Source organism: Pinus tabuliformis, chromosome 6 (assembly GCF_031772625.1).
Source record: "Pinus tabuliformis cultivar Carrire ecotype Pingquan chromosome 6, CPIR1, whole genome shotgun sequence".
NCBI lineage: Eukaryota > Viridiplantae > Streptophyta > Pinopsida > Pinales > Pinaceae > Pinus > Pinus tabuliformis.
This window is the reverse complement of record NC_142292.1, coordinates 1,695,929,000-1,696,001,088: the sequence shown is the minus strand read 5'-3', so window position 1 is coordinate 1,696,001,088 and position 72,089 is coordinate 1,695,929,000. Positions and strand designations below refer to the sequence as shown.

Below are 72,089 nucleotides of genomic sequence, written 5' to 3'. Positions count from 1 at the left end.
CGGGCAAACCCTTGTGGGAGTTGGAAACAAGAACAATGATGGCAAGTTCCTCAGCAGTGAAACTCTTTCCTTCTCCAGTCAATCTGTACCAGATGATGGATCCAATAAAAGCGCCAATAGTAGGACTCGATCCAGAGAAGCAAACCTCCATATCTAGTCGGATCGAGGGTCGATCTTCCTTATGTGACAGTGGATCTGATAAATCCTTGTTGGATATGTAAAAGAGACTGCATTTCTGGGGGGAGTGATTATCGCGGATCCAAACAATGATCGTTCAATAATTTGGATATCGTTAACTGGTTCATGGGAAAAAAGCACGAGAGATTGTCCGGTTGAGACTACAGTGTTGTTTGCAGATCTGTTGTGTAAACAAGCAGATCCCGTGTGTGTGCATCATTATTGCCCAGGAGGCAGGACAAGAAAGTCGCGTGAATGGTGCCTGTAGAAACCCTAACCACTACCATCGTGATCGCCTTTCGTTTCAATCCTTTGCTCAATATTCTCAACTAGTTATAATCCTTTGCTAATGTTACAACTATATAAATTTCTTTTCCCTTCATTAATTTTACCACCATAAACCTCCATAAAGTCATCCATGATAGACTTGAAGCATCAACCATTGTAGATGAAGCTCCATCTAAAAGAATTGTATTGTCAACAATTTGGGAATGATTTATACTTATGATTCCCTCCATATATTTGATTCCCAGAAGTTGAGAGGTGATTCGATCTTGCTCTAAACACTCGCTCAGGGATTCTACCATCAGAATGAAGAGAATGGGGGAGAGAGAACACCCTTGTCTGAGGCCATAAGAGGCTCGAAAGAAGTCAACAGAGCTACCACTGATTAGAGGTGTGATCTAAGGAGAGGATATAAAAGCCTTTATCCAAGTTCAGAAGTATTCAATAAAGCCCATTTTCATGAGAATATAGAATAAGGAGAAGTGTCTTACTCTGTCAAAGGCATTAGCTAAATCAAGTTTAATTGTCATTCCTTTGTCCCCTCCAGATTTACTAGAGTGGATGGCTTCCTAAATGAGAAGAATGTTATCTAAAATTTGCCTTTATTTTATGAAGCCACTTCAAAAGAGGAAGGATTTACCTATTTAGGAACCAAGGCTAGAAAGTAAAAGTTAAGAGCTTCTACCATCTACCCATATTTTTGGATAAAAGAGACTATCCTGTATAAATCAAACTTGATCACTTCCCAAAAATTTTGGTAAAACAATCTGGTGAATCTGTTGAGGCCTAAAGCTTTATGCGGATCAAAAGACCAAATTGCTTCCCGAATTTCCTCAATCGTTATGACTGACATTAGCTTAGCGTTGATGTCTGGGGTGATTACCTGCGGGATGTGCTCCAGGAAGGCTGAAATCCTATTTGGCTCCATCTCTCTGTTTTCTCTATAAAGGTTTTGATAGAACCAAAATGCTTCTCCCTTTATTTTGTCAGGTTTTGAAATGAGATTTCCATTTACCTGAACTTGGTTGACCTTATTTATGAATTCCCTCATTTTTGTCTGCTTATGAAATAATTTGGTATTTATGTCCCCGGATTTTAACCACAAGCTTCTAGATTTTAGTATTGATAACTCTTCTTCCTCTCCAATTTTATGCATGTTTTCATACATTTCCTTTTCTTTGATGAGGAGCTACTTGGACACTCAGAAGTTCTCAATTTGTTGCATTTCTTCAAGTTGTTTTTGTAAGAGTTGGACTTTGATATATTTGGAGTTGGATCTATCTCAAGCCCGTTTCTTCATTTCTTCCTTTAGGCCTTTTATTTTTTGTTCCCATATGTATATTGGTGATCCCCTTATCCATTTAGACAAAGCCTTGTTTACTAGGATGATGAAATCTGGCTGAGGAGCCCAGAAGGGGGTTGAACCTAAAAGGGATAGGACCATGCTTTGGCAACCATTCTATGCCCATCTTGACAGGTCAATGATCAAATCCTCCCCAAGCAAGATGGAAGGAGGAGATGGTGAATGACTAATCGAGAAGGTCACTCCCAACCAAAAATATGTCCAACCTAGTAGCTATGTGCCATGGGCCTATTCTTTTGTTGCTCCAAGTGTACTTTGACAACTTTGGTTTTATGTCTACCAAACCGAGCTCTATAATTAGATCCTCCATCTTTCCTTGAAATTGGTCTCTGCCTGGACTTGCCCCTTTCTTCTTTGAGTGATGTATCACAACAATGAAGTACCATCCTCATATAATGATAGAGTTCTGAAGATGCTATGACTTTTTGTTAAAATTGGCAACTAGGGCCAAACTCCATATGGGTCATCTTACTTATTACATCTGATATTTTTCTTGGATTCCTCTCTCTGATAGGTGTAGGATTGATCTAAATATCATCCAATTCTAACATGTACAAATGAAGATATGAATTTATTTATATTATGGACAAATTGTCAAGGTCGGCCAGCAAGCAAAACAAGCATTCAAACCCACAACTCATCCTCAACGTTGCATATAAAAGGAGGAGACATCAAGTCATTTTCACCATCATTTCATCTCATCATCTCTCTCTCCTCTTATTATTGGGTACACATATCTGGGCAACTTTCTCTCACACGTGCGAAAGAATAAGGACGAATTTCGTTGAGTGTGTTGACCGAGCTACAGGGAGGTTGTTTGACTGTGCTAACCTTAAGCGTTGACCTGTTTTGACTGTAGTTTGGGTGAGGTATCTCTATCCTAGCAGGCCATAGATCTGGGCACTAAAATCGAGGCAATCTGACCTCTCATTTGACCAGTGTTGACTTCCTTAGGGCTGGTCACAGGTTGAATTTTGTTGACGAGTGTTTGACTGGGCTTTTTCGGACTGTTTTAGGCTAATTAGACTTGTTGTTGGAGGTAGAAGTTGACTAGGATTGACCGAGTCGATTAGAGGAAGAATTTTTCCCTATTTGACCAACGTTGACTTTTCTGGTTAGGGCCTTTTGCTGCTGTCATAAATTACCAGATTTGTAAATTGTACTATCTCTCTCTTTGCTAAACTATTGAAGAATATAAGAAGAATTGATCAAGGGTTTCCCCACATTAGGGTTTGTCCCTGGCTGGTGCCACATCTTGTGTCCTCTTGTCTTGGCTTATCTTCTACTGTTTATGTTTATGTTTTATCTACATTTTATTATCGTGTTGATAAACTGGATATTGACATTAGGCTAATAAAGAAATTGAAGTAAAATTGCTCTTAAGCATAGAACATACCACTGTTATCTAAAATTAACATGGTATCAGTGCTGAGGTGAAGACAAAGCCCAAGCAAGAGTGAAAGAGAAATCACCAAAGACGGTTGGACAAGGATAAAAGGCTCAACGGGTTCCTCATCCCACTTCCCGTCTGAAGATAAGCTCCGAGAAAAATTTGACTATCATGGATGGAAGATGTCTCTTGATTTGACATTAGAAGAATAAGAAGTGTTGGATTATGTGAAGGGTAAAAATTCCTGAGCCTCCTTCAAATGCACTGACTTCTGCAAAGACCAAGTACAATAGGGCTGAAGTCAATGCAAAGAAGATTGTCAAAGATTCCATTGACAAACATCTGGTGGCCTACATCTCCGATTTGAACACCTCCAAGGAGATCTACGACAGGTTGGTCAACATGTTCAAGGTTAGTGATGCTAATCAAATTTTATTTCTCAAAAATAACTTGAAGGATATTAAGAAGGGAAAGGAAGAGGATATTCAATCCTACTTCTTAAGGATCACTGAGATCAAGAATGATCTACTTTCGATTGGAGAGGTCATTACTTACCGGGAACTTACTATCACTACCCTTGGAGGACTCCCACCCGAGTGGTATATATTTAGAACCATTATTCTTAATAATGATCGAATTCCAGGGATTGAAGAATTGATGTCGAGATGCATTCAAGAAGAAACAAGAATGGTGGAGCAAGAAATGCCTTCTAATAGAAGCAACCCTGCCACATTCTCTGCTCATGCCAAAAGGGGAAATACTGTAGGGTCCAAAGGTCATTTCAATGGAAAGCCTGGATCTAGGGGGGAGGGAAGGGTAGGTGTTTTGTTTGCAATAAGTTTGGCCACTATGCAAGGGAGTGTCCAAATAGAAGGGACACATCGCATGATGATGATCACAATCATTCCAAGGGAAAATTCAACCACAATAATCAAAGGAATGGCAGGTACAATGGCAAAGGAAAAAGGAATTCAAGACATCAACGAAATTGTCAACCCTCCAAGAAAAGAAGGAACTCCAGGTATGAAGAATTAAATGTTGTTAACAATAAGCAAAAGGAGTACTATCTCATATCGGCCCTTTCCACTACCTCTCCACCGAATACTTTGAGGAATTGGCTAATTAATAGTGGTGCCTCAAGGCACTTCACCAGATACAAGGAAGCTCTCTCTAATCTGATAGAGAAGGAGACAAACTTGGAGATTGTCCTTGGAGACGATGCCACCTATCCCGTAAAGGGAGTAGGGAATTTTACCCTTCAATTGAATCAAGGTAACACTATTCATTTGCAAGAAGTACTATATGTACCTGATCTCAAGCAGAACATGGTGTCCATTTCGGCAATGGAAGACAAAGGATATAGGGTGGCATTCATCGATGGAAAGGTATGTGTTTGGAAAAGGAATTTTAAAGATGCATTTACTCTTGGGTTCAGGATTGACGCTTTGTATCAAGTTGGAGGAAGTCCATTGGGAGCCATGTCTTGCAACACATCTCTACAATCTGAACTATGGTACTAGAGGTTTGCCCATATTAATTATAAGGCTCTACCCGATGTGAGCCAAATGGTGACAGGTATGCCCGAGTTCAAAGTAGAACATGAAGGTGTATGTCCAGGATGTGTTGAAGGAAAACTTATAAGGGGACCATTCCTCTCAAGTAATAACAAGACCACAGATATATTGCAATTGATCCACTCCAACATATCTGGTATGATGCTCGTAAACTCTTTGGGAGGATACTTATATTATCTCACCTTTATGGATGATTATTCTCACAAGACCTAGATATACTTCTTGAAGAAGAAGGATGAAGTGTTCACCTAGTTTCGACACTTCAAAGCCATGATCAAAAACCAATCTGAGAAGAAAATCAAGATATTGAGGACTGATAATGGGAATGAGTACAAATCAAATGAATTTCATGATTATTGCAAAGAAGTTGGCATTAAGAGGGAGACTAAAACACCATACACTCTCGAGCAGAATGGTGTGGTTGAAAGAAAGAATCGTATTATTGTAGAAGCTGTTTGTGTCATGCTTCATGATTAAGGGCTTCCGAAGTTCCTATGGCCTAAAGCTGCAAGTATCATTGTGTATGTTCAAAACCGATGCCCTCATCAAGCATCGGATTCCAAGACTCTCGAAGAAATGTTCACTGGCAAGAAACCCGATGTCTCTCATTTTAGCATTTTTGGAAGTGTCCTATATTTTCCTGTGCTAAAAGAGAAAAGAAACAAATTGGGTGCATCGGGGAAGAAAGGAATCTTTGTGGGCTACAATGAAAATTCTAAGGGTTATAGAATTTATGTGGTTGGTCAAAGGGAAGTTGAGATATGTCATCATGTCACCTTTGACGAATATATGGCCCTTAGCGAGACCAATAACCTTCCTATCCCAAGGAAGGACAAAGAAGCTGACACCGGAAAATAGGGTGCAAAAGAAGATGAAACGATATCGAATGTTGAAGAACCTATGAACCCTATTGATCCTCCTCCTCGAGAGCCCTCCTCCTCCAAGAGGAGACCCTCATGGCTTAGCAAGACTCTTGAAGATGCCGAGAGACATATTGCCCAAGGGGGACTTTCCGTAAAAGCAAGAAGCTGAACATGTATCAAGGATACCTAACCATCATGAGCACTATCATTCAAAATGAGCCTTCATCATTTGAAGAAGTCGTGAAGCAATAAGTATGGAAGGATGCTATGAATGAAGACTACTAGTAGATTATGAAGTGTTATGAAACCAACTCACAAAAAGATAGAAAAGATAGATCAACGCCTTAGAAATAAGCCTCTTCGAGGGGGCAACCTCCTTTACATGACACAAATGAACAATTCTTGTATGATACAAATGAAAAGACCTCCTTTCTATATATAGGAGTCTAAGGGGTCATAATATAATCAGAGCCGACATAACAATAATAATGTAAGGGCACAATAGTAACAATATGGGCACTACATGGGTACATCAATATAATAAGGGGGTTGTACTAATAACAATAAGGGGTTACACTAGTAGTATAGGGGTCTAACATGCCCCTCTCCTTCAAAAAGTGTTGCCCTCAATGCTTGAGTAGTTCTTGATGCTTCTGTATAAAATTCTTGTCCTCCCATGTGGAATCTTCAACGGGTAAGTTCTTCCACTTGATGAGATACTCTGAAATTGATCGATTTCGTAGTTGTCGGGTTCTTGTTTCTGTGACTGCTCCAGGTTCCAATATGATTTTTCCTTCCTCTTCAATTTCTGGCAATATTGTTTGAATTGGGATCTTTTACAACTTTTGAATGAGTTCCCACCCTGCTTCGCCATTCTTCCATTCATCCCTTGCTTTGTTTATCAAATTTGGTTGGTTAATTATACCGACCTCTACCATTTTTGCAACCATATGTTCAATTTCACTCCTTTCAGCATATGGATATCTATAAGGCCTGAAGTTTGGAGGAACACTTCCTTCGAATAAAAATGAATAACATGATCATGATCACGAGTACGTGGGAGACCTTTCAGAGTCTCAAATACCTTGGAATGATTGTCCAATACTTTTTGGAGATCTGGAGAAATACATGATTTCGATGTAGGAACCATTAGCGAACATAATTGTGAAATTACGCCTCGTTGTTCTTTCTTTAGAATATTTTTCATTCCGTTAGAGCTGATTATCTTTCTTGGTTTCCCTGTGATACCCCTTAATTTAACTTCCTTTCCTTTCGAAGAACATTTCATAAAAAGTTTTTGAAAATTAAAAGCTATTTTACCCAAGGATTGTAGCCATTGGACTCCTAGTACAACATCAGTACCACCCATTGGAACGGAAAGCATTGGGCTATTCAATACATATTCTCCCATGGATAGCTTGATATTATGGCACTTTCCAGAGAAATTTATGGATCCTCCACTTACAACCATCACTTGACACTCTGGTGCTGGATATAGGAAGCAATTCAATTCCTTGGCTATCTTACAATTAATAAAATTATGGGTACTACTCGAATCAATCAACACTATTACCTTTTTCTTCTTGATATGTCCTTCTATCTTTATAGTTTGAGGAGTGGTAATTCCAGCGAATGCATTACAAGATATGGTTGGATTCATTTCTTCTTTCTCTGGGGTTGGTTCCTGGTGAGTATCTTTTTCTTTTGATGTTTCTTGATACTTTTCTTCCTAATATTTCACTGCTTGAACCTTCTTCTTCTTGATATGTCCTTCTATCTTGAGAGTTTGAGGAGTGGTAATTCTTTCCAATGCATTACAAGATATGGTTGGATTGATTTCGTCTTTCTGGATGTGATCTTTCACTTCTTGAACCTTTTTCTTCTTGATATGTCCTTCTATATTGAGAGTTTGAGGAATGGTAATTCTTGCCAATGATTTACAAGATATGGTCGGATTCATTTCTTCTTTCTCTGGGGTTGGGTCCTGGTGTATATCCTCTTCTTTTGATGTTTCTTGATCATTTTCTTCCCCCTCTTCATACTCTATGTAAAATAATTTCTTCTCAGCACACTTATGACCTTTAGTGCATTCTCTATCACAATTGTAACAAAGCCCTTTTTCTCTTTTTTTCTTCCAATTGTTGTGGTGTAACCCCTGTAGGTTGTGGAAGGCTAGGAGAAACAACACTTCCATCTTTATAGTTGTGAGGGTAGACTTCCTTATCTCCATAATTTTACTTTCCACTTTGTAACAAAGCCCTTTTGCTCTTTTTTCTTCCAATTGTTGTGGTGTTTCTCTAAAGAAGGTGTTTCTCTTTGTATCCTCATAATGTGCTATCATTTCCTCCATGAAAATTGACCACGTAACAAGTTTTTATGCGAACAAAGCCCTTTATACCATAAAAATTGATCTGGTTCTAAATATGAAGATGCAATACATACCTTTTGTAATAGTGGTACACCATGTAGATCAAAATATTTCTCCATCTGTAGTATCTAATTTACCAGATCCTTGCCATCAAACTTCCTCATCTTGTCTTTTCTTGATTTTAGGAGCTCAATCTTGAAACAACTGTAACTATGTAAATTTGGATCTTCCAATTCTGAAATCTCGAGTTGCAGTAGCCCTCTACATCCTCTTTCCAATGCCACCAGTATGATCTAAATTGGATTCTCCAAGAAAGAGTTATGCACAATCTCCCAAGATGACCTGATTATATACCTTTTCAGAAGAGTGAACTTGTAAGAAGTGCCACATGTCACTGTTTTGACCTTCAGATCTGAAAAATAAACACAGAAAACTATAGTGTGTCCTCTTTCTGTAACTGCTTACACAATTTCAATCTCATGCTCAAAGAGAAAGTTATGAAGATTTTCCCAAGGTCACCTGTTTAATATGTAATTCGGGAGTTTGTAAAAACCCTAACTTCCTTAGATCATATATCCGAAAATATAGTGAGACAAGATCTAAAATTGCGACCTAAATTAGCCCTCTGTGTCCTCTTTCTAATACCATCAGTCTGATCAAATTTGGATTCTCCAAAAAAGAGTTATGCACAATCTCCCAAGATGACCTTATTATATACCTTTTCAGAAGAGTGAACTTGTATGAAGTGCCACGTGTCACTGTTTTGACCTTGGGATCTGAAAAATATACATAGGAAACTACAGTCTGTTCTCTTTCTATAAATTCTTACGAAATTTCAATCTGATGCTAAAAAAAAATGTTATGACGATGTTCCCCAGGTCACCTGTTTGGAATGTAATTCGGGAGTCTACAAAAAGACCAACTTCCTCAGATCATATCTCCACAAATATAGTGCAAAAAGCTTTCAAATTCGGATCCAAGGTTCATAACAATTTTAGCCCAAATGGGTTTTTTGTTTTGCGTCTGAAACGTCGCAGAAAAAAGTTATATCGCAAATTCCACGATGACCTGTTTGGAGCAGCGAAACCCTAGAATCCAAAGCTCTGATACCAAATGTTATGAAACCAGCTCACAAAAAGATAGAAAAGATAGATGAATGCCTTAGAAATTAGCCTCTTCGAGGGGGTAACCTCCTTTACATTACACAAATGAACAGTTCTTAGACGATACAAATGAAAAGACCTCCTTTCTATATATAAGAGTCTAAGGGGTCATAATATAATCATAGCCAACATAACAATAATAATGTAAGGGCACAATAATAACAATAATGGGCTTCTATGGGGCACAATAGTAACAATATGGGCACTACATGGGTACATAAATATAATAAGGGAGTTGTGCTAATAACAATAAGGGGTTACACTAGTAGTATAGGGGCCTAACATGAAGAATGATGTCTGGGATGTGGTTCCTAGACCCCAGGACAAATTGATTGTTACCTCTAAATGGCTCTTCAAAATCAAGCATGGAGATGATGTAAGTGCAAAAAAGTTCAAGGCTCGCTTTGTTGCTTGAGGCTTCTCTCAAAAGGAAGGTATATATTATGATGAGATATTTGCACCTGTTGCTCGATACACCACCATCCGCTCAATCATAGCCCTTGCTGCCTCGCAAGGATGGAACCTACATCAGATGGATGTCAAGACCACTTTCTTGCATGGTTTGATCAAAGAGGAGGTCTATGTGGAACAACTCGAGGGGTTTGAGGTTCATGACTGTGAATATCATGTATGCAGGTTGAAGAAAGCTCTCTATGGCTTGAAGCAAGCACCTTGGGGCTTGGTATGAGAGGATTGATAGCTATGTGATGAAGCTAAGATTGACTAGAGGTGAAGCTGATTCGAACCTTTACTTTAAGGTTGAAAATGATAAACCTTTCATATTGGTACTTTATGTGGATGACCTCTTCTTGACAGATGCAGACCCTCTCATTCACAAATGTAACAGGGAGTTGGCTTCTGAATTTGGGATGAAGGACCTAGGACTGATGCACTACTTCCTAGGGTTGGAAGTCTGGCAAAACCCAAGAGACATTTTCATATCTCAAGGAAAATATGTTGTGAAGATATTGGAAAGATTAGGGATGGTGGACTGCAAACCTGTGACTACCCCGATGGAACTTAACTTTAAGAAGTTATGTGGTAGTGCTGCTGGAACTGAATTGGGAAATGCTTCTAAGTATCGTCAACTCATAGGAGCACTAATGTTCTTGGTGAACTCCCGTTCGGACATATGTTTTGCAGTTAACACGTTGAGCCAATATATGGTTGAGCCTCATCATATACATTGGATTGGTGCCAAGAATCTTCTGAGATATCTTCGGGGCACAATCACTCATGGAATGAGATACATTGCCAGAGATGTGAGGATGCATGGTTATTCTGATGTTGATTGGGTTGGCAGTGTGGTGGATCGCAAGAGCACTTCTGGATGCTATTTTTCTTTGGGTTCTGCTTCGATATCCTGGATGAGCTGGAAGCAAAAATCGGTTGCCTTGAGCACCGCTGAGGCCGAATACATGGCTGCTAATATGGCCTCCTGTGAAGCTCTCTGGTTGAGGAAGCTCTTCAGTGAGCTGTTTGGACATGTGTTGGATACCACTGTGATCCTCCGTGACAACCAGAGTGGGATCTGATTATCAGAGAATCTCGTGTTTCATGATCACTCAAAGCATATAGATATATCATGTACCACTTTATCCGAGATATGGTACAACGAGGAGCAATAAGGCTCAATCACATTGGGATTGATGAGAAGGTCGCTGATATTCTAACAAAGCCCCTGGGGAAAGTCAAGTTCTTGGCCTTCCAAGAATGACTTGGAGTCGTGGAGAGACCCCCTTGTGAGGGTCCTGTATGATATGGACATTGAGTTCTAGGAGCTACGGGGGGCTTGGAGTACTTCTTGGAGTGATGAGCAACCATAGGGTGAGTGGTTCAACCTTCCCCTAGTGGTTTGTTGTGTACAGGGTGAGTGGTTCAACCTTCCCCTGTGATACCCCATGGTGACATGTAGGCAGGATGAGTGGTTCATCCCTTTCCTACTGAGACATCCTACCCATGCAATTTGGGACTCGTGGGAAGTACCTTTCATCTGGCCAATAAGTAGGGAAATGAGGATAGGGACCATAGTACTACCGATGGAAACATCGTGTACTACCTTACTCACTATGCTAGGATGACCGATATTGATCTGGGATCAATTGGAATTGACTTCGGGTCAGTAAGAGTGGTATGAGACACTCTCTTTTGATTGGAACTGACTTCGGGTCAATAAGAGTGGTATGAGACACTCTCTTTTATTTGGGACTAACTTCGGGTCAATGGAGAATGGTATGATACATTCTCGATCACTTATTCTTCTTCACAGTTTAGCAGAGCAGAGCAGTGCATTGATGGTAGAGATAATACCGACTGGTAGATGGATTAATAGGTGGAATTCTCCCTAGTTGAGAGGGAGTGTTAAAATTAGAAACTAGGGCCAAACTCCACATGGTTCATCTTATTTATGACAACTGATATTTTTCTTGGATTACTCTCTTCGAGAGGTGTATGATTGGTCTATAGATCATCTGATTTTGACATGTACAAATCAAGATATGAATTTGTTTATATTATGGACAAATTGTCAAGGTCGGCCAACAAGCAAAACAAGCATTCAAACCCCCAACTCATCCTCAATGTTGCATATAAAAGGAGGAGACATCAACTCATTTTCACCATCATCTCATCTCATCATCTCTCTCTACTCTTGTGATTAGGTACACATAGTTGGGCAACTTTCTCTCACACGTGCAAAGGAAGAAGGATGAATTTTGTTGACAACGTTGACTGAGCTACAGGGAGGTTGTTTGACTGCGCTAACCTCAAGCGTTGACCTATTTTCACTGCAGTTTGGGTGAGGTATTTCTGTCCTAGTAGGCTGTAGATATGGGCACTAAAATCGAGGTAATTTGACCTCTCTTTTGACCGACGTTGACTGCCCTAGGGTTGGGCCTAGGTTGACTTTCGTTGACCAGTGTTTCACTGGGATTTTTCGGACTGTTTTGGGCTTATTAGACTTATTGTTGGAGGCCGAAGTTGACTGGGTTTGACCGAGCTGATTAGAGGAAGAATTCTGCCCTGTTTGACCAGCGTTGACTTTTCTGGTTAGTGCTTTTTACTGTTGTCATAAATTATCAGATATGTAAATTGTATTATCTCTCTCTGCTGAACTATTGAAGAATATAAGAAGAATTGATCAAGGGTTTCCCCACATTGGGGTTTGTCCCTAGCTGATGCCACATGTTGTATCCTCTTGTCTTCTATTGTTTATGTTTATGTTCTATCTGCATTTTACTATCATGTTGTTAAACTGGATATTGATATTGGGCTAATAAAGAAATTGAAGTAAAATTGCTCTTAAGCATAGAACATACCATTGTTACCTAAAATGAACACTTTTCAAGAAAGGAACCCCAACATTGAACTTTATTTTGATAATTATTGAGCGCGTGCACACACACATATATATTGAAAATGTTACATATTTTCCCTATTGGGATATGAACAAATTTGGAGTTTATCCAATGAGGAGATTTATCTTCAGAGATGAGGAAAAGTTAAGAAGAGGACCACATGGTGCATAATCCCCCTCAACACCCCATGAGAGCCCACTACCAAAGCGTTATATTTTTTTCCATATCCTTTGACATTTCAAGATAGCTTCATCCTCTCCTAGCTTAGACTCTTGGAGAAGCAAAATGTGGGATTTTGCAATCTTATCAAGTTTTTGATCTCTTGTTCCCTTCGCTCACTTCCCACCCCCTACAATTCCAGGAGATAATATTCATTATTTATTTTTCGCTTTGGCTCCTCCCTCTAAAGAGGAGCCTGTTGGACCATTTTTCTTTTGATTTTTTAGTATTTTGAAGGTTGAACTACTTATCACCCCCTAAGTGCCTCTCTCTTTCTCTCTTTCAAGTTGTTCATGCTTGACTTCCTTATTAGATTTTATGCCCAATTTCCTTGTAGATCTAGTTTGAACCACCTCTCGATCAGGCTATGAATATGTTTTCTCCTCTATGGAGATGTGATTTTCATGTGTGCTTATTCTTTTCTTTTGGGATTCTGACTCTTCTTCATACCCTAAATCTTGTGTCTGCAACACTACTTGGATTGGAGGGACTTCTTCCAATTATGACATTCTTACCGAGCTCGTGTTTTCACTTTTATCTTAGGTAACGACATTTATTGGATTTCCTTGTGAAGTTATGTATCTTCTTCTTCCATTTCCACATTTGCTGATCCAAAGAGGCAAAAGGATTTTTTGAGTGGTGTTTTTTCTTATTTTCCCCTCCCCTTGCCAACTTGTTTGTAGCTTTCCTACCCATTGGGGGGAGGAGAGGGCCATGGGTTTCATTCCCTTAACCATGTTGCTAATTCTGACGAGACAAATTCTTCCTTTTCCTTTTGGTTTTCCATTATATTTCTTCCTCTTGAGTAGTGCATTCCTTCTTTCTTAGGACATTTTTTGGCAAAATGACCATGTTCATGATGATAATGACATTTAAAAGGGATTTGATTATAGTTTACAAGTTGAATAAAGGACCAATCATCTAAAGAAAGTTGTACAACTTAAGGCAAACCTTTTTATAGATCTACTTCCACACATATTTTAGCACAATCATACATAGATTCTCTTACCATAGCTTTGTCAATATATTTTCCAAGAGCATTCCCAATATTTTAAAGAGCTACCTTGTCCCAACAATGGAGAGGGAGGTGTGGCAGCTTCACCCACACATACACTACTGAAGGAACATTATTTTAGGTTGTTTTTGTTTTTGTAAGTTGAAATTCTATTCATCTAGCAAAAGAGATGTACGTTCAGAGTAACAAAAAATAGGTGGTCTCGCCCCGACTAGGTTTATTGACCATTGTTGTAGCATGTGACAAAAATACAAAAAAGAGACTAAGGAAATCATCCATAAACTAGAATGCCGCAGACAACAAAAGAAAAACAACACATAGAAAACGCCTGAGGGCATGCTAGTCATTCGACATGATGGATGTTGGGTTATCTGGGACTGTTCCTGGAGGAGGTAGAGGGTGGAAGTTGCACTGGACATGCCCTTCGAAGTGTGCCATCCATGTCTCCAGCTTTTCCACTTTTTTTCTTCTTTTGAAAGATGGTTTTGGCCACGCTAGGCCACTACCACACGCTCTCTAACTGGTACTGAAAGTAGTGCATCCTATCTAAGTTGGCCACTAGCTCAACAAACTCCTCCCTTTAGATCCTTTCAGCCGACTCCACCTGATCCAACAAAATTTGAATTAGCTCGCGACAATTCTCCAGACAATAGTGTTGACTTACCTGCGGACTGGGAGTTGAACCCCTGCTAGACCCCCGATTGACCTTACCACCACGCTGCACACCACCACGTCGATGAGGTTGCTGAGACCACCCTCCACGACTAGTCACTTGCTCGCTACAGCCGTGACCCCCATGCGCTCTAACACCCATATGTTGGCAACGATCGACAGTCTTTCCACCCCGGCGCGTCCCAACTGCCACCATTCCTAGCTCCACAGATTGAATTGGCCTATCCTGGTCCTCGTGCCCCGCTGAGCCTGGCTTGGCAGGGAGGGAGGAACGCCCACACTGAGGGGGAGGCCGCATGTTGAACAGACCAATAACACCACTACCTGTACCCAGCTCAAGAGTGTCGGAGCCACCGACAACCTTCAGGGCCCATTCCACTGTAAATCGCCAAGACCACCTCACCGAAAGCCCAGACCTCCCGTCACCCAAACTACTCCACAAACAACCACACAACAACCCGACTACTGCCACTCCACCAATTATGCACTCTAAGTTTCTGGCCCTTTAGAGCGCGAGAGCATGAGAAAATATAGATAGAATGGATGAGTTAGTCTCACCCCTAACCGAAGCTCCCCAAGGGGCCTCTCGCAGACCACACTAGCATACCTCCACAATAACTTTCAGGGAGGTAATTTCGCTATCCCCACAGCACACAAGAAAACATCCACTGGGACACAAGGCACACCAATTCTCGGTCTAAATGCCTGAGACAAAGTATCCCACACACAACCACCACCACCCCCAACAACACCACAAACTATACCACCTCCAGTAGCCTCTAGCAGACCGACAACTAACACCTTCTAAATTCCAACGTAACCAGAAATACCAACTTACCTAAACCACCTTAGGCCGCACTGTGCATCTGTAGAAAAGCACGAGGTGCCGCCTCTGGAGAAGAACAATGATAAATTTACACTGCCAAGAGTCAGAGGGGAAGCTCGACAGCCACCACCCTACTCTGAAAATCCATCGCCATTGCTTCTGTTTGCGTGCAAAATACCAATCGGGAGCACAACACTAAACTGAAATGTCAACACAAAAGCCATAGAAAATCCCACTCCTTAGATATTTTCTGTCCACACTCGTCGAGACATTAAGATGTTTCACACGAGCGCCTTTACACCCCCAAGCACACCGTTCCAACGAGAGGACAGGGAGGCCGATCCTCCACCTGCACGCCAATTATTTGCAGCCATGGGACTCAGTTTGCCACATGCTTTGGGACCCATTGGGGAGGTTGGTTTAATTATTAATAATTAATAATTATATATATATATATATATATATATATTTTTTTTTTTTTTTTTTTTTTTTTCTTTTAATTTTAATTTTTATTCTTATGTAATTTGAGCGAGTCAAAATTTTTTAATTAATAATTATAATTATCAACTTTTTAATTTTATTGATTTATTTTTTAATTACAATTTTAATTTTAATTTTTTTTTTTTGTAATTTACCTAGTCAAAATGTTTAAATAACATAACATAACAATAACATAATAAGATGTTACAACATCTCTTCCACCTTGGACTAAGAGCCTTGCCTATCAACAATCCACTTGTTTCCCTTTAACTCACTACACTACATTAAGAAAAACAAAACAATGCATATTTTTAAAATTAAATATTAAAAAAAAAATTATTCCATGTAGTATTTATCTTATTTTTTCATCAATAAGAAATAGATTTAATTTTAAATTTTATAAAAAATTAATAATATATGCAAAATAATACTTCTTTTAAATAGCGGGAAAACCTAAGATAACTCAATTGTCAAATCAATAGTGAGGACAACCATCATTGAGTGCTATCACAAATGTAGGTTGACTCATCACTATTATTCAAGGAAAATCATGTTAACCGGTTTCCTTAATTCCTAGGAAAATTGACTCTTAGCTAAATAAAAACACTTTTAATATATATTTTAATTTGATATTTGTTTTAAATTAAAAAAAGTTATTTAAAAAAATTATATTTTCAAAAAACAAAAAAAAGGAGTTGTTTTTAGTGTGACTTTTTGGAAGCTTTTTTGGTGGATTTTTCCAGTATAATTTATCTAAAATCCGGCATGAATTTATTGAAATCACAAGTTTGATGGGTAACCTCTGCACAATTAAAGTGCCCCAGGGGTTTTTCAGGCTACTAATCCATATATACAGTTAAAAAACAATTTTAAATAACACAAATCAAGATTTCACCTCAAATTTTTCCATCGATTTCAACACTTGAAAGTCCAAAAAATGACATTAAAAACAACTCCAAAAAAAAATCAAACAAAAGTAACCCTGGTCTCTCAATTAAAAAAAACTCTACCAATTTAATCCCTAATAAACTGAAATTAAATTATGAATCTATCACAAGAAAAATTCTCGCACTCCAAATAAATTTAATATATAAATAAAATATTTAAACAAGAATTGTCGGCTAAACCATATTCAAAGTAGTGAATAAAAAACCAAAAATATACAAGTAATAAAAATAAACAGAAATATATAAAAGATTAGAAACACGACGTTTGAAAACCTAAAACCCCTCTTAAACCTTCCTTCCCTCCGAAACCCTAAGTAGAAATCAGTACACTCCTAATAATCCTGAAACCCATTCATTGAATCGAGGAACTCCCGAGAACTGGCCGGGGCGTTTATTCATTGACTCTGAGGTGGTCTTTCGATACCATTTCAACCATGGTAAGCCTGGAAGCACGTTCATGTCATTTGTTTGTGGACTTGAATCTCCTGCCCCAGGAAGGATGAATTCGTAGATTATTTGCCCTAGATTAAATGTTTTTGTTGGGTTTTATATGCGATCGAATCCCGTAGACTCCTGTTATGGTGCTCTTTAGATCTTTGAAAAAAAATATTGATTTAGTATGCAATGGAAATTGTATCTATCTAAATGTAGTTGGGCCATGTGCAGGCGGACGTAGATGGAGATGTGACCGCCGCCCAGCCCAAAAGGAGGACGTTTAAGAAGTTTTCGTACCGCGGGGTCGATCTCGATGCTCTTCTGGACATGACCTCAGATGATATTTGCAAACTTTTCCCAGCCCGTGCTCGTCGAAGGTACTAATTTGAACATTATTTTGTGACATTGAGAAACCTTATTTTTGAATTAAAATGGCTTTTTCAATGGGGCCGTGGTTCTGCCACGGTTGTGGGAGGCCAGGCCAGGCCTCCCACAAACGTTCAAATCCTCTTAAACACGAAGAATCGACTAGGATCAGATGCATGTCGTAGGTAATTTTGATGGAATGTTATCTCACGGTTTCCCTTAAAAGGAAGTGCTTATGTTTATTGTACGCTCTCTGAGAGCCTTTTTGCCCGTGCAATGGGGCTGTTTGTGGTGACCGTCTAATTGGGAGTCTGGGACCAGTTGTAATGCTTCTAATGGGTGGAAGGGAAACATCTAAAAGGGGAAAAGCGGTTTAGTTTATATAATCATTTTGAGAGCTTTGATTGCTCGCATCAAAGTTCTGGGTGTTCAATTTTGATAAGGGGCTAAATTGGGGCTAGGATTGTCAGTTGAATAACAAAGAATTGGAATATTCAACAATGTAGGTTTGGGACATGGATGGTCTTAAATAAAATAGCTGGAGTTTTTAGAGTTATTTGCAAAGATTGCTCATGGCAATCATTAACCAATTGGATGTAGTTTTATTGTGTTATTTGCAAACAATATAGGTTTGGGACATGGTTGTTCTTAAAATGATATGGCCCGAGTGTTATTGTCTTGATAGCAAATATTTCTCAGTGAAATGATTAATGAATTGGCTGACGTTTTGTTATCTTATTTGCAAAGATTACTGATTAAGTATGTGTTATGAATTTATTTGAGGAGCATTGGGCTTCCATGACTTGGTTTTTTTTTTTTTTCCTGCTCTGAAGGTTCCATCGAGGGCTGAAGAGACAACCTATGGCTTTGATCAAGAAGCTTCGAAAAGCGGTATGTTCTTTCACTTCCCGCAAACATGTTTAGTATATTATACATAAAAGTATGTTAGGAGAGGGCTTTGTCCCCAAGTCGTTTCATAGTTCTTAAACTGAAAACTTATGTCGAAGACAGTTCACTATTGCTAAACTACATCTTGATGATTAATAATTTGGATACTTGCTTGATTTCCAGAAGGAATGGGCAGTTGTTTCTTTGTTTCTGAGAGAGACTTAAGGGAGTTCTCAAAAATTCCCAAAAAATTACAGCATCAAAAATTGCCCTCAAATCTCTGAAACCCTAATGTAGCCAACCTTGTTCAGGAAATATATTGATTATCTGGATTCTGGGACCAAATTCTCTGAAAATCTACATAGCTAACCTTGTTTATTAAAATATATTGATTATAGTTGCGTTGGTCCAAATTCTCAAAGTTTAACACAGTTGTCAACAGCGGACCTTTTTTATTGTAATATGTTAATTACATATCTTGTTGGGTCCCCAGTGAGCCTCTGTGCCACATGGGAACTTTCAGATACATTATATGCAATACAGAGTAAACTGCTGATGTCTTATTCTCTGTAAAATTTAACATAGCTGAACTGCTTTATTGAAATATATTGATTATAGTTGGTCCAAATTCTCAGAGTTTAACATCGTTAGCAACAGCAGACTTTGTTTATTTAATATGCTGAATACATATCTTTTTGGGTCCCCAGTGAGCCTATGTGCCCATGGGAACTATCAGATACATATTACAGAGTAAACTGCTGATGTCTTATTCCCTGTAAAATTTAACATAGCTGATCTTGTTTATTGAAATATATTAATTACAGATCTTGTTGGGTCCCTGGTAAGTCTATAATATATATGCACTACACGAGAACTTTCAGATACATTGCATGCAACACTGAGCAACCTGCTGTTGTCTTTCATATCAAACATAAGCACTAAAAGCTGATTTCCAAAGCAAGTCCTTTGAATTATTGTTTGGAAGTACCACATTAAAACATTTACAGAACAAATTGCTGATGCCTTTCATATCAAACTTAAGCACCAAAAGCAGATTCTCAAAACTAGTTGTTTCAATTATTGTTTGAAAATACTGTTTTGAATGATTTACACCAAAATGAGTTGTTGTTTGCAAATACTTTCTTCAAGAATTTACCCTCAAAATATATATAATGCCGGAAAGACAGTGGGATTACATGCTTGTATTGTTCATCCCTAGCATACCTCACAGATCCAGCTAAACATTTTACTTGACAATATCAAAAACCTTCCCCAACCTGTCATAGAGCTGATCAAATGCACAAAACCCTAAGTGTATCCTTTGAGTCAAGCTATAATCCTTCTCTAGTGTTAGAATAGATGCCTGTTCCTTAAACAACTGAGGAATACTGAAATCATTGGTTCCCGCAGAATTCATGCTCTGCCCATGATAAAACTGTAATCCAAAATTTTCAGAGGATGTGGGTCCTTCTCTCCCCATGAACTTTGCCTTTAAAATGAAAAAATCATTGTACAAGCTTCCCCAAAATGGGCACCCAATTTGGCCAATTAGGTGCCAAAAAGGGCCTCTTTTGACACTTATTTGATACAAGTATTTGCCAGCTTGGATAGAGCTGCTCATGCATACAAACAGCATTAGAGTAGATGTCTGTTCCTTAAACCACTGAAAACTGCTGAAATAATTGGTTCATACAGAATTCATGTTCTCCCCATGGCAGTGCTGTAATATAGAAGTTTCAGAAAATGTGGGTCCATGTCTGCCCATGATATTTGCCTTTGTTTTTATTTCGCTGAACAAGCTATCCCAAAGTGGGCTCTCGCTTTGATTGATTAGGGTGCCAAAACAGGCCTGTTTTGGCACCTTTTGGACTCCTAGTAGGACAGGGGTGTTGAAGCTAGTGGTAACTTTGGAAGATCTTCTACATAGGCTTAGTGACTTAGAAATAATCTCAGTAGTGGATCTCCAAGATGATTCTAGAAGGGAGATTAGGGTTAGGGATTTGGGCTTAATGAAGATTACAAAGGAGGCCTAACGAAGAGGTGAAGACACATAAAACTCAAGTGAGTGAGTCATCCTGAAGAGAGAGCGATTTTCTCTAAGTGTAAGTGGCTCAGTGGACCAAGAGCGCAAAGAGGGAGAAGTGCGAGTGGATTGAGGGCGAATCGAAGAGGTCAGGTGGAAGAGATCAGATGGTCAAGTTAAGGGAGGGAGATCGATGTGATCTAGGGGAGGTTGAGTTGCTAGAGGGTGAGTTTTACCTAGTGCACAGTAGTGGCGCACAAAGAGGGCGCAAGTTGATTTTATTGGTTGAGTAATTGGGGCAATTTCTTTCGGAGGCTGATTTCCTTGAGGCCAAACTTTGTGTGCCAAATTCATCTTGTGGGAGCCAAGTTACATGTTTCGAATATTGTATTTCTCCTTATATCTCTATGGGTCGAACACCTAGATTTTCTAGATTAATAGATGACGAAGAATTGTTGTGGGTGAATTATTTTTGCAATGTGTGATTGGTCTTTCCGAGTTAATTTCCATTGCATATATTTATTTCTAGAAGTTAAAAATACTAATGATTTTATTTTTTTGGTAATTTAATGTTTATTTGAGTAAATAAATAATTTGTTGGGGATAAATAAATTGTTGTGATAAAATAAATCAGGTTGGTATTCGAAATTTAACATGGTATCAGAGCTATCTAGGAGAGTACAGGGATCTGAGCTCATGAGGGTTTGCAGTAGCAAGTTTCCTTTTTACGGCAACAACATTATGTTCTTAAAATTTTGCAACTGGGTTTTGTGGCCATGGTTGATTTGTGGAGATGTCATCATTGAGTAGTCTATGATATGAAGACAGGTTGGTTGGGGCTTCAAATTTTAGTCCTTGGAAGGAGCGAATTACCATGATTATGAAGATAAATGGTTTGTGGGATATTTTGACCCGAGACATTCAGGTTCCTTCAGGTCCAAACCTTGCAGCGGATCATAAACTCAAAGATATGAAAGCAAGCTGCATAATTTTGGATGGTGTGAGGGATCACACAATTCCTCACATATCAGGTAAGAATAACATATGATAAATGTGGTTAGCTCTGATCGGTCTTTATTAGAATTCAAATGAAGACATAAAAATGGTGTTGCAAGAGAAATTAAACAACTTCAAAATGAATAGATTTGAGATCGTGACATTTGACCCTATGAGGATCCAACAGGCTCGTGATGAGCTTGCAACTATTGGGGAAATTGTGAATTATTTGGAGTTGGTGAAAGTTGGTTTGAAGGGTTGCATTAGGCACTGGACCACCTTTGTGGACGTGATTCTTGCTAGGCAACAACTTCTTGATTGGAGTTGGCTGTGGGATGACTTCATCCAAAGGGAGATTTGGGAGAACTCATTGATCGGAGGACAACATAAGGGTGTTGAGGAAAAAGATGACCTTGCTCTTGCTACACAAGCAAAAAAGGGCAAAGTGAAGGTTAAGTAGAACCAAAGTGGAGGAGGATCTTCACAGAACAAGAAGGAAAAGGACATGAACAAAGTCAAGTGCTTTGCTTGTCACAAGTTCAAGCATTTGTCTAGTCAGTGTCCAAACAAGAGAAGGGTAAGGGAAAGACTGCTACAACATCTACAATGCAAATGGAGATGGAAAAGAAGTTTGAGAAAAACTTTGCCTTATTGTCTTGACTTTCTTGAATCGCCACGAGACGTGTCTGGTTTGTGGACAATGGAGCATCTACTCACATGACGGTATGTCGAGATGTCTTCACCAACTTGACCAGGGGGCCTAGAAATGTACATGTGGAGTTTGGTGATAAGGCCAAGTATGTAGTAGAAAGCATTGGGAGTATTGAGTTTCAAATGGACTCATATGGCATCATGAAGGTGAACGAGGAGTTATATGTCCTGGGTTTGGAGAAAAAATTCTTTTTAGTTTTGGTCATAGAATATAGAGGATTAGAGGTCAACTTTATGGGAGGTGAAGTGACTGTTGGGATAAAAGGGACCGATCTCAACAAGAAGCTTGTGATTGGAAGAAGCGAGAGGGATGTCTATTTGTTGAGAGGATAGTCGGTGAATGCTCTCATATATGAGAGTGACAGAGGTATGGCATAGGAGGATGTGACACCTACACTACAGAGCTCTCCCTATGTTGCAGAGGATGGTTACTGGTTTTCCAGAGATTAGGGTGGAGTAGGATGTAGTGTGTAAAGGGTGTGCACTTGGAAAGCAGGAGAAAGTTGTGTATCCTCACAACGAGACCAGGTCTAAGGGAGTGCTAGGCTTGGTGCACTCAAATATTTGTGGTCCTATGTCCGTGAGATCGATCGCAAGGTCTTTATACTTAGCAACATTTATAGATGATTATTCCAGGAAAACTTGGAGATCAAGGATGAGGTCTTCGATCAATTTTAGGAGTTCAAAGCTCTTGTGGAGAACCGTACTGGGAAGAAAATGGGTGCTGAGATGGATAATTGGGGTGAGTATATCTCCAACGAGTTTCAGGATTTTTGCAGGGAAGCAGGAATTAAGAAGAAGCTCATAGTACCTTACAACGCTCAACAAAATGGGGTTGCCGAGAGGAAGAACAAGACCATAATGAGGGCATTGAGTGCAATGATCTATGATCAAGAATTGCCTATGTTTTTGTGGGTGGAGGCATGCCATACAATTGTGTACATGTAAAATAGTAGTCCTCACAATAGATTGGAGGACATGACTCCTGAGTTGTTTATACGAGTGAAACCAGATGTAAGCAATTTGCGCATATTCGACAGTCTAGTTTATGTCCACATTTCCACATAGAAGAGGACTAATTTGGAGACCTTGTTAGAAGGGGGCATATTTGTGGGCTATAGTGAGATCTCAAAGGCCTACCTATTCTACATTCTAGGATAGAGGAACATGATCTTGAGTCGGGATGTTAGATTTTATGAGGGTAGGACCCATAGGAGATCTCATTAGAAGGAGCCAACAATGGTAGAGGAGTGGGAGCAAGAAGCTCCTAAGTTTGAACAGGGACCAACAACACCAACAACAGGCACATAGCAAATTTGGAGGATGAGTTGGATATTCCTTCGAGCTCTACTATGAGGAGGCCGAGATGGGTCGAGCAAACCTTAAGAGATGCTGAGGCGCATGTGGAGGCTCTTAGCAACACTTTCAAGCATAATAGACCACCTACTAGATTTTCTAGTTATTTGGCATTGTTGATCAGTGTTAGTGAGTTTGAGCCTTCCACTTTTGAGGAGGCCATAAGTGAGCAAGTTTGGAGGAATGCCATGATAGAGGAGTATAACTCCATCATGAGCAATGATGTATGGGATATACTATTGAGATCAAAGGGAAAGTCTGTGGTCACTTTTTGATGGATCTATGAGATCAAACATGTAGTTGATGGTAGTATTGAGGAGTATAAAGCGAGGTTCGTGGTGAGAGGGTTCTCTTAGGAGGGAGTGGATTATGAGGAGACATTTGCACCTGTTGCTAGATATGCATCCATTAGAGTAGTTATGTCCATTGCTTCGGAAATGGGGTGGAGGATACATCAGATGAATGTGAAGACTGCTTTTCTCAATGGGGTGATTGAGGAGGAGGTGTATATTGAGCAACCTCAGGGCTTTGAAGTGTATGGGAGAGATTCCCATGTATGCAGGCTGACGTAGGCTCTTTATTGGTTGACGTAGGCTTCGTGTGCATGTTATACTGGGATTAATGGATATCTTCTTGGTTTGGGTTTCACTAAGAGTGAGGCGAATCCCAACTTGTACTCTATGTAATTTTGAGGGTGAGCAGCTCATCTTGGTACTTTATGTGAACGATCTCTTCTTAACAAGATTAGAGAAGGTCATAGGGATGTGCAAGGAGGTTCTTGCTTTAGGGATGCCATGATAGAGGAGTATAGCTCCATCATTAACAACGATGTATGGGTTATACTATTGAGATCAGAGGGAAAGTTTGTGGTCACTTTTTGATGGATCTATGAGATCAAACATGCAGCTGATGGTAATATTGAGAAGTATAAAGTGAGGTTTGTGGTGAGAGGGTTCTCTTAGAAGGAGGGAGTGGATTATGAGGAGAGATTTGCACTTGTTTCTAGATATGCATCCATTAGAGTTGTTATGTCCATTACTTCAGAAATGGGGTGGAGGATACATCAGATGAATGTGAAAACTGCTTTTCTCAATGGGGTGATTGAGGAGGAGGTGTATATTGAGCAACCTCCAGCTAAATTACCAGGATACGGATATGGATACGGATTCAGATCCGCCAATGTTTTAAAAAGTCAGGATCTAGATATGCGAAGGAAACAACAAGTACAAATAATATAAATAATTTTTTTATAATTTTAAAAATAAAAATTATAAATTTTATAATATATAGTTTATATATATTTGTAAAATGTAATACTTATATAAAATAATTAATATATTCCATTAATAAGCTTAGACTTAATATATTATTTATGTATTAAATAGTAAGTATTCATACAAATTAAATAGTTCATAATTAACATAAAACATAATAATAACTATTATAAAAATGATTATTATTATTATTATAAATTACCTATTATAAAAAAATATTTAATTATTATAAATTAAATTAAAGAACATAACTATTTAGATTCATTTATAAAGTGAATTGGATTAGAAATTTAATAAGATAAAGTATCGAAGACCAAACACTTGGGAGCTGGGAATTTAAAATCCACATTAAGTGTTTTGTGGGCAAAATAAATTTATGTGGGACTTGGAGGCTAACAATCACGTAACACACATATGTTCCGACAGTTATTTATCAACGTTAAATAATATGTTAATAATATGTTAAATGTCCATTTGAATAATTGTTTGACACACATGTGTTCTGACAGATTTTTGTTACCCAACTGGTCCAACCAATGCACCGTCATTTGCAGAATTGATCAAGCCGCCGTCATAGAACACATGATTTTTGTAGGTTTGGATTTACTACGAAAGGTTCATTATTTTTGAAAGCGACTCTTAAAGTGCACAGTGCGGATCCTAGTGGATTCAGATCCGTATCTGATTCGGGGATCCGCAGAGCCAACCACCTAGCCCCACGGATCTGATAACATAGACCTCAGGGCTTTGAAGTGTATTGGAGGGATTCCCATGTATGCAGGTTGACATAAGATCTTTATGGGTTGATGTTAAAATTGGCAACTAGGTCCAAACTCCATGTGGGTCATCTTCTTAATGGAAGCTGATATTTTTCTTGGATCCCCCTCATCGAGAGGTGTAGGATTGATCTAAAGATCATTCGATTCTGATAAGTATTCATGGAGATATGAATTTATTTGTGTTATGGGACAATTCGTCAAGGTCGGCCAACAACCAAATAAACCCCACTTGTGCTCAACGTTTTAGTATAAATAAAGGAGGACTTCAAGTCATTTAGACAATAATCTTCTTGGTGATCTCTTCCTCTCCACTTGTCTTTGGGTTTTGGTGGGAGGAGAGACCTAAAGAGGATACGCTGCCCTAGAGGATGCCCTATCCTATACGCTGTCATGAAGGTGCCTTCTATGCAGCCCTAAAGGAGGAATCTTGGAGCTGCCCTAGCCACAACAAGGAAGATAGGCCAGCGAGGGTTTGAAGGACGTTGGAGGTTAGCTCCAAGTGCTACTAGGAGAAGCCTTCTATAAGCTATCTAAGGAAACCTATACGCTGTCTAGAGAAGGTCTCCACTAGCCCTAGCCGTAACTCAACAAGTGCCACAAGCTATGCCCTAGATGCAGTTAAGGAGGAGGCCAAATACAAGCCCTAACCGCTAACAGAAAGAGTCAAGGAACAACGTGGAAGAGGGCTGCTACAGGAGGTCGAGTTTGGGAGTCTTAAGGTTGAAACTAGGGCTGAAAGGATAGGCTGCTAGGCTGAGTAGAAGATGTGTAAAACCGTTGGCTGTTTGGGCACATTTGGAGGAGGCCATATGCTACAGCAAGGCTGTGTGGTAGGCCGCAGGCCATACCATCACAACAAAGAAATAACATGGGCTGTTTTGTTGTCATATGCCTTAAGGCAACAACCTAGTAAGGGAGGAATTCACCTTCAGCAAGCCACAATCTTCCAAGGTTTGTTTGGGGCAGCTTGGAGAAGATTAATAGTCATCAACAAGCACGGTGCTGCAAACACAATGGGACAGCATGGCAAGCATGGTGCAGTAAGCACATTGGGACAACAGTATGTTAAGCAAGGTGCAACAAGCACATGGTGGCAAGCATGGTGCAACAAGCACATTGGGACAACAAAGGTACATGATGCAGTACAGTGATGGGTACAGTCATGATTGGTAAAGCATGATGAGATGCAACATAGTAATGATGGGTGCAACATGGTGCAACATGGTGAGGTGCAACACATGGACGAGATGCAACACAATGATAGGTGAAGGAGTCACCTTGGAGAATCAGTTGAAGCAGCATGTCTTCAACTGATCTCATGTAGAGATGATCTATTCTCTTATCTAGAAAGTCAAACTGTTGACTTCTGTTGTAAATGTACTATCTCTCTCTCTCTCTCTGTGCTGAACTATTGAAGAACATAGAAGAAGAATTGATCAAGGGTTTCCCCACATTGTGGTTTGTCCCTGGCTAGCGCCACATCTTGTGTTCTCTTGTCTTGGCTTGTCTTCTGCGATTTATGTTTATGTTCTATTTGCAGTTTACTTCAATGCTGATGTGATTGCTAATTTGGAAAAGATATTGAGCTAACTGTGAAAATTGAAATAAATTGGTCTAAGCATAGAGCATAACTAAAATTAACAGTTGACGCAGGCTTCGCGCACATGGTATACCGAGATTAATGGATATCTTCTTGGTTTGGGTTTCACTAAGAGCGAGGCAAATCCCATCTTGTACTATGTAATCGTTGAGGGTGAGCCGCTCATCTGGGTACTTTATGTGAACGATCTCTTCTTAACAAGATTAGAGAAGCTCATAGGGATGTGCAAGGAGGTTCTTGCTTTAGAGTTCTAACATGAAGGGCATCGACTTGTTGCACTACTTTTTGGGATTGGAGGTGCGGCAACAACTAGGAGATATTTTCCTTGGACAAGGCAAGTATGCAATAAAGATATTGAGGAGGTTCATGATGGAGGATTGCATGATTATGTCTACACCTATTATCACTAAACTGAAGAAGTTGAGTGCCTCTGAGGGTGAATTAGTGGATCCCACATTATACAAGCAGTTGATAGGTTCTTTGATGTATTTGGTCAACACTAGGCTAGATATATGTTTTGTTGTGAACACACTTAGCCAGTTTATGGTGGAGCCAAGATAGGTTCATTGGGTGGTAGCGACGTGTGTTGAGGTGCCTATGAGGTATGGTAGGATTGGGACTGAGATATGTTAGATCTGGAGGAGTGGCGTTGTAGGGGTACACTGATTTTGATGGGCAGGAAGTGTAGTGGACAAAAATTCCACATTTGGATATTGTTTAAGACTAAGATCAACCATTATCTCATGGTTCAACATGAAGCAATAGTCAGTGGCACTTAGTTCATCAGAATCAAAGTACATGTCAATGAGTATGGCGAGTTGTGAGGTAGTGTGGCTTCGCAAGATGCTAACAGGGTTATTTGATCTGCAAATGGGGCTAGCGGTGATTCGCTGTGATAATTAGAGTTGCATTAAGCTCTCTAAGAATCTCGTGTTTCATGATCAATCCAAGCATATTGAGATCATATATCACTTCATCATAGACATGGTCCAGAGAGGTGCTGTGAGATTGCAGTACATTTCTACAAAGGAGCAAATGGTAGATGTTCTCACTAAGCCGCTAGTGAAAAGGAAGTTTGTGAAGTACTGAGATAAGCTTAGGGTGGTGGAGAATCCTTTCCTTGCTAGGAGGGAATGTTGAAGCTAGTTGCAACAACCCTGAAATTAAAACATACAACTAATTACATCAATTTATGTGATTAATAATCAACACACAAACTGTTCAACTAAATGGCATAAAATTTTCGAAAACCATGAGCAAAGAAGAGTTTCCTGTAGCGACGACATACCTTACTTGTGATTTCGTAGTTGTAACGCTACTCAGATTTTGTTGACCACAACAAAGTTTTGGGGACAACTCTCGACCCAATTGTAGGTTCAACTACACATAATCTTTCTACAGTTGGCTACCTCCTAGCCCTCAACCAAATACTATTGCCAAGGAATCCTTTGTCTCACGACACTCTCCTTCGAAAGGAATGAATGCTTCTCATCCCCCTTTTCATCCATTAATAGAACAAACGATTCCAAAAACAGAAAGGGATTGGAAATGGATCTGCATGCACACAATCCATGTGTCAACATGCCAACTTTTATTTCTTTCTTTTAAGTTTTATTTAATTCAACATTTTTTCTTAATTTAATTTTTGCTTATTTTATTCTTTTTTATTTTTGTTAACTTATTCTTACTATTTTTATAGTTTGTTTTTATATATATTAATTTGGGACTTCAATTTATTATTATTATTATTTACTATTGTTATCTTGTATTCTTTATTTATTATTTATTTGCTATTCTTATATTTTCTTTATTATTTATTGTTTTATTTATTTATATATTAATAATTTTTTTTAGGGGTGGTTCACGGACATTGGGTGGCTGCTACATCCACGAGAAAATCAAGGCAGATAAGCCCGAAGGGATTTACCCATTGGCCAAACAAGCAAGGCCTAACCCCAAAGGCGTTGAGGAGATTTGACCTTGTGACCTCCCAACTGGCAAAGTACTTAGCAATGGGAATTCAACCAATTGAGTTAACCCTTGAGCTAAGTCACCTGACACGGGGATTCGGGACACGTAGGATTCGGGATTCGTGGTGTCGGATTCGGGACACGCTGACCCCCGGAACAAGACATGTTAGGACACTTTATATATTATTTTATTAAAATATATATATATATATATATATATTTAAAATATATATATATATATATATCTTAAAAATTAGTTATTAGCATATTTCTTACACAAATTTTAATTAATGATACAAATTTATTGATTTCAAACATAGATCTTCATCTATAGCTATTAGCATGCATAGTACATACAAAATTCAAATAAATGTCAGTGGTACTGGTCACATAAATGATAAATGATAAATCTATTAAAAATTTAAATCATGATTCATAATTCATAACTGAAAGACAACTTACAACTACAAGATAGTAAGATAAACACACTGACAACTGTAGTTTTCTCATTAAGTCATCAAATCAAAATCTGTTACATAGGTAGTGTTGGTGCAATGCCAATGGCAAATAGAAATAGAAAATATAAAACAACTATAGGTATACAAGCCTCAAGGCATCAATCAGCATCAGAATCAGCATCACTGTCCCCATCATCATGGTCCCCACTGCTCTCCTCTGCATCCTCCTCCTCCCCTGTATCCATAGTCGCCTCTGCATCTGCTGGTATGGAGGTTGAGTCATCAAAACTAATAGGGTCTAGCACTGGATCACCGAGATCCATGTTGGCCAATGCCAACTCAACAGTGGTGTCCAGACCCATATCTTCAGGAAAGACATCCCACATCTTTGTCTTTCCCCTCAACCACTCTTCCCTTTGCCTGTAAATAAGACGAAGGTTGGTGTGAACATACACCATTGTCTCTGCCCTGGACTGCTCAAGCCTGTTCTTCTTCACAGTATGCAAATTCCCATATGTGCTCCAATTCCTCTCGCAACAAGAGGATGAAGTCACCTGAGAGAGGAGCCTCATGGCTAACTGCTGAAGAGGAGGGCTTGTTGCCCCATGATTTGCCCACCAAGAGTAGGGCTTCTTAAGCCCCCTGTCTCTAATCACATCATAACCTCCAAACCGACCAGTGCTAGTGGAAAACTCTGCAAAGGCATCCTCCACCTCAGCAAGCAATGCAGTATCATGATAAATCCGCTTCAATGCCTCTTTCCTCCCCTGTGAGATTTCACCATCCATGTGAGGAGGGAATCTGCGGGAAGGTCCACCATTCAGCCACTCATGGCTGTAGTATTTGGGGTTCAATGAGTGAGCCAAACAATGTAAAGGTGTACAATTCTTGTCCCATCTGCGGACAAGAATATCATGTATGGTATCGCAGAAGGCCTCTGGTGATGTCTCATACGGGGGGCACTCACTCTGTAGAATAATGCTCCTCACAGACTCAATCATGGAATCCCATCCCTCATAAACCTCTCCTAGGATGGGTTTGTCTGTATCTGCAACTCGAAGCAAAGAGATGATAGGGTCCATGATCCGAATAATTAGATCTACCCTCTCCCACCAAGCATCGTCTAGTACCGTGTCCTTCACTCTTTTAGAGGCTGCCTGATCTGTCTTTCTCCAAAAAGACCAAAACTCAGAAATAACCATGGACCCAAGAGCAGTCTTGACCTCCCTCAACCTCTTCAACATCATGAATGAAGATGCAAATCGTGTATCAACAATCTTCAACAATGATAGATTACTGTACTCCTTGTAGATAGTGAGGGCATTTGTATGATTTTGCACAAAGTTACGGATATGTCTTGCATCCTCAATAATGCTTCCAATCCAAAGCACATCAGAAGCAATGGATTTCAGTGCTAAGTTCAATGAATGGACAATGCAAGGTGTCCAAAACACTTGTGGATATTTAGCTTCCACAATCATGCCAGCCGACTTGCAAACAGGTGCATTATCTGTAATGATTTGCACACAAGAATCAACACCTACCTCTTCAACAACTCTAATAAATAACTCACCCATAAATTGTGCATCCTTGTATTCGCCAAGTGTATCCACTGCTTTCAGGAAAACTGGACCATTCAAGGAAGACACCATGAAGTTGATGATTGGGTGTCGTGCTGGATCTGTCCATCCATCAGAAACAATGCTAACCCCAGATGTTGGCCATGATGCCTTAATAGGCTCGAGCATTTTTTGCACCTCTTTTTTTGCCTTCGTCAACAATGTGGTTCTCAGCTTCTCTGACCCAGGAGGCACATACCCTGCTGGAGCCCCTTGAGTTAGAGCTCGGCACATCTCAACAAATAAAGGTGAACGTGCAACATTAAATGATATGAAGTTTTGATAGAAGAAGAAGGCAATGGTGAGATCAAGCTCGTCCCGTCTCTCTTTTTGGAAAATCCTGTCCATTGGACCAAGTGATCTTCTTTTTAATGCTTGTCCCCCAGTAGAAGTAGAACTCTCAAATGGAAATTTGGTGGTGGCTTTCCTCAAAAATGGAAGGGGGTCTTCATTCTTGCCCTTGGGTGCTTTTGATTTTGAAGCCAGTGCCACATGTTCCATACCAACATGGGCCTCCTTTTCCAATTCTTTTCTCTTTTGTGAAGGAATATCTTTACAAGCTCCAATCCCCTTACCAGGTATAGCCAACAAATGTGCTCTCACACGGTGATATGTGCTTGTGAAAGAAAGGTTACAAAATTTCCATTGCACATTGCCTCCTCCCTTTCCCTTGCTGTTTGACCCATCCTCTCTTGCGACATATTTCCACAATGGATATTTTTCATTGTCTTTAACTCCTCTTCCCTCAAGATTACTTGCAGCAGACTCTGATGATATTGGGGGAGGAAGAGCATCTCTACCCATGACATTCTTGCCCTTCCTTGCTGCCCCTGCCCTTGATTGAGCCATGTTACCTCAACCTGTAAAAAAAATGAACAAACAGTCAAACTGCTGTAAAATTTTTAAAATGCAAACAGCAAAAGAAATGAACAAGAATCAAGTTCATTTTATAGGCTAGCAGTGGCTCACTGGCTGTATAATGTATTCTATGTTGCTGTATAAAAAATTAAAGACAGTGTTCTACACTGCCAGGACAGGCCAAGGTCTGAGTGTTATAAAAGACAGTGTTCTACACTGCCAGGACAGGCCAAGGTCTAAGTATTTTTGTAGTCAACGCATAGGTCTCACTGTCTCAGATATGTGCCACTGCCAGGTACCCACAGTGATACTTACACTGCCTAAAAAACGCATGTGAATTACATACCAAGTTCCTCATATGATGGTTTTGAACTTCATGTGGAGGACAGGTTTCTTTGATTTTACAATGACTGATATAATGTTCAGGTCAACTGTTCTGTAAATACATTCTTTACCAATTACCACATATCTTTTATGAAACAATTATTGTGAGGTGTGATTCTGAAAGAAGGTACACAATTGTATGATCGAGTGCAATTTTGGAAACATTTTCTAAGGTTTTCTCTGTGCAAAACGAATGGAAGGCAACGCATAATGAATCAATAAAACTTGACAGCATCCCCTTTCAGCGATTTATATCAGATCTCAGCAGCCCTAAATATGTTGAATTTGTGGCACTTCTGAGTACTCTAGGCCTCTGCACAATGGGCTATCTTTATCAGCTATACGCACAGCCACTAAGAGGAAGACTTCAGCTCTTTCCAACTCATGCCAATGTGGAGAAACCCGGCCCAGAATTCAATAATACGCAGAGGATGACCCCACACTTACTCCCTTTAGCATTTCAATCACATTATGGAGGCTAAACTATGCCCAGAAATGTACAACGAACTCATTCTTTATTATAAAACACAGTGGCGTATACCTTTCAGGCTTTCTCTAATGTTATCACTTTGGTCACGCATAATGAATGAATAAAACACAGTAGCGTATACCTTTCAAGATGGGTTATTACAGTGGCAGGCGTGATAAGGGTTCCGTGATCACTGATAAGGCGTGATACAGTTCGTATTACAAGTCATTTGACATTACATCTATTAAGTTTTAACAGCTCAGCAAACTAACCTGCAAATTGCAATGCGGTCCGCCGCTCCAAATCGCTCCAAATCGCTGTTACGGTTTGCAAATCGCTCCAAATCGCTGTTACGGTTGCAAATGCGGTCAAATGGGAATGACAACAGCGAATTTAAACCTACCAGCAGCCCGAAAAACGAATCCGAAACCAGGATTCGATTCCAAAATCGTGACACGTTCTTCATTTTTTGCACACGCTCAGGACACGACGTACCCGAATATGACACGACGAGTCATTGAAACATGACACGTGTCAGGACAGAATCGTGTCCGATTCGTCCGATTCGGGATTCGTCCAGGGGTTTGGACGAATCCGGTTTCATAGCCCTTGAGGCTAGATTTATATATTAATATTGTTTCATTGGTTATTATTATTATTATTATTACGAGGCATTACATATTGTTAACTTAAGGAACTTCGTTTTGAAGTTAAGTTGAAAATTATTTTATTTTATTTAGTTATTTATTTCTTCGCGTTTTCCCTACACCTTTATATGAACTAGTATACCGACAGGCATTGAAAGTTACACAACACCAGGGAAATCCTAAGGAATTTTAGTCCTCTTTCCTAACTTTTGGAACCAAGCATAAAGCCTCAGTCTATACCATAGCCCTAGGGCTCGCCCCAAGGCTTAGACTTCATTTGCCCCAAGGCATGTATTCGGTCCGAGTACTCGACGACTCTGGGCATCTCACAAGGCTAGCCCAAGTCCCTCCACACTTACTAAAGTGCGCAACCCCAAACATCGAAGTCCTCACGCCCCCTTTGGACTTCAACATCCCAATCTAATATTAGGCACTCGACCTCTTCTAGATGGTCCCATAACCTTTCAAGAGCTATCCATCAAGAGTTATACAAGACAAAGGAATCACTGACATATGTAGTGTTGATTGAATCTGTCCCCAACCCATATGGTGTTACATATTCTCTTTCGCAGGTATGGGATTCTACGAGATCATCAAATAAACTGGCCCTCTTGGCCTTGTTACCACTCAAACTAGAAGGGGTCAATCCTTGTGGAATTTGAGTTGTAAAGTTGTGGGACCACAAAGAACTAAAGTGGGCCCAAACAAGGTCAAGGGTTTGGGGTTGATTAACACTAATGGATTTGACCAAGTTAGGGAGGAGAAGAGAATTAAAGGAATTAGATTTCTCTTGAAATGTGAATACAATGATCCTTAATGAAGCCTCTAACCAAAAGCAAACTAGGAAAATGGTCTTCATGCTAGGGCTTGGGATATCTCAAGAGTCCACTATCAGAATAGCCTAACATTTGGAGGACCTCTAAAGGACTCACTAGCGCAGCTCTAGACCAATTTTCATCAATTTTTGATGGCTACAGTAGCATTTGAGTGATGCCCTATGATCATCAAGGGTAGGATCAATTCCTAATCTATTGGGAGAGTTGGAGTCAAAGAGATCTCGAATCAAAGGTTTCTCACTCAACCAAGGAGTTTAAGAGATTTCACATGGCCTAGAGGCAACAACTAGGTCTCCTAGGAATTTATACTTCGTTATGCCAAATTTATTGACTTATTAAGGCATTCTAAGATAATTAGCCCCTAGGAACATTCGTTCACCATACAACGAGCATGAAACATATGCAAAACCTCACAAAATCCAAATTTTCACATTAATTAGGGCAAATTTCAGATTTATGAGTAAAATTCCATACATTTAACATGCAACAAGGTAAAGATTAACATTAACAAGAGGAATAACACTTACAATGTATAGTGACTATATCCAATCACCAAGAAATGGCAAGATCGAAGCTGCAAGATTAAAAGAGAGATTTCCAAATATCAAAATGCATCTAAGACATCCATACTCGTCCTCAAATAGATAGTGCGGAAATCTCATGAGAAATAAATGATCCCAATGCAAGTGATGATGAGAGAAATAAATCACCCTCTCATCTATTTATACAATCCAATAGGGATTTGAATGGCCTAATTTAGCTCAAATAATAAAATAATGTTCAATAATGATATGCCTTGGTGACAAGCCCACCGAGATAGCTCCAAAATAGGAAGATAAGCCTCTCAAGAGGGAAAAATAGTAAATATGATGAGTCGTTGGGCCATTAAGAAGTTCCTAGTGGAGTCTAAAGTGTGCCAAGTTGAGAGAATAGGCTCCAAACAGAGTGATCAAGGGGTTGGCTCCTTGATAGCCAAGCAAGTCACATGTGGTGCCCACAAGGGGGTGTGGGGTTACAATGACATCCTTATGGGTCTCTAAGTGGATCGTTAATGCCTGCAAACCATCTGTAAGGGCTAGGATGATATTGATGACATAATCTTTTGTGGTGAGACACATCATCATTTGGACCCTAGAACCTCTGCCAAGTGTGTGGTATAAGTGTGAAGCCGTTGGGCATGGTGATTTTGGTGCATCATCCTCACCCAAAAGGTGGAACATGAGCAATCACTGAATGGTGCTAGGGATCCATGAAGTGTTCTCTGCTATGGTGGAGGCCTATGGCTCTAACCACTCACCCTACAAGTGCCCCCGTGACCCTCTTGAGGGCTTGGACCTCGTATACGGAGACCAAACTCAAAATGGAGACCCACCTGCAATTCTGCATAAGATCCAATGCATCCCCTTGCCCTCCAATACAACAAATATTAGAGTAATCAAGTAAAAGAGCTTACAAATCATGGAATCAAATGGACACTTCATGGTGGCATGCCCTTCCACATTGGGCTTTGGCATGTACAAGTGTCTCCAAGCTCAATAAGGGGGTTAATCAAGGACCCTATTAGGTGGTTTCAACCTTTAAAGGGGGTGACATGTCCATGGTACATCCATCAAGTGGTAGGTGACATATGATATAATGATGGAATGGAGTGGGGGATTAAGGGAAGGATCCTAGCTACATGCCATGGTACAATGGTAGCTATAATAGGGGAAGCCCACACTTGGGCATATTAGTGTAGGAGGGAGCAATCATGGTACATGAGTTACCCAGGCCTTTGCTTTTCCATCCTTCTTCATATGCCTTTTGCCTTCGATTGATTTTTCTTCATAACTGCTCGGGGTTCCAGAGGATGAGAGCATGATGTGTAGGATATAGTAGTAGATACCCCCTTTAAAGGTGGGGCAGTTCATTGCCCACCAGGGGTTGGGACAATCATGGGTTCCTTAATGTGGAGGGGGGCTCATCTAGGGCCCATAAGAACCAGGGTGATGGCCATAAATAAGGGGTAGAGCTCATGTTTGGCTTTTGCCCACGTGCTAAATTTGTATGTCCCGACCATCTTCTGCATTTTGTGGTACATTTCTTTTTGAGAGTGGCCAAGTTATGCTTTTTCCTTTCTTTTTAGTTGCATCAACCTCCAGGGAATCGTTCCAGGCCCGACCCGAAGTGTGGACAAGGGGAGGGGGAGGCTAACCCTTTGTGGACCCAACAAACCAATGTGGACCCAAATGGGAAAAAATGATAAATTAGGTTAGAATGAGTGGAGGGGAGCGATGTATATGGTGTTGGGAAGTGGGACCATGCAACCAAAATCGATATTTCCCATGTAGTGCCATCCCTAAAGCTAATAGCTAGTAAAAGAGATCCCACGAGACTAGGATGCAAGGCTAACCACCAAATCGGGAAGAGGAGACAAGGGTATAGCCCTAGCCCACTCTTTCTGTCGAATCCCCCCACCAATCCATGCCCAAAAGTGTTTATGATGAGTAAGCAAAATTACTCAACTATACCAATGAAAAGCCACACCTTCAGGGTCGAGAGGCCCACCTTCAAACATGCGATCATAACAGGTGGGTGAGGGACCACATGGTTGGCTCAGGGGACGTAGATAGTGGCACATCGAGCTATTTGGTGGCTGCAAGGGGAGTACCATCTAGGATAATTTTTTTCTCCTATGAATATCACCCACAAAGTGGTGGGTAACAAGCCCATTTGTGGATTTCTTGTCAATCACCACATCCCAACATGCAACCAACGCATTAGTTATAACATCAAGATATCTATATCAAGATATACCATGACATCACATAATAAATGGATCCGCATGTCAATATAATTTCATATCATAACATCATAATCCATATGCCATATTATGCATATCACATTTGTCATGAGCATACAACATCATTATCATAACAAAATCAATAAATAAGCACCATATATGCATCACTTACCTCTCATCTGAACTATGTCCAATTACCATATACCATCACATCATGAAACATCATCACATCATTATACTTCAACATTTCTATGTTGACATAACAATTAACTAAAACCATAACTGAAATCATAGTGTATGATTTAGATGTATCAATAAAATCTAAACAATAAGACATGATTTAGACATTTCACGGAAGTATCTATCTAAGCTATGTTATCCAATATTAGTTTGTTTACCACAAATTAACAAAATAGATAAGGAAAGTCACGATGAATAACATCTGCATCCTTCCAATTTGGTTATGGTTACGAGGACTAACATTCATTATCATCAAAATCTGCAAGTTCATCCTTTGCTCTTCCTTCATAAGGTATTTTTATCAAACATATATTGTTAATATTGGAAATCAAATTTATAAACATTCCTTATTTTCTTACAACCATTGTATCTTTATAATTATTTTCCATTGCATTCTAATAACAGGTTTACCTCCCTTTTAGGGTGTTTGCATACTATCTTAAAGTATATGGCTTCTAGCTTCAACTACATTTGATGTATACTTTTAGGGAAATGTGCTACACTTCTCTCCATTGCTCAATTATGATTTTCCACTCCTTGTTTGAACATGTTACCTTTTAGCCAATTTAGCATATTATCAATCTACTGTGTTACTTCATATTTGATGGTCTCTTCTTAATGTTCATATCTGAGTCCCTCTGTATTCACTCATGTATGTTAATCGTCATGCCACTGAAAATAGATATCCATGATGCAATAAATATCTTTAGAACAACAACTTATTCACACTATTTTAACATAAAAATAAACATAAGTAAGGTTAAACTGACACTATTTGTTTTGAGTTATTTAAGACATTTTCCGTACCATTCTTCTCCTCTTGAGAGGCAACAACCTTGAAACAACGTTGACCAAATAACTTTTCTAAAGAACTCATCATTTACTTGCATAACCTTAACTTTTTATAATTTAAGAATTCTCTATGACTCTATTATATATCTTTCTCAATTATTTATATAAACATTCATTCTCATAAATAGAGAGAGATATGTGTGTAATAAATAATGAGTTACATTCCTTTTGATAATATATTGCATGATAAAACTACAATATATATTATTATATAATAATTTAAAACTTTTCCAATATATCAGAAAATTAAAATTACTTATATTTTACAGACATATTATCTATATCATTTTTTTTTCTATGTAAATTTAACATACAAGAATATAGGGTGTTCTAATTATTATTATGATAAAAATATTATAATAATAATACCTACATGTGTTTATATTTCACATAATTATAATAGTATGTAGAGGATGCAAGTGCCAAAAAGTTGGGAATCAAACTTGGAACATTCAAGAAAAACTTTCACCAACTTAATGCTCAACCAAAGCCGAAATGTTCATAACTCTAACAATATTCTCTTCAAATCATACACTTTTCATCGTTTCACAAGTACAAGGAGATAATTTTTGATGTCATATAATCTATTTGATTTTACTTATTTGACTGAATGGATCTTCTATAAACCTTAGTTTGGGACATATCTCGAGAAAATATGATATGAGATGCCAATTAGGAACTTAGCATAAGATACCTTCCTTAATCTTCTAAGTTCTACAATCAAGTTCTTATTAACCACGGTTTGATATACCGTTCTTTCTATGAGACAATTTCTTTTGGCCTAGCTTGTATGGCTTTTGCTATCTTGTGGTGTAGTTTTGGTGGTGCAATCCAACTTTCAAGACTTTTGGTGACAACAATTAGTTATCTTTAAATCTGGCCGGCCTAAAATTAAGGCAAACCCCAAATTTAATGCGGACATTGAAAACTTGGTTGTTAAATGCAATATTTGATAATGTAGTAAAATAAAAAACGATCCCTAACCTAGGGCTCATTTAACCTAATGTTCGTGGCAATAAAAAAATGATGGGAACAAATATTTGGGGCATTCATGAATTAGATATGATGATGCTAGGCCATATGCTCTAAGAGTTGCTTTCACTGATTCTAGTGCCAATGGTGCAACAAATTTCCTATCACGAGTTTAACACAGTGAACGCCCATGGTTCGAATCTAAGCAACCCCATAACAATTATTTTTTTGGACTATAAGATTGTAAAAACTTGTTAAAATTGGCAACTAAGGCCAAATTCCACTTTGGACAACTCAATTGATGGAGATAATCATTCCATTAAAATCCTCTTTTCAAGAGGACCAAAATCGATATGAAGATCGTCTCATTTGGACAAGTGAAAGTGTGATTTTGAATTTTTGTTTTCTCATGAGCAAATTATCAAGGTGAGCCTCACCTCTATGTTGGCTCATCAAGTCCAATAGTCACGTCTCTTGACCCCAACGAGTTATATACATAGAGGCGCTCTCAACATCATTTACACACATCACTTCACATATTTCTCCTCTCTGAAATAACCGCAGAAGGGAGATGACCTCAACGAAGGAGGAAGGGTAAGATTGGTGTTTTGGTTGGGTTGTTTGATGGGAAAAATTTCAAAGGCAGGAGGCCGAGCATGTTAAGGGTAAGTCTGGGCCTACTTTTGGGCATATCTTTCTCTTGTTGTAGGTCTGGGTTATCTCTAGGAGGCAGAGTAGGAGTGTTTGAGCATGTTTCTATGGTATGAAAAACTCTCTCCTGGTGGGCCGCATCTACAAGGACCCTTTCTCAAGCAGGCCGCAGTCCTCATCTTGCTAAAAAGTAGGTCGAGAGGGTCAGTGTTTGCCCAGGTGGACCGCAGACCTGTTTTGGTAAGCATGGAAGCTTGTTTGGGGGCTGAACTATGCCCTGTTATGTAGCAGAAGGAGGACAAGTTCTCATGAAGAAAGGTTGTAGTCATGGAAGGTTGTTTTGGGTGAATTTGTGAGGGCTGTAGCAGTGTGCCACATGCCCTAACCAGGAACAACAAGTAACAACAACATACTCCTTCTCTTGTGATCATAAGGTATGAACAAAGATAATGTATTTGGACAATTTTGCATGCTCGTTGGATGGTTGTCCAGATTGGACAGTCTGGAGCAATTTCTTGATGGATTGTAAGTAGTCCTCACCAGATCAACTTCTACTATTGTATGACACCTGTTGAGAGGACTTATATTGAAGTGCTTTTGGATTGCAATGTTGAATGATCCATCTATATCTTTTGGCAGATCTTCAAATTAAGAAGTCAATTTTGACTTCGAATTATTCTCCCCCCTCTCCGCTGAACATTTGATAATGATAATAAGAAGAATTGATCAAGGGTTTCCCCATCTTGGGGGTTTTCCCTGGCTTGAGCCATATTATTGTGTTCTCTTGTCTCGACTTATCTTCTACATCTTTTGTTTATGTTCTTTCTTCAGTTACTGTCAATTCGATAATGATTTATGTGAATGCCAATGGAAATGAAATGGATTGATAAATGAGCTCATATGGAAGATTGAAGTAACTGTCCTTAGCAAAGAACATGTTAACTAAAATTAACAAAACGTCCCCGAATTCTTCTCTTCATCTTTAGTCACGCATTCAAATACAAGCTTCTCCATCATTGTGCATCTTTCATCCCCTTCGTTTCATTGGTGAAAGAATTTGTTGCTTTGGAATTGTAACTCTTCCCTCTCCCTCGTCATCTTCAATCTTGTAATTTCTCATAGGAATAGCTCTAATGTTTTTCATATTTGCACAAACATCAACTATTGTAATCTTAGGAAAATCATCAATTCATGTAAGCACTCCAACGCCTCAACTGCATGCTTTCCCTTAATATTTTCCAACCCCTACTTCATGTGGGTTGTCCAATTGTGGGGCCTAGTCCAACAATTGAGCGGATTGTGAGTGGTTTCGAGATTGACGTTGCCACATCACCCATCACCCGCAATGGATCATGACTGTTGGATTGGCAGGCCATATCCCACAAGGAAGCAATGATTGTCCTACATCACGCTGTCTATGTTCGAGTTTATGAGTCCATGTATTTTTGAGTCAAGTCTAAGTGAATGTTCTTACATGCAAAAGGAGAGCAACCTAGAGAATACGAAAAAGAAATATAAAAATGAAGATTAAATTGTATTTTAATTTGATTAAATTATGTGGTGATCAAACACAAATAGACGTCATCACCTTCAAAGTGATTGGATAAATACAAGGCACAAACTTAGTCAATTGAATCCAAAGAATGAGATGTTGTAATTTTTGTTCATGGGCATATGAATCGTCTTAGATTGAATAAAATATCTTCAAACAGTGTAATCTATCCACGATGCCATTTGTCCGAAACCCTTTACTAATGGTGCCATTCCAGAGGTAATAAATTTAACCTTTCGACGTTTTCCTCCAACTATAGTTCTGAATTTAAGGAGAAAAAAATGGTTTTGAGTTGTGGTTGGTTCTCGTACTTGAGTGGTAGTTTATACAAAACTTCATATCACAGGTCATGAGTTTGATTAACGACAAACTATAGTAGCTCCTTTATAGCTTAGTGGTAGAGCGCCAATCTTGTAAAACTAAATGTCCGTAGTTGATTAATGACAAGTTGCTGTAAAAAATGAAATCAAGGGTGGTGCTCAACATCATCCTAGAAAGCATTTTGCAATGCATTGTGAAACCATAAAAAGAAGCATCATATTTTGAAATGCATTTTTAAAAAAATTTAATTTAAGGAAATTTCAATTTGTGAAATGCGTGGAATTTTTGTATAGACAAAAAATTCTTGAAATTTTTAAAAGATTTCACTGAGGGTGAGAAAAAATTAATAATTTATGTAACTCAAAATTAATAATGTAAATAGATTTCAATGCATGAATTTTTTAAAATTTCATAGAAATTTCGCAAGTGTTGAGGGTGCGAATTGTTTGAGAAATTATATTGTTTGCTTAACTAAGTTTTAATTGAGATTAAAGAATGAGAACATGAAAGCCCAAAGGCCCAATAGAGTTGAAACCTTGCTCTAATACCATATATAACAACCCCGAAATTAAAACATGCAACTAATTACATCAATTTATGTGATTAATAATCAACACACAAATTGTTCAACTAAATGACATAGAATTTTCGAAAACCACGAGCAAAGAAGACTAACTTGTAGCGACGACATACCTTACTTGTGATCCCAGAATTGTAATGCTACTCAACTCTTGTTGACTGCAACAATCAACATTCTCCACCCAACTGTAGGCTCAACCGCACATAATCTTTCTACAACCGACCATCCCACACCCTCAACCAACTACTATTGCCAGGGAATCCTTTTTCTCACAAAACTCTCCTTCCAAAGGAATGGACAATGCTTCTCATCTCCCTTTTCGTCCATTAAATAGAACAAACGGCTCCAAAAATGGAAAGGGATTGGAAAGGGATTTGCATGCACACAATCCATGTTTCAACATGCCAACTTTTATTTCTTTATTTTAAGTTTTACTCAAATCAACATTTTAAAAAAAAATTTAACTTTTGCTTATTTTATTCCTTTTTACTTTTGTTAACTTACTTATTCTTACTATTTATATATATATTTATTTAGAACTTTAGTTGATTATTTACTATTATTATCTTATATTCTCAATTTATTATTTATTCGCTGTTTTTATATTTTTATTATTATTTATTTATTTATATATTAATATTATTTCATTGATTATTATTATCAGGGGGCATTACACTAGTGGTAGCTTCAGAAGGTCTTCTACAAAGGTCTAGTGTCTTATCATGTGGAAGACATTATTTGCATCTTTAGGTGCTTGCTTGGTGGAGTAAGTGATTTGTCTTCTTTCCTAGGCCTAACTTAGGAAAAGTACAATAATTAAAGTCAATTAATTATTGTGGACTATTAAGTAATTTTCCAAGGATAAATAATTTAATTATTTAATTGATTTAGAATTATTCTTAGTCATTGATCTCTAAGATGATTCTAGAAGGGAGATTAGGGTTAAGGATTTGTGCTTGATGACCATTATAAAGGAGGCCTAGCAAAGAGGTGAAGACACATAGAACTCAAGCAAGCGAGTCATCACAAAGAAAACAATTTTCTTTAAGTGCAAGTGGCTTAGTGCACTGAGAGTGCAGAGAAGGAGAAGTGCTCCTTGATTGAGGGCAAATCCAGGAGGTCAAGTGGAGGAGATTGCACGGGTCTAGTTGCGAGAGGGAGATCAATTTGATTTGAAGGAGGCCGAGTTTTTGGAGCGTTGAGTTTTCCCTAGGGCATAGTAATGGCATGCAAAGAGGGAACATGCCGCTTTTGTTTGCCGAGTATTTGGGATGATTTCTTTAGGCCAATTTCTTTCAGAGGTTGATTTCCTTGAGGCCAAATTCATGGGGCTGAATTCATTTTGTGGGAGAGAATCTCTCATATCCAAGGAGATCTAACAACCTTCTAAAACAAACAATAAGATTATGGTAGAGCTCACACAACTCGCTCATGATTATAAATTTCACATGTTGATCCTTAAGATAAGTAGGAATTGATAATTCCAACACTTAGCTTTAATGAGCGCTTGTCTTAATCTTTGTCAGGTAGGTCTTCATCATCATCTTTTGTTGGTTCAATGCATCAAATGCTCCGTTATGAATCCAAGAAACACGCCCCGTTAATGAGTACTTGTCTTAATCTCTGCCAAGTGTGTCTTCATCATTATCTTTTGCTGGTTCAATGCATCAAATTCAACATTATGAATTGAAGAAACTTAGGTTTATCAAAGTCTATATCTGGTCCAACTTGAAACTTGTGTCTCATACCTTGATCATGTATTCATCAAATTATCAAAATCCATATAAAGAATCAACCATCCATGCAAATATATGGTTACCTAACTGTTACTGCTGTTGTTCTAGTAAGAAATCTTTCAAGTACATGGTTCATTCAAATTATTCATGAACTCCCCTAAAATGTACATAAAGCTTAAGGTTTCTAAGCCTATCACACTAGTTGTCATTAATATTTTCAGATGGCAGTGTTTTTATTAAACACAACACATGAACTTTACCTTGTTTCACGATCAGCAATTGGTCTCCATTGTTCCAATAGGAACCATCTCCGACATCCTTTTGACCAAATTCCCAAAAACTTTTTGTTGTATTTAAAATATCATTATTATCCTCCTTGCCACAATCTCATCATTCTTACTCAAAATTGACTTTACTATTGACACTTGTCATCTCAATTGAGAACAATGCCATTTTGTTGCATCTTTAACTACCATGATAACCAACAATGGTTATTCACCCAAGCAACTTCCCTCTCTCAACCAAAGTGTCCATGCTCCTCCATTAACATTTAACTTAAAAATTGTTTTTTCAAACAACATACCCATTGGGAACTGATTATACCTTTCCACGAAAAATCAATATTGCACAAATTGATTGGGAACCTCTTGTACTTTAGGGCCTAACATCAACTTAATTGTAAAGATTGAACAATTGGTTATCCTATCGACATATTTCCATCTTCCGAGACACATAGGTACCAAATCATGGTGCTCCCTAGTTATTAAGGAACATAGTCTAGAAACATAATGTATCCATCTCCATCTGACGTACTAAGTGCCTGCTAATTTGAGGTCTTATGGTGCCATCATCCTCAAACAATGTTTCCATCAAGGAACAACTAGAGAATACAACATATAGCTATATTTTCCTTTTAGGGATGACATACCCCATCGAGCAACTTAGGAATGATTTTTACGTTACATAGTGTTGCGATGCAAGACTACAATAATGAACAATTTAGAATGATACATGTGACCAAATGCTTCTACATGTATGTTTCTTTGGAGTAATGCATATGCTTGGCATCTTTCCCATCATCCTCAAACAATGTTTCCATCAAGGAACAACTAGAGAATACAACATATAGCTATATTTTCCTTTTAGGGATGACATACCCCATCGAGCAACTTAGGAATGATTTTTACGTTACATAGTGTTGCGATGCAAGACTACAATAATGAACAATTTAGAATGATACATGTGACCAAATGCTTCTACATGTATGTTTCTTTGGAGTAATGCATATGCTTGGCATCTTTCCCATCATCCTCAAACAATGTTTCCATCAAGGAACAACTAGAGAATACAACATATAGCTATATTTTCCTTTTAGGGATGACATACCCCATCGAGCAACTTAGGAATGATTTTTACGTTACATAGTGTTGCGATGCAAGACTACAATAATGAACAATTTAGAATGATACATGTGACCAAATGCTTCTACATGTATGTTTCTTTGGAGTAATGCATATGCTTGGCATCTTTCCCTTCATCTTTGACATCTTGGTTCAATCTTCGTCTTGGAGCTTCCATACTTCACTTGGAAATGGTTAAAGTAGTAAATTCCAATAAACATTGCATCACTTATTGAGTTGACTAGGAATATGTTTCTTGATTTATAACTCCAAGATATTTTCATCAAAACCATCATAAATCTACACTAGCACACACATGCATCAGTAGATCCAATGATCTTAATATGTTCTAAATAGACACACATAGATCCATCAAATACATAGGTCGATGCAACAATGACTAGAGGTAGATTTCTTGCTCCTTAATTCCTAGCTAGCCATCCTGCTAGGATTGCAATACGTCAATCCTCAACACCTTGCTTTAACAGCAGCGACACCATCAACATCTTTGTTCAATCTTCATCTTGGGGCTCACATAATTCAGCTTCCATACTTCACCTGCCAATTGTTAAAATCCTAACTCATTTATCGAGTGGACTAGGCTCAATATGTTTCTTGATTTATTACTACAAGACATTTTTCATCATCACCATTACAAATCTACACTAGCACACACATGCAACAATAGATCCAATGATTTAAGAATGTTCTTAATAGGCACATATACATCTCTATCAAAGACATGGGTCAATTCAATAACAACATGAGGTAGATTTAAACTCCAGCTTAGAGACACCATAATCGAGGGAAGTGGATTTTTCATCTTGGGCATGCCAAGCAAGCCGTCCTTCTAGGATTTCCGTACAATGATCATGAAGAGCCTGCTTCAACGGCGGCCACACCAAGTGCAAGTGGTCTCCAACATCACAGTGTGCTTCTCCTTGTGGTCCCAAGGCATTATTCTGGAATCTTCAGAGTTATGACACTTTATGCAATGGTTGTATCTCGATCCCCACATGTGAGTGCGCAATGGAAAGGCATATGCAGGCACAATTATTAACTTGTTAAGGCATACATACTCACGAATATATGTAGTTATGAAACTTTATGCAATGGTTGTCTCTCGATCACCACATGTGAGTGCACAATGGAAAGGTACATGCAGGCATAGTTATGGTGTCCTTCATGGAGTTCACATGTCATCTTACATCAGTGCCACAAATCATATGGGCTGCAGATCAGGATTAGAATGGTTTTTGCCATGGCTGCCTCCAGCCACAAACTCATGCACCTACTCAAACTGCAATCTTCAGTGGGTGCTTTATTTTTTAGCAGCAATTGCACTCAGATCTCTGCAGTCCTCCTTAACACTTGAGCAGCTTCAGACTACATGTATGAACAACTTGATCAGCAGTCTTTGCTCATCTTGGCACTATGTTCACACCAGGTTTAAGAAACAGTGACCTTCAAGATATGTCACACCGTTCAGTTCGAATTCGAGTTTGACAACGATTAAGTTTGATTCGAATTTGAATTTTCCGATGAGGTTCGTATGAGGTTCGACATTAAGTTCGACTATACATATTTTTCAACACACACACACACACACACACACATATATATATATGACATAAAATAATAAAAAATCAAAATCAATCAATAAAGCTATATGAGTAGCAGTGAGCACCCACGAGCCACAAATCACAACCACTATTCACTTCACGCTCCAGGCGACAGGGACAAGCAGCATCTAGAAATTGAATTCAGGAAATTGCAGACAATACAACACACAACGGCAACACTGAGCACAATAGAGCGAGTACACTCAAACTGAAGTTGGCTTGTGAAAATATATCGACAACCATGGTAAATAAAGCCAAACCAGTGGCCACCATGGGAAACTAAGTGGCGGTAAGCGAAACAAGAGAAAACCATGTGTTGCCCATGGTTTTTCTCATAAACCTTAAAACAACTGACAAAAGCAACTCGAACTCAACCTCGAACAACAAAACAATTTAATTTTTTTTTAAAATTCGGCTTCAGGTTCGTCTTTAGATTCAAATTCGAATTTGTTGAGGTTCGACTATCAGGTTCGCCGACCTTGAACGAATTTGAATTTTTTTTTGGGTTTGCCGAATTTTGAACCTCAAGGTTCAAATTTGGCGAACCTTGTGACATAGCCTTCAAGCACTGGTAAATGACACTATCCATGATTTAGTCCAAAAATATAACATTCAATGATCAATCAGGCTTCTAATATTCACTGTCACCAAGGCCTTGGGTATAGGCAACAACAACACCCAACCTGGTAGATCAATTGCCAGCAAGTCACCAAACTTTGGACGGGCACAATGTCCAATGCAATAAAACCAAAACCCACATGTGTGATCGTAACTATCATGTACTGATCCATAAGGCAAGTAGGAGTTAATAATTCCAACACTATATTGATTTGATGTTTATTATGTTAGATTAAATGCTGAGGGGACTTGAAGATTGCTTGATGCACTGGATATCACAACTTCAATTCTACTTTCAAAAATTAATTAGGAAAATAAAGAGACTGTTTGTGATAAGCTTTTATCAAGTGATATATGTGTTGAGTCAGCTGTGATCTAGCTAAATGTGAATCAAAGAAACTTAACGTATGTGATAAAGTCCCAAGAAAATGCAAATAAAACTTTCAACCAATAACTGAAGTTGAGATTGCTTCATGCTCTTGTTGTCAACTCATTTATAATTTTCAGATCAATAAATGAAAAATAAGATTGAAGAGTTTTCAATGAATAACTCGAATAGAAATTTGTTAACTTCAATTCTACTTTCGAAGAACAATTAGGAAAATGAAAGAGGAGGTTGAAGAGTTCTTAGTCAATGACTAAAGTTGAGATTACTTGATGTCCTGTGTCAACTTCAGTTGTACCTTCCGAAAAAGCAGGTTGAGCCGTCGAGTTTGATGATAACCCTTTCAAAATTATCTCAGCTAGTGGATGGTGCAAGGCTCAACTTCCTCAAATTTTACTCAGAAAAGCGTTATAGTCACATGCTACATACATCATACGAGTTCTTTTTGTCAGGTGTTTTGATGATTTTTGGGTTGCCCCATAGCAATATTTTTTATTCTTATAATATTGATGAATGTCTGTCACTAAGAACTAGAAGTGCTGTCCAAGGAATAAGCCTGCAAAATCTGAGCATGATCTATAAAGATCATTGTGATGTTGAACGTTGGTTGATCTGTGTAGAGTTGTGCTTGGCGAGCAAGGAAAGCATTGACAAAGGATTGAGTGCCCCTGCCTGCCTAGTGTCAGAAATACACTTCCACAAATTCTATATAGAAATGCCTAGTGTCAGAAATACACTTCCGTAAATTCTATATAGAAAAGCTTTCTAGTCACATGTTACATCATATAAGTTGTTTTTATCAGACGTTTTACTGATTTCTGGGTTTCAGCAATTTCATGGCAAGAAAGGCCCCTCCCCCAAAACAACAGTTTTATTCTTACGATATTGATAAATGTCTGACACTAAGAAATGCTGTCCAGGGAATAACCCTGCAAAATATGACCTTGATTATCAGATGTTGAACTTTGGTTTATCTGTGTAGAGCTTGCTTAGTGAGGAAGGAAACATTGAAGGATTGATTGCCCCTGCCTGCCTAGTGTCAAGAAATATCCTGCTGTGCATGTGCTTGTCATTGGAACTGTATAATGGAGAAAATAAGAATTATCTCATATTAAACATCATTATCCCAGTTACGTTTTTTGTCCTGGTGCTTGTGTCAAAAAATTAATACATCTGTTCGTCCATCTTTGGGCAATATGCCCATCATTTTAAAATATGATATATTTTCTTATCTAAGATGATTAATGGTGTTTACTTGACTATTACAAGAACATTTTGCTGGTGATTGACTCTTTTCTGCCAAAACTCCATCACTTTGAATTTTGGGATTTTCATATCTTGTCAAAAAGTTTCGCTTTCATTTTTTTTTCTTTGCCCTGATGGTATGTCTAAATTATTTGGTCCTTGTTTTCCTGTTTGTATAAGCAGAAGCTAGAAGCTCCTTCTGGTGAGAAACCAGAACCTGTACGAACTCACCTTCGCAACATGATTATTGTTCCAGAAATGATAGGAAGCATCATTGGTGTTTACAATGGAAAGACCTTTAATCAGGTTGAAATCAAGGTAATCAATCAATAATTAATTTGTTATAGCATACATTATTGTAATTGCTTATTGCACTTAACATGACACTATATTATCATAATTTCTTACTCTGGTTAAATAAAAACTACATTATCGTAATTGTTGTGGTTGTGATTGCCAGCCTGAGATGATTGGACATTACTTAGCAGAATTTTCAATTTCGTACAAGCCTGTAAAACATGGAAGGCCTGGTATTGGTGCTACTCACTCTTCCAGGTTCATTCCTCTGAAGTAGGACTTTGGCCTTGGCTTGAACTCTTTGAAGATTGTCGTGGTGGCACATTATTTGTCATCCTGGGAGAACCTAGTTTGAGAATTTGTCCTTTTTTATTGTTTTTGTTTCACTCATAAATTTGAGAAGCATACTCTCCAGTTGCATCCTCTAAATGCATCATTTTTGTAAACACAACATTGTTTGGGGGTTTTTAAGCGTTTTGAATTTGAGCTTGTCATTGCTCATTATTAATTTGAGACAAACATTATTTATATCTTTCATAGGAGGTTAGATCACATTAAATTATCAAAGGAAACAAATGGCAGGGGAATGGTGATATATCTTGGGATATGGATAAGAATTTGAAATACAGTCTAAATCTGATTTATTGATTGCAGTCCATTCTTTTAAAAAGGATCCAGCACTGCTTGTTTATTTCTGGATATAAACTGTGTGTATGAGCGGAAGTTTCCGGAAATATACACCGTTTATATCCAGATATAAACAAACATGATGAACAACTGTGGATATTGATATGCTCAAAGGATCTAGGAATGTTTATGAATATAGTTTACATTCTCAACAAGATATGTACGGTCTCCCTCAACATAAAATATGCATGTCTTTAATCTCTGTGGATGATGCCATCGGTTGCTTTGATCAAACATCTTATTTACATGACTAGGCTTTACATCCTGAAGAAAATATATTGATGTTGTCCCCTTTTTGCAGAGGACAATTTATAAGACGTTTTAATCGTTGTGACAAAAAGGACTATGCCCTTGTTTTGCATGATAGATCTCAATAATTTCTGAGTATATACCATTTAAAAGATCTAACCCTCAAAATAGAACTCGACGACGAAGACGGCAGAGTAATGTTAAAATAGAACTGAATATTGTTGACAGAGGAGACCTAATTTTGATACATCATGTGCATGTGGCTGGTTTAGTTTATCAAATTCAGAGTCAGGGCAAATCTCAGTTGAAAAGAGTGGTACAGTTGGATTTCAAAGTTTAAAGCATTAATTCTGTTTTAATGCAATAGATGTTATTTTTTAAAAAGAGCCCTTAATTCTCTTCACACTATAGGTATTGTTACGTTAAAATAGAACTGAATATTGTTGGAAGAGGAGACCTAATTTTGATACATCGTGTGCATGTGGCTGGGTAAGTTTATCAAATTCAGAGTCGGCAAATCTCAGTTGCAAAGAGTGGTACAGTTGGATTTCAAAGTTTAAATGCATTAATTCTGTTTCAATGCAGTAGATTTTATTTTTTGATTTCATAGTTTAAATACATTTATTCTCGTTTGACGAGATATATATATATATATATCGTCTTCGCAAGAAAGGGATTTTCTTGTTCTCAATGATCTCTGTCAATAATTTTTAGTATATTTTTTTATGAAGATCGATTATATATATATATATATATCTATCGTCTTCACAAGAAAGGGATTTTCTTGTTCTCAATGATCTTTGATCTCTGTCAATAATTTTTAGTATATTTTTTGGATTTTCTTGTTCTCAATGATCTCTGATCTCTGTCAATAATTTTTAGTATATTTTTTGTATGAAGATCGAGAACCTGGGAATAGAACTAAAAATTGAATGGAAAGTGCAAAATAGATTTGAAATAGAACTGAATGCTTGAGAAAGAGGGCTTTGGTTTTTATTTTTAAAATTTTAATTTTCCATATAGAACTGAATATTGGAGGAAGAGCAAACCTTGTTTTGATGTACTCTATTTTAAAATTTTATAACCCTCCAAATAAACTGAAGATTATAAGAAAGATGAAACCTTGTTTTGATACACTACTATATATATAGAGAGAGATGTGTATCACCCTCCAAATAAACTGAAGATTATAGGAAAGATGAAACCTTGTTTTCATACACTACTATATATATAGAGAGAGCGCTGTATCATAAGTGTTAATAATTTTTAGTATATTGTTGATGTTTTATATAGCAGAGGAATGTATTCTCTTCTTGAAAACAATGTATAATGTGTATTCTATTATGTATAACAATATATATTTATATATTATATCATATTATATATAATATACAAATATAAATAATCAATAATTAATTGGCAAGGAAAAAATATGTTTTATTGCATGTTTATTAATGAAAAGACACTTTGACTACGTATATATATTGGGGCTTTCAGTTATGATAAGATATTTAGAAATATTTCATATATCACTTTAATAATGTTTACTCAATTGTAAAAATGAAATTAAGATTGAGAACTTTTCAAGTGTGCAATTATTTGTTGACACTTAATCATTGGAATTGGGTGAATATGTGTAAATAATGTAAATAGTAAATAATGGAGAATAGGAATATGAAGAGACATTGGGAGGTGAAGCCCAAGAGTCTCTTCCTCGTATATATTCATGAGCAATTTCAATGCAAAGACACAATTTCATTTGAGTTACCTCTTGGCCTGACATGGTATCAGAGCTCAAGTCCTAGCCACTATTTTTGGCTCCTTTTCTACCCTCGTAACTCTCTCCTGCTCGTGTTCTGCATATTTCCTTTGTCCTTCAGTTTAAAAATTTATTGTGTTCGCTACCTCTTCATTGGATTTTCTGGGGTTGTCTTCGTTGTTTTGGGAGATTAGCGAGCAAGAATTATTCGCTGTGGCGCTGCCTCGAAGCACTGTGCTGTATCGGGATTGTTGCGAAGCAGAAGAGTGGTAACCCTGAAGTTTATTATGTTAAATGGTGGTATTGAATGGCATTGATATTGTATGCGACTAGTATTTTGAGACATACGACCCCTCGAATTGAGACATATCTCCCATACCATTGGTTAACGCTGCACTGACATGGTATAATATGCTCCTTCGGTAAGCACCGCTCTCCCCACTGTATTGTGTTACATTGCCCATATTGCCTGACTCTGTACCATACTCCTAGTTCCCACTCACTGTTTTTAATTGCTGTGGTTTGTAATATATGTGTTTTACCATTGGTACTGTATGCCACAAGTCCTCTACCACCACATACTACTCTGTTGAATGGTATAAAATCGGTATCGTGATTGCTCAGTGCGATACCACCATCGCCATACTGTTTTTAATATATATAACTCGTCACACCTCCATGCTACCCTGTCCGTTGCATTGAATGTTGGCTTGGTGCATATCACTCTGGCATATATCACATTGAATTACTGGCTGTTGTGCTACTTGGAAGCAGTGTTGTATCGAGACTGTTGCAAAGCGAAAGAGTGGTAAGTTTGTAGTTTATTTTGTTAAATGGTGGTATTGAATGGCATTATTATTGTATGTGACTAGTATTTCAAGATATTCGACCCCTCGAATTGAGAAATATCTCCCATACCACTGGTTAACACTGGACTGACATGGTATAATACGCTCCTTTGGTAAGCACCGCACTCCCCATTGTATTTTGTTACATTGTCCATATTGCCTGACTCCACACCATACTACATGTCCAGTCAATACACTCACTGTTTTTAGTCATTGTGGTTTGTAATATATAATTGTGTTTTACCACCGGCCCCTTATACCACAGTCCTCTACCACCGCATATTACTCCATTGAATGGTATAAAACCGGTAATGTCACTACTCAATGCAATACCACCCTCCCCATATCGTTTTCCAATATATATAACTTGCCACACCTCCACGCTGACCTAATGCATACCACTCAGACATATATTACATTGAACGCTGGTCTGGTGCATACCACTCAGACATATAATACATTGAACATTGCCCTGTTATGTTGAATGCTCACATAGGCTCAGGTTATAATACTTCCCCTAAATTCGCACTCCCATACACCTCGGCGTCCATACTTTTGCATAGTTAGCTACCATACGCTGTCGACTCCCGCATACCATAACATATAATTGTGGTTTTACAGTGACTTCTTTGCACGGTTAATACCTCATCTCACTGTTAATACCTTCAAATCACTCGTTAACATCGCTTCCCCCATTTGCACGTTGGACTGTATAGCGCTGCACATATACCACATGAGCACGCTAGACTGTATATTGTTCTGCAAACCGCCCTTTACTGCTTTCCCCATATGTTCATTACTGTTGTAATACCGCCTCCAAACCACTTAATATGACCTCCATAGCATACCCCACTCCCCCATATAATACTCTCCCAACTTACAACTTCCCCCTTATAACAACTACCCTAAATATTACCTCTGTGGCATAAATATTAGATTGCATTTTTTCTACACCAGAAGTGCGTTTTTGCCACTAGAAGTACACTTTTTTTTGCAGTATACATTTAAATGCATTCATTGATATCTATTGTTGGAGTAATTCTCTCGGGGAAAGAGAACCATCCTGAATGGTCAAGGAAGATTAAAAACACTTTCATTTTCAATGAGTTGTAAAAGGAGTTTATGTAGAAGAAGGAGATAATGAACCTGCAAAGCCCATCTCAAATAAGGAGATTGTCATTTGGGAAAATAAGAACAAGGAGGCCTATGCCTTGATTGCAACCTCTGTAAATGAAGAGGTGAGTCGTCATATTTCATCATTTTCAAATGCTTTTGAAGCCTTACAAAAGTTGAAGGAACTCTATGATTCACACTTTGAACTTGAAGTTGTCCAATTGATGATTAAATTGTTCAGTCTTGAATTCAAAAATGACAAGCCTCATGCTTTGGCATCATAAGTAAGATTTGTTATGCATGATATCAAAACCACTGATGTTCAACTAGACATTCCTCTCATAGCTTTTGTCAAGGCACTATATCACACTTATTCAAATTATCTTGAGTCATTGTAAGCAAGTGGAAACCTCAAAGAGATTACTTTTGACTCCCTTATGAAGAAATTTGTTGAAAGAGAAAACTTTTGGGAAGAAGACAACTCTTCAGTCTTTTGAAGAAGCTGCGTGTCTTGCTCGTAGAGAGAAGAATCATGCTCAAGATTCTTCTAGAGGAAGAGGTGGTCGAAGAGGAAGAGGAAGAGGAAGAAGAAATTTCAGAGGCGAGGGGGGCAGATACTCAAGGAGAAAAGTCTAATCTTCATTGCATATGTTGCAATAGAGATGGACATGATGCATCTACATGTAAGTTGCATTGGGACAAAATTGAGCAGGAAAGAAATCAAGCAAAAGGTAAAACCAATGACAAAGGGAAAGGTAAAGCACCTGATTCTGCCCACTATGTTGTGGCACCTTGTAATATTGGAGTAACTGAAGATTTGTTCAATGCCTCACTGCTTCTTGGAAAAATGATTGGTTGCTTGATTCAGGGGCAACTTGCAATATGACTTTTAGAATAGATTTTTTTTTGAAGAATTTACTGACAATGTTGATGGAGCAGTATATTTTGCAGACAAATCAAAACTCAAGCCATCAGGGCTTGGCAAAATCATGCTCAAATTGCATGGTCTTCCAGAGTTTCTTCGGTATGATGTTTTATATCTCTCACAGTTGAGGAGAAACTTGTTGTCCTTGGTCCACATCTACCAACAAGGACACTCCACTCATATGTTTGATGGCAAGGTTGAAGTAAAAAAGGCATCAGATATCTCACTTGTCATGACGAGGATAGAAGAAGAAAGACCTCTGACGCTGTAAGGTACCTCTGCTCGCGCACAAAACTTATCATACAGTGCTCATTATGATGAAGGTACATTTCCATTAAGTCTTATGGCATGCTAGATTTCGACACTTGAACTATGACAACCTTCGCTTGTTGAAGACAAATTGTGTCATTGGTTTGCCTACAATTCCTACGAAACTTAAGCAATGTGATGCTTGTATTCTAGGAAAGCATAACAAATAGGTTTTTCATGATTCACATTCCAGAGCACATAGAAAACTTGAACTCATTCACTCAGATTTATGTGTTCTAATGCCTGTTCCTTTTACAAATGGTAATAAATATATGATGACATTTATTGATGACTACATTGGAATGTGTTTGGTTTATTTATTGAAGAACAATTATTGATGATTTTCAAACATTCAAGAAATTTCATAAATGGATTGAAAATGATGCACAATCTCATTTTGGCTCTATTCACACTAATAATAGAAAAGAATACACTTCAAATGAATTTGAAAACTATCTTCGCTAACATGGGATCAAACACCAAACCACTGTGCTTTATAATCCCCAACATAACGGAGTAGCTGAAAGAATGAACATGACAATCTTAAATATGGTACATTCGATGATGTTTTTCAAAAATGTAAAATTGATATTTTGGGCTAATGCAGTTCGATGTGCTGTGTATGTAAAAAATAGATGTCCATCTAATGCTATTAGAAACAAGACCCCTTATGAAATGTGGTATGACCACATTCCTTCGGTAAAGTATCTCAGGGTCTTTTGTTCCACCTGTTATGTATTGATACCAAAGAAACAAAGAAGCAAACTTGGTGCAAGGAGTCATAAGTGTATCTTCTTGGGTATTCAAATACCTGCAAAGCAAACCGTCTCTATGATGAAGTTAATAAGAAGTTTGTTGTATTTATAGATGTAATATTTCTTGAATCTTCCAGAGGTGACAATGTTGTTGAGCGACAGCGTGATCGCTTAGATAGATTCAGACATGCAAAATCGTTTCAAGAATTTGATAATCAAATTTCACATCTTGAAGGAGGGATTCCTATATTGGATGAATATGTGGAATCTTCTTTTGAAGCACTCTCTCCCCCACATGAAGCTACAACTACTAATGATATTTTGAGTGATGTGATTGACAGAATTGGGTGACAGAATTGTGAGGCTCAATCTTGATTTAGTCCCAACTCAATCAGCAGAGCAGCCTGGGCCATCTCAAAAAGGTCCTCCAAAATGGTTGACAAAGACACTTGAAAGTGTTCATCTTGATGATGTTGCAAAGACAGGAACAAGAAATTCAACCAGGGAAAATGGAGGTGATATAGATGATTTTGATTCACCTGTTGATATGGATGATTCTTATGATTGTGAACTAAATTTGTCTACAGATTTTGAACCAACTTCCTTTAAAGAAACCGCTTCTCATGATGAATGGAAAAAAGTGATGCAAAAGGAGTATGATGCCTTGATAAAGAATGTCACTTGGAAGCTAGTTGATCCTCCATTGGGAACAAAATCAACTAGTTGCAAGTGGGTTTACAAAAACAAGTATAACACTGATGGATTACTCACTTAAAAAACATAAAGTCATGCTTGTGGCAAAAGGTTTTGCATAGAAGGAAGGGGTCGATTAGGAGGAAATTTTCCCCCCACAACAGAATGGGCTACCATTTGGACACTCTTTGCCTTGACAGATCAGAACGGTTGAAAAGTCCATCAAATGGATGTAAAAACTGCTTTCTTGAATGGTGATTTGAAAGAGAATGTTTTTATGTCCCAACTAGAAGGATTTGTTGTGAAGGGCCAAGAACACAAAGTATGCAAGCTTATGAAATCCTTGTATGGACTCAAGCAAGCACCGCGAGCCTGGTATGAAAAGTTTACTGAGCATCTTTTGAAACTCAACTTCAAACATTATGATCTTGATGATGCAACTTTGATTGTCAAGAAAGGGCAAAATAGTTGAATATCTTTGGTATATGTAGATGATCTTTTGATGATAGAGAACAATGAGAGCTACGTTTTGTCCATAAATGTTTTGAAATAATTGACTTGGGTTATGTTCACTACTATCTTAGTATTGAAGTAACTCAACATCCGAAGTACATTTGAGATCTGTTGAACATGTTTGGCATCGCCGAGTGCAATCATTTGACTACTCCAATGGAACAAAATTTGAAGCTCACATCCATTAAAGGAAAATAATTTGAGGATGCAACAAAGTATAGACATCTAGTAGGAAGTCTCAACTACCTGAATACTACCAGACCAAACATTTCATTCGCTGTTGGAATCCTCTCCAGGTTTATGCAAAAGCTTTGTGAGGGACATTGGTCTACTGCAAAAAGAATTCTAAAGTACTTGAAGGGAATTCAAGATTTTGGACTCAAGTATACATAGGTGGGCGACTTCAGCTTGATTGGATACTTTGATTCAGACTTCGACGAAGATAGAGAAATTGGGGTATCTACTTCAGGTTATGCTATGAGTCTTGGATCAGGAGTTGTCTTTTGGAGATACAAAAACAACCAATTCTAACAGAGGCAAAATATGTGGCAGTAGCTGAAGCAACAAACGAAATTGTGTGGCTTAGAAAAATTCCGGAAGATATGCAGGTGAAACAAGTGCATTCAACTTCACTCATGATTAACAACACCTCTGGAATAAAATTGGCCAAAACCCAAAATTCCATGATCAAATGAAACACATCAATACAAAATACAATTTGATTTGACATCATGTTGAGGCCAAGACAATCCATCTACACCATTGTTCCACTAATGAACAGATTGCAGACATCTTCACCACAACACTTGGAAGAGAAAAGTTCGAAAATTTCAGAACAATGCTTAGACTCACCAACATCCATTTAGATTAAGGGGGAGGAATGTTGATACCTAATCATTGGGATTGGGCGAATATATGTAAATAATGTAAATAGTAAACAATGGAGAATATGAATATGAAGAGACATTGGAAGGCGAAGTCCAAGAGTCTCTCCTTCCTTGTATATATCCATGAACAATCTCAATGTAAAGACACAATTTCATTTGAGGAGTTGCCTCCTGGCCTGACATTATTGATCATAAAACAATAATTACCAAGATTTGAAAAATAAAAAAGAATTCAACATGGTATCACAACAATAAGATCTTGCAAAGAAAAATACATGTTAAATTTTTGGGTTGTTACAATCTTTATGTAACAACATATTTCTTTTTCATTCTACTTAAATTTATGCAAAGAATTCCACAAGTTACGACGGGTTGTAATTTATGATAAATTTATATAATTATCGTAATATAAAGTATTTGGTGGTTTATAGGTCTGTGGTTTTGGTAAACCATTGGCCATAATATTTGTTATAATATAAAACAAAACAAATTTTTTTCTCAAAGTCAAATGCTTGTTAAGACAAACATTACTCCATAGTTGGAAATAAGTTAATTAAATTTGTCATTTACAAGATGGTGTCCAATCTCAGAGTAGACAATAGGCTGGATGGAGTAGAAAACTTAAGATCATGGAAGCATAGAATACTTCTCATCCTAGAAGACAATGAACTTTGGATTATGTCAGGAAAGACCTTCCAGAACCAAAAGAGGAAGAGGCCAAGGCAAACCATAAGAAGAATGTGATCAAGGCCAAGAGGATCTTGTAAGATTCAATCAAATACCACTTAATTCCTCATGTATCAGAATTGAAGACGCTAAAGGAAATGTTTGGCGCCTTCTCAAGATTACATGAAAGCAAGAATATAAGCAAGAAGCTAACTCTAAGGCATCAACTTAGAAATGTAATGATGAACAAATCAGATTTAGTTTCTACCTACTTCCTGATGATTTCTCAGATCAAGGATCGACTAGTAGCTATTGGAGATTCAATAGATGATGCGAAACATCCTACCTGTTAAACAGACATGGACAGCACAAGAATGTGAAAGATAAATCATTCAATTCGATTTTTATTAACAATAGATATACATTTATAGTACACATATGTGACTCTTGGGATTCAGATCCCAAGGTCTCTTGGACTGCTTTGTCCATTCAACTTCCACGCTAACCCATTAGGATTAGGTGTCCAACATTCCCCCCCTTAATCCGAAGGGTTATGTATGAGTCCAAGAAGAGAGCTGTAATACAACATGTGCAACAAATGCATGGCAGCACTAGGCTGAATGTGCTCTATGAAATGTTGGTATAAAGGGCGGTGGTTTAAGGATGACCACCAACACTGGAACGCTTAGTGCAGTTCCTGGAACTCTTCCAAAACTGGCAAGAAACTGAAGTTTTCTGCTAGAGGAAGTGATCCTATTGTTTTAAAGAGGGAAACCTTCAACCATAAAAGGGAGGTCTCACCCCGCATAAAAGGTAAAACTTCAACCTAAAAAAGGGAAGTCTCAACCTGTGATGGTTTAAGGATAACCAACAACTCTGGAATGCTTAATGCAATTCCTGAACTCTTCCAAAACTGGCAAGAAGCTGGTGTCTTCTGCTAGAGGAAGTGTTCTCAATCTGTGATGGTTTAAGGATGACCAACAACTCTGCAATTCCTGGAATTCTTCCAAAACTGGCAAGAAGCTGGAGTCTTCTGCTAGAGGAAGTGTCCCAGATTGCCAACTGAAGGCATGTTCAGGCATCTTTGTCTCTGGCTACAACTCTAAAACTGGTGTGGCAGGTTGTGGCTCAGGCTCGCTTGATGTGGCTTTGAAGCTTGTAGATGACCATCATTTCCCCCCTGTCAGATACAAGGTGAGAAGATGGAGAAAACTCAACTGCAAGACTATTCAATACTCTGGAACAAGTTCTGACATGTGTTTGGAATATCTTCTTGGCTGTTGATGCCCATTGCCAAGAAGCGATCCATCCAAGATGAATCTTTGTTCTTGCAGGACGTTTGTTTTTGAAGCACCTGTGTGAAGAATGGCTGGTTTTATGACAATGCTCACATGGATGAAGATCAAAACAGTGATCTTTCAGATGGCCAACTCGGTCACAGTGTTGGCATTTCACGATCTGTTGTTTTTGTTGTTGTTGTTGCTGTGGAAGAGGGGCAGAGTCTAGAACAGCTGAAGCTGAACTGTCATGAGAAGCAGGTGAACTGTCATGAGAAGCAGGTGAACTGTCATAAATGAATCCAGCACTCTGAAACTGAATGGGCTTGGCGTAGTCTGGAATATGAAAGGACAAGTCCTTTTCATATCCAAGACCAGTTCTGTGCTTGTTGTGGACAAGCTGTTCCCAAGGTCTGATGATGGGCTTGGGAAGTGCAGACTGAGTTTCTGCATCTGCATGTATAACTGCTGCTTTATTTGAATGAACAGTGACATTATTGACTTGCTGCTGATGGGTGGTTGTCTCAATGTTCTGAACAAAAACAGGTTCAGAATGGTGTCTATTTTGATGTAGCTCTTCTTGCTGTAGCTGTGATTCAATCTGTAAAAAATCAATCTTTTCCTGTGCATTATATAAGCATGTCTGAATTTCTGAGAGAGATCCTTTGCTGATTTGTAATGTGTCATCAACAGTAGATTGTATAAGAGTTTTCATGAACTCTAATACTTCACTAATTCTGGCCATCTGTCTTAATGTAGAAAAATAATATCTACTCACAGTACACATCAATATCCTTTATAAATGTCAGCAAATGATCAATGTGCAACATAAAAGATTACAATCAGCTCACCAAAATCTTTATAAAGCAGTTGAATCAAGGAAACAATGCACTATAGTGAGTTTTAAGTACAATTCCACAATTGGGGCAGCAACAACTGCAAACTTGCTTGGATCCTTCAAGTACTCCTTCACTTTCAAATCAGCATCAGCAAAAAAAAACTTCAATAGCTGGCAATTTCACAACTGTACCATTTGCATGCGGAAGCTTATCTTTCATGTGGTTCAAAATCATTCACCATTGATTTCATACTTTCATTAAAAGTCATCATATATGGAATTATCTCAATTCCAATATCTACTCTTCAGCAGGCAAATTCATAACTTCTTAAACCCACTTACTCAAATCATTCAAATGCTCATCAACCCAATAAACAATTCAAATGCTCATCAACCCAATAAACATCATTCATATATGACCAAAATTCAATGAAATAATGTGCCCATTATTTTAATCAATGAAAGGCTTGGACTTGTCCTTAAGCAATGCGCCCTTGATCTTTTAGCATTGGTACAAATGATCCCCAATGAATCTCAGCCCCTTTTACATACAAAATCAAATTGCTGAAACTGCAAACACTGATATATCTCGTCCCTCCAGGTTACAAAATCAAAATATTGAAATTGTAGTCACTTCAGTTGAAACTTATATTTCCAAAGCAAGTTCTTTGCATTAAAACTGAAATTATAAGCCCTCGGTCCAAAAGAAAACTCTTACTGCTACTAGAGACTAGATTTAGATTTACTTACTGCTTCTTAGATTTACTTACTCTACTAGACACCGGTCTTCAAGAAAAGAATACTGAGATAATAAATAGCATCATACTGAGAAGAAAAATTCAAAACTTCCCAACGCATGCTGAGACTGTCTCACCGGTTGTTTGCAGTTCTTGGCAGCGGAAGTGCGTCGAAATACAAATCTAGGCTCGATAACAGATCCAGCAAGCTTTCATTCTACCAGTCGGCTCCTCCCCTCGAAGTATCCCTCGAAGATTTTGAATTATTTGCCGTGGATCGTCTCAGAGTTCTTAAGGGTCTCGAAGATACGTTGTCACGTGGCAAAAAATCGGAAGAACTAGAAAGCTTGGTGAGCGAGTTGTGGAGAAAGCACATGCGGACTCCAAATGCAGCTGACATGATCAATAAAGATATTATATCCCATTTTGTGTTGCGCTTGGTATACTGCAGAATGGAAGAGCTTCGGAGATGGTTCCTGCAGATGGAGACTACTCTTTTCCGTCATCGTTTTCGTCTGGAACCCCCAGATGCCCAGAGGATGTTCATGGAGGAATGTAAGCTTCCCTACAGAGCAATTACAAATCCAGAGTTTGAGACGGTGAAAGACAAGTTGGGTCAAGTTGCACGCTCACTTAACCAACCTCTTCCTAATGCGGAGAGCATCTTTTATAAGGTTCCCTTTGAGGAAGTTCCTGAGCTTGTTTCTGGTCGTCGAGTGTTCTTGCAAAATGGTTATGCATTTGTTCCCATGAACCAGCTTGCAGCAATTGTGGTTGGTCAGTTCAGAAGCCGTTTATCAAAAACACTTGTTCTAACAAACAGAAAATGGACTTCGACGATTGCTGAAAAAGATTCAACAGAAAAATGTACTGTCACTCCTAGCCGAGAGCGGAGGCGGAGCAACGGCACCGCCTGTTGAAGAAATGGAGACCTTATTAGAATCCGGCGGACACGGGCACGGATTAGGACCGTCGTCGGATGAAGAATTGATGGTCGTCCTAGTTGCAACAGGTTCAGTATTATTCACTGTAACTCTCGCACAGGCTGGGAACATCAGAAACGCGTCGCTCTTCGGTGTTTGGAATTCACTAGAAAGTGGAGCAGTATGGCGATGCAAAAAGTGTGCTATCTCATCTTGCGCTATTCCTTGACAATATCGCTAACGATTGTGAATGCAACGGTTGCGGACCTCGAATTTTGCATTGCATTGCATTGCAGTTGCTCCACAGAGACAGAGATCTGTTGGAGTCGTTAATCAATCACGCATTTGACAATGGATATCAACGAGGAAGCCATTTTGGCACATAAGCGCACTTTTATGAACTTTTTGGATCAAGATGTGGGGCAAGGCGTTTATATGAACAAGATCAGGAGTATGATCACACAGGGTCGCCATCGCTTGATTATAGACATGGCAGATCTGCGAAACTTTAACCTTGACTTAACTCGCAGGTTGATTCGGAATCCCGGTGAGTACTTTCAACCGTTTTCTGATGCGTTGGTTGAGGTTTCAAAATGGATGCGCAGAGAATATCAGAGGCAGAGCAGCGCAGTGCAGGACAGAAGCTGAAACGTTCAACTCAAAACATTTTATGCAGCAAAAACGTACACAATGACAGAGGTTATAATTAATGAAATGGCCAAGCGAACAGTGGACATTGAGAAAACGCCTTACTGACAGAGCCCAAATTAGTGGAGCGTTAAGATTCTTACGGACAGGTGTACAATGAATAGAACGCTCAGTTATGATAATCAGATAGGGCAGCGCTGCATGCAACAGAGACCATCGCTATTACAGAGAATCGACAACGCTGAGTAAATGTCAGGGTTGGCAGGGAATTTCAGGGTAGAAAGACCTCATGCATAAATGGTGAGATAGAAAACTACAGAATCAGAGGTTGAGAAACCCATGCAAAAGGCCACACATCATGGCTCTGATACCATGTTAAACAGACATGGACAGCACAAGAATGTGAAAGATAAATCATTCAATTCGATTTTTATTAACAATAGATATACATTTATAGTACACATATGTGACTCTTGGGATTCAGATCCCAAGGTCTCTTGGACTGCTTTGTCCATTCAACTTCCACGCTAACCCATTAGGATTAGGTGTCCAACATTAACTTGATTCCAGTAACTCCGTTTCAATAAAAGATGTATTGCTTGAACAAGATTGAAAGAAGAATCTTCTCTCTATCTTTGCTTTAGAATATTGAGGCTTTAGATTAGCTTTTGTTGATGGCCAAGTCATTCTATGGCGTAAGGGTTCAAGTATAGATTTGGTCCATGTGATTGGTGTTCGAGAGAGAGGATTGTATAAATTAAAGGGACACCCAACACAAGTTCTTGTACACAATAGTATTAGCTCTAGTGGGCTATGGCACTGAAGGCTTGCTCACCTTAACTACAAAGCCTTGCTAGCTTTGAGAAAAATGGTCACAAGTCTACTAGATATGTAGGTGGAGTATGATGAGGTATGTAAAGGTTGTGCACTTGGGGATCTTGGAAATTATACAAACATAACTATGTGGAAAAATGACTGTACCATCTCTGAGTAACTTTTTATATTATGCCACTTTTATTGATGATTTCTCACGCAAAACATGGATCTATTTCTTGAAAGCAAAATATGAAATTCTCAATAAGTTTCAAGAATTCAAGGCTTTAATGGGAAATTTCTTTGGAAGAAAGATTAAAGTTTTGAGGTTAGATAATGGAGGTGAATACACCTCAAATGAGTTCAAAGACTTTTGCAGAGAAGTAAGGATTAAGAGGGAACTGGCAACTCCCTACAACCCCCAACAAAATGGGGTTGCAGAGAGAGAACAAATCAATTATATAAGCAACTAAAACAATGATCCATGACCAGAACTTACCATATTTCTATGGGAATAAACATCCAAAATAATTGTATATGTTCAGAACAAAAGTCCTGATAAGATATTGGGGAAAATGCCACCATAAAAAGTATTCACCAGGAAGAAACCAAAGTCAATCGCTTGAGGATATTTGGTTGTCCAATGTACATACATGTTCCCAAGAAAAAGAAAATGAATATAGATCCTTTATGAAAGGAGGGCACCTTTGTTGGATACAGTGAGACTTCAAAGATTTATAGAATACTCCAGACAAAAAAAAATTGAAATTAGCAAAGATGTCACCTTTGATCAAGAAGTAACATTCAAGAAATCTAGAGAGTCTCATATGGACGAGGACAGAGAGAAGCAAGAGGATTGACTCTACTCAAGAAGAACATATCCCAGAAGATCAGGATGAGACAATAGAGCTAAATATACTGGTAGATCCACCCAAAGAGGTTATAATCGTCAATAATGGCTCCCAAGCACAATGTAGGAAGCATAAAAAAATGCAGCTCCCAGAGGCTCCTTCAGAGAGAGCAAGAGACCACACAAGTTTTCCAACTGTGGCGCTAATGAGTAAGATCATTGATTGAGAACCTTCCACTTATGAGGAAGTTGCAAAACAACAAGTGTGGAAGGATGTTATGATGGAAGAGTACTAATCTATCATGAAAAGTGATGTGTGGGATGTGGTTCCATGACCAGAAGGGAATTCAATGGTGACTTCATAATGGATCTACAAGATCAAGCATGGTGCAAATGACAACATAGAAAAGCACAAGGGTAGATTTGTAGCTATAGGATTCTCCTAGAAAGAGGGAAAATATTATAATGAAACATTTGCCTAGTAGGCATTTACACTTCTATTAGATATATCATCTCTATTTCTTCTGTTATGGGTTGAAAATTACACCAAATGGATGTAAACACCGCCTTCCTGAATGGTGTAATTGAAGAATAAGTGTACATAGCACAACTACAAGGTTTTGTGATCCATGGGAAGGAGTTTCATGTTTATAAATTGAAGAAAGCTTTGTACGGGCTTAAGGAGATACCTAGGACATGGTGCTAGAATAAACAATTATTTGATGAGCTTTAGGTTTAACAAGAGTAATGTAGATCCTAGCATTCACTACAAGGTTGAAGATGGTTGCCCATTGATATTGGTACTACATGTAGATGACCTGTTTCTTACAAGGGATGAGAAGGTCATAGATGGGTGCAAGAGGGAGCTCACTTCAGAGTTTGAAATGAAGGATTTGGGTTTAATGCACTATTTCTTGGGATTAGAAGTATGGCAGAGACCATATGAGGCCTTCCTTAGCCAAGGGAATTATACATTTGAAATCTTGCAAAGATTCAAGATGATGGGCTACAAGTCCTTGGCCACACCTATGGTTATGAATCCAAGGTTCTTGAGTGATTCTTCTTCAAATTTGGTTGATCCCACGATGTACAAATAATTGATCGGATTCTCGATGTACCTTGTTAATACCACGCTGGATATGCTTTGCAATGAACACATTGAGTCAGTGCATGTTTGAGTCTAGACACGTACATTTGGTAGCGAAAAAGCATGTATTGAGGTACCTGCATGGTACTGTTGGATATGGACTCATATTCTTAGACGACGAAGTAAATCTACAAGGTTGTATCAACTCTAACTGGGTAGGGAGTGCAGTAGACAAGAAAAGCATATTAGGATGTTGCTTTAGCTTGGGATTAGGTATGATCTCATGGTTTAGCATAAAAAAGTTGTCAGTGGCACTCAGTACAACAAAGACAGACTATATAACAACCAATAATGTAAGCCGTGAAGCAATGTGACTTTGGAAATTGCTTGCAAGGTTATTTGATCTAGAGTTAGAGCTAACTTTGATATACTGTGATAATCAAAGTTGTGTGAAGCTTTCAAAGAACCCAATCTTTCACGACAAGTCAAATCATATAGAGATCAAATAACATTTCATTCAAGACATGGTACAAGGAGCAGTGGAACTCCAATACATGTCCACATATGAGCATACAACAAAAATTATCACCAAACCTCTCTAAAGTGAAGTTTGAATACTTCAGAGAAAATCTTGGCATGACGCAGAATGCCCACCCTACTTGAGAGCGAGCTGTGATGTTTCTCCTACAATAGGAAAATACTCTCCCTCTGGCCAAGGGTTTCCCAAATCAATCATGTGAAGTGATTGAGGGAGTAATGAGTAGCCTGGTACAAGTCTTGCCCACACCATGTTAAGTGGCTGGGTGTGATTGAGTTTACTAGGAAAGGAGAAACATTATAGATACTTACAATGCCGTCTTGATACTATGGTGGTAGTCTATCCCATACCATGTGAAATGGTTGGGTGTAATTGGGAGGAGAACATCATGGAAGAATACCTTCCTCGCTAAGAGGGAGTGTTGATGTTTCATATAGTGACGTAAGGTATTCTCTTCTGGACAACAATGTATAATATATATATTATATTATATACAACAATATATATTTATATAATATATAATATAATATATCAATATAAATAATAAATAAATAATTAATAATAAAAAAGAAAGGAAAACACATCTTATTGAAAAGACATGTTTATTAATGGAAAAACATCCCATATATATATATATATATATATATATATATGGCCCAAATTGTAATTAAACATCAATACATGTCTCATATATCTTAATATATCAATCAAATACATATCTCATATATCTTAATATATCAATCGAGTAATGTTTACTCAATTATAAAAATGAAATTAAGGTTGATAATTTTTCAAGTGTGTAGTTAATGATTATAAACCAATAATTACAAAGATCTGAAAAATAAAAAAAAATTCAATACATATTTCTTATGAAAATCTAGAACCTTCACAATAAAACTCTATATTGGATGAAAAATGTAAAATATATTTGAAATAGAAGTGAATATTGGAGAAAGAGGGCATCACTTTTATTTTTAAATATTATTTATTTATTTTATGTTTTTTTAATTGGAATGAAAATTTCAAGAGAACCTGTAACTTCAAAAGATTGGTTGCCACTATTACATCATGTACAATTATTTCATAAATGCCACAAACGGAATCTTGAACTCGCACAACGGAAAAAGCAAATTGTTCACTAAACCACTCGAGCTAAGTTCTTTTAACTCTTCCTTTTAAATTTTACGACACTCAAATAAACTGAATATTAGAGGAGACCTAATTTTGATATACATTATGTACATGTTGCCCAATAAATCCACCAAATTTAATGTGAGTGGCATAACATTTTCGAAAAAAATGTTACGATTAAATTTCAAGTTTTTTTGTTTTGTTTTATAAAATAAATTATATATTTGCAATTTTTCAGATCTTCTATTTTAAATTTTGAAGTATATAGTGAGATATAATAAGTAGGCATCATAGGGTTATTAATGTGTTGTAATCCAGGATTGTAAAGAATGTTTTGAAATTTTTGCATGCTGAAAATATTAATTTTTCAGAAGATTATTTTGATGCATTGTGATAAGTATGTTTTGGTAGGTAAAGTAATCCTAGACCATAAAAAAAAATGGAAGGTTATTAAAATATTTCGAAATATAATTTTTACTTGGTTTATTTTTGAAAATTTAAACTTTATTGTACTTTGTATTTAGATAAAAAAAATAATTGAGAAGATTAACGAAAAATCAAACGATTCTCCACTAATCTTTCAAAACCTTCCCCTTTTATTAGTGAAATGGATAACACACTTCATGATCAGGTTTTTATAGAGTTCAAAATATTACATAAAAGAGGCCAATAAATTTCATATATATCAGGTGAAGTGTCTTGACATTGTACATACATGCATATCTGAAAAAGGAAACCAAAAGGTATAGGATTTTTCAAAGATGTCAAATATATTATTTCCTTTTCAACACAAGTTGCCACTAAGAATCTTTTTTGTAAGAGAATCAACTTCAGATTAGTTTTTTCTTTGTATACATAAGTAAAAGATTTTGTATTAGCATAATGCATAATCATAAGAGGTTGATATATGTCTTTGATGTTTTCAACTTTTTTAATAAATGGTATTTATGAGCATATATAATCACTTTTAATTATATGGTTTTGTTAGTTGATAGTCAACATGTATCCGAGAATTAGAAAATTAATATTAATTTTTATATTTTAATATATATATTTTTTATTATGGTTTATTATAATTATATTTGATCATGGTTTATTATGATTAACTTGGTTAATTACAATTTAATATGGTTGATTATAGTTAAATATAATTGACTATGTTTGATTATGGTTGACCACGACCAACAATTCTTGATTATATTTGACATTCAATTTGATAGTGGTTGATCATGTTTGAATGTTGTTAACCATGATGGTGGACCATGTTTGGGCATGCTTGATTATGGTCTCCAATTGGTTGATTTTGATTGATCATGGATGACTATGATTGACTATGGTTGAGAATGCTTGACCATGTTTCACTATGGTTCAACAAATGATGTTTGTATTTAACCATGGTCAACTTTCGTTGACCTTAATTTACCATGTTTGATTATGGATAACTCCGTAGAAAACTATTGTCCTATGGTGGACGTTAGTTGTCCATAGCTGTTTATGTATTGGCCATAGTTGACCATGGTTTTCTATGGTGAACCATGTTTTACTATGGTTAGCCATGTTTGATTATAGTAGATTTTAGTGTTGGCATTATGATATGGGTATGACACAAGTGTTGTCCTTGATGGAAACTCACTCAGATCACAAATCACAGTTCAGACTCATAGAATGAAGAAAGAGAGGTATATGCAGGTTCTGCATTGACCAAGCCGTGTGTACACGCAGGTTCGCAGACCAAAAGGCGCATATAGCGTACACACGCACTTTCATAAAAGGAAAGGCGCGTACATGTTGGAAAACTAAGTTTTGGTCTGTGGTATTTGGTCCGAGGTATTGACCCTAGGTATTGGGTCCAAGGTATTGGTCCTACGTGGTTTTGGACCATGGTATTGAGAGAGGCCTAAACCTATATAAGGAGAAAAAGATCATTAGGCCATAGTGCAAGTGTGCAAGTGATGAATATCTGATGAAGTGTGAGATCTAGTATGCAGGTTATGGGTATGTGATGTTTTGTTAAGGATGCACCTATGTGGCGAATGAAGGTTGATGGACCGGGATCATAAAGACTAAAATGCATTATTATTATATGGTATGATCATGAATAGTTCAAATTTGAATACTGAAGCATGTCTTATCCTTTATATCTGATGATCTGGGTATATCTGAAGTAGAAAATTGCAGCGAAGGTATAAGTAATTATTTTTAGATTTGTATGCTGGTTCCCTTTGGGGAAAGTGCGTATACACGCTGGTTCGACACAGCCAAGTAGCGTATACATTATGAGATTTGATATTTGAGGTTGCTGTTGGTTCTAGTGGTTGTTGCAGGGTTCTGGGTTCTGCTATGTGTTCTGGTGACTGTGTTTTGATAACAGGGTTTCAGTGATTCAGTATTGGGTGATTCAGAGATTGATGATGTGGATATATTTGATGGTTGTTTTGCAGTGGTGATTGATTTTGTGTTATTGATGGATCCAGTCTGAAAATTTATGAAACGTGGTCCTTGGAAGAAAAGAGAAGGTCATAGCCTTCTATAGGCTGGCGCCTACGTACTAGTAAATATATCGGCTAATACAAGAGCTAGGGGGTTGTAGCTCCCTTCCAGTAGAAGCTAGAGAATGAGAGAAGGTTGTAGCTCCCTTCCAGTAGAAGCTGGAGAACGAGAGAAGGTTGTAGCCTTCTGCAGGTGGGTGCCTGCGTATTGGTATGAGTCTGCGCTAGTACAAGATTGTAAATAGGTTTTTCTTATCTTAAAGAAAACAGCAGTAGGTGTTTTTTGTCCCGCATTGGGTTTCCACCTTATATCATGGTGTTCATGTGTGTCTCTTATGTGTGATGTTCTGTTATGTTTTTACTACACTTGGTTACTGTTTATATGGTTAATGATGTTCTGATGCACTGATTAAAGATCAACATATGATGAATTAACTGAATCATAAGTTTGCTGGATATACGCTAGTTGCATTAAACACAGTTGCGTGTACACGTGAGTTCCCTTAACTGAAGTAGCGTATATGAATCTGATTATGGAAATGAAAAAGTTATTGATTTGCTAACACTGATTCACCCCCACCCCTAGTATTATTTCCAACATTTAGCAGAATATATTTGACTATGATCGATTATGGAGGAATGTGTTTGATTATTGTTAACCTTTATTAATAATGGTTGAACATGTTTGACTATGGTCGACTTCACTTGTCTTAGGTTGAATTTGTTGACCATGTTTGATTATAGTTGATTATGGTTGACTATGTTGATTATGGATCATTAATGTTGACCATGTTTTACATTGGTTGGATTGTCATTCCTTAATGCTTTTTATCATATTGCAATGTTTATCATGGTTGACCATGTTTGACTATGATTGATCTTAATTGTTTACAGATTGTACATGGTTGATGAAGTTTAACTATGGTTGACCATGTTTAGTTTTGCTTCACTATAGTTAACTTTGGTTGATATTTTAGATTATGGTAGACATTTGCTGAATATATATGAGTATGATTGAATATGGTGGAATGTGTTTAACTATGGTTCACTTTATCTAATTATGGTTAACTTTGTTTGACAATGGTTAAATGTGTTTGAGCATGTTAAAGTATGATAGGCTTTATTTGACTAAGGTTGATTATACTTGACTATGTTTGATTATGATTGACTATGGTTTAACATGGTGATTATGGTTGGACATGGATGACTATGATTGACTTTTTTTTTTTAATCTGGGTAGTTTGTAATATTTCTCAATCGTTTTTCATATTATGGGCTATGATATGTTGATTATGTTTAACCATGGGCTATGATATGTTGATTATGTTTAACTACAAACTACGATGATAATGTCGCATTACGACATTCTTCTTTGTTGATTTATGTTGAATTGCTAAATTCGTGAATGGATGTGTTGTGTTGTGATTTTTCTCAAGGGCTATGTTACCTTGTGATATTCCTCAAGGGGCATGTCACATTGTGATGCTCCTCACAAGTTGTGTTGCATTGTGATGTCCATCAAGTCGCATTGGGACGTTCCCCAATTCCTATGTGACATTGTGCCATTTAGATTCATTGTCTTATGTAAAATTACCATGTTTCTCATTGGTTCATTAATTCCTATGCAACATAGTGCCATTTAGGTTCATTAACTTGTCAAATTGAAATGTTCTTCATTGGTTCCTCAATTCCTATGTGACATTGTGCTAACTTATGTGAAATTTCTATATTCCT

General features: G+C 37.9%; 1 protein-coding gene and 1 pseudogene across 1 annotated transcript; both read left to right on the top strand.

Moving 5' to 3' along the window:
* Positions 1–16,961: 16,961 nt before the first annotated feature.
* Positions 16,962–50,273, top strand: LOC149265501 (small ribosomal subunit protein uS19-like). Its single transcript, XM_089429473.1, has 5 exons — positions 16,962–17,135; positions 17,365–17,510; positions 18,333–18,390; positions 49,507–49,641; positions 49,784–50,273. The coding sequence occupies exons 1-5, from the start codon at positions 17,133–17,135 to the stop codon at positions 49,895–49,897; spliced, it is 456 nt and encodes a 151-aa protein (XP_089285599.1). The 5' UTR covers positions 16,962–17,132; the 3' UTR covers positions 49,898–50,273.
* An 11,722-nt stretch (positions 50,274–61,995) lies between these two features.
* On the top strand, positions 61,996–62,796 carry LOC149265500 (putative DNA primase large subunit pseudogene; annotated as a pseudogene).
* The last annotated feature ends 9,293 nt before the right edge of the window (positions 62,797–72,089 follow it).

Coding starts and splice junctions, on each gene's coding strand:
- LOC149265501 (XM_089429473.1), top strand. Junction 17,511..18,332: donor CCAGCCCGTGCTCGTCGAAG/GTACTAATTTGA, acceptor CCTGCTCTGAAG/GTTCCATCGAGGGCTGAAGA. Junction 49,642..49,783: donor TTAATCAGGTTGAAATCAAG/GTAATCAATCAA, acceptor TGTGATTGCCAG/CCTGAGATGATTGGACATTA.